The sequence below is a fragment of the Petaurus breviceps genome, unplaced genomic scaffold (assembly GCF_028583685.1).
Source record: "Petaurus breviceps papuanus isolate PSGF00001 unplaced genomic scaffold, PetGlider_PUasm1.0 90617, whole genome shotgun sequence".
Lineage (NCBI taxonomy): Eukaryota > Metazoa > Chordata > Mammalia > Diprotodontia > Petauridae > Petaurus > Petaurus breviceps.
Window position 1 is genome coordinate 2,252,776 of NW_027187287.1, and position 68,492 is coordinate 2,321,267.

At 39.9% G+C, this 68,492-nt stretch overlaps 3 protein-coding genes across 3 annotated transcripts; 1 reads left to right on the forward strand and 2 right to left on the reverse strand.

Annotated features, from left to right (window-relative positions):
- Positions 1-2,032: 2,032 nt before the first annotated feature.
- NPB (neuropeptide B) lies at positions 2,033-5,900 on the reverse strand. Its single transcript, XM_069064049.1, is given in 3 exon segments — positions 2,033-2,244; positions 2,489-2,777; positions 2,779-5,900. Coding segments are annotated over 3 exon segments (762 nt in total). The 5' UTR covers positions 3,105-5,900; the 3' UTR covers positions 2,033-2,097.
- Positions 5,901-6,045: 145 nt separating this feature from the next.
- On the reverse strand, positions 6,046-40,221 carry ANAPC11 (anaphase promoting complex subunit 11). Its single transcript, XM_069064051.1, has 4 exons — positions 39,977-40,221; positions 38,744-38,826; positions 37,266-37,392; positions 6,046-6,678 (listed from the first exon to the last, which is right to left on the reverse strand). The coding sequence occupies exons 3-4, from the start codon at positions 37,372-37,374 to the stop codon at positions 6,533-6,535; spliced, it is 255 nt and encodes an 84-aa protein (XP_068920152.1). The 5' UTR covers positions 37,375-37,392; positions 38,744-38,826; positions 39,977-40,221; the 3' UTR covers positions 6,046-6,532.
- Positions 40,222-40,280: 59 nt separating this feature from the next.
- ALYREF (Aly/REF export factor) lies at positions 40,281-44,097 on the forward strand. The gene is made up of 6 exons (XM_069064048.1): positions 40,281-40,535; positions 40,965-41,096; positions 42,533-42,680; positions 43,270-43,333; positions 43,438-43,615; positions 43,803-44,097. The coding sequence occupies exons 1-6, from the start codon at positions 40,296-40,298 to the stop codon at positions 43,815-43,817; spliced, it is 777 nt and encodes a 258-aa protein (XP_068920149.1). The 5' UTR covers positions 40,281-40,295; the 3' UTR covers positions 43,818-44,097.
- The last annotated feature ends 24,395 nt before the right edge of the window (positions 44,098-68,492 follow it).

A 68,492-nucleotide genomic window follows, 5' to 3' on the forward strand; every position in this document is an offset into this window, starting at 1 on the left:
TTGTACCGGAGGCTACTGCTGCCCTACCCCTGGATTGTTCCAGCATTCCCCCCAAGGGGTGGTATCACCCACTTTGGGAACCTCTATCACAATAACAGCAATTCTGTTAAAGATAATCAACTTCGAACTTAGCCATTCTGATCAGTACGATGATCCAAAACAATTCCAAAGGACCCTTAATGAAAAATACTATACATCTCTCTCCAGAGAATTGCTGAACTCTGAGTGCAGATTGAAGCATATTATTCACTTTTTTTTTTTGTAACGTGTCTAATGTGGAAATGTTTTGTATGACTTCACACGAATAATTGCTTGCCTTTTCAATGGGTTGGGAGAGGGGCAAGAGGGAGGGAGAGAATTTGGAACTCAAGATTTTAAAAAATGGATGTTAAAAATAAAATTTTTAAGAGAATTAAAAAAACATTTTGTTAAGCCAATTTCCCCAATTACATTGTAACCCTAGTCCCAAAGCCCATTGGTATGGAACTCTCTCTTTATTGGAGATCAATATCTTAAGCCTGCATTAGGGGCAGGATGAAGCTGGCAAGAACGGGAGAGAGAAGAGCTCTTCAATCTCCTTTAAGCTTCAAGACCCTGAGTCTCTTCAGACCTCAGGTGCTTCTGACTTCCAGCTTCAAAGAGAAGATGGAAGATGTCAGCCACATTTCAGGTTGCTGAGGGAAATGATTCTAGGAAGAAGTCAACAGGAAGGGAATTAGTGGTCCCCATCACAAACCTGTTCCTAGCTTGCTGCACTAGAGGCTTTGAAGAATTTCCCTTTGGGTGAGATCTAGGGCTCTCTCCCTTGGTTAAGCTGAACTACCTTGCTCTTAGTTTTGTCTGGTATGTAGGTGTATGTGTGTGTGTGTACATATGTATGTATACTTTCTCTGATTTCTGTTTGGCTATGGAATTTAGATAAAGAAGGGTGTTTTTTTTTTTGTTTGTCTGTTTTCCCCTCAGTGTTATGCTTGTTCATTGTAGAACTGGTATTCAGTAGAAAACTGGTTAAGCTTTAGATATAAAAGGGGTCCTGCTTCTTCCATTAATAAAACAACAATCAGAAGCTGGATTGGACCTGAAAACCACCTCTAGACTAACAATATTGAAGTGAGTAGATAGATATAATTCTAACCTAGCACTCTTTCTCTTAGAGGAGAACAAGGTCAGAGGAGAGAGGTCCAGTTTCTGGTCTCAACTTCCTGCTTCCCCTCCTGGCAGGAAATAAAGTCTCCCTTGGAGAAGGTTGGGGGGGAAGAGGTTAAAGATGTCTATTCTTGTTTCCTTCCAGCCATCCAATGATCTCCCCGTGCTCCATGTTGGGGTTAGTCTTCCTACAGTAGGATCGTAAATTTCAACCTGGAAGAGACCTCAGTGACTCCAATCTCTTAATTTTACAGATGAGGAAACTGAGGCCCAGAGATATTAAAGTGATTTGCTCAAGGTCACAGGCAGAGCTGGGACTTTAAATCAGTCAAGTAAATAACCATTTTCCCATTGTATCACTACCAACTTTTTTTAAAAATTCAGTTCTATTTTATTTTCAGGTCCTTCTCATAAGGACCTTCCTTTCATCTTAGGTTCCTCCTTACCCTAAGATTGAATTATGAAGGTCTCTCCTTTTTCCTCTCTCAGTTTAATTTCCCCCAAACCTGCGGATCCAATTAAAAGTAAACCATTAGGGTCAATATTTTGTCTTTCCCTGGCAATATTTGCACATTAAAAGGATTACGGAAAAGGACTGGGAGATTCCTTCCCCAACTATAACCCAGATTTCGAACACAATACAAAATCCCCTATGGGAATCACGACCAATGACCAAGTCTACAAGTAATGGACTGTGTGCGTGTGTGTGTCCCATTTGATGATGGAAAACAAAGAGACGGGGACCTCCCGTCTATTTCGTAATTAGCCCACCCCAGAAACTTTAAAGCTGTCAATTTGAAAACTCTGGGGGGTCCTGCGCCTCACCCTATTCCCTCCCCTCTCCTCATACTTGTCCCTAGAAGCAAGCACACAGCAGACTCTGAAGTAGTCTCATTTTTTTATTCATTTTTGGGTGAGAAGGGGTAGGAGGTGGATTGGGACATCGAGGTTTCAGCTCTCCATTTCCATCCCATGGACTAGACAGTCAGCCGAATCCAGAAACAGGAAAATATCTGCCTTGCACTGGAAAGTCCCGAGCCCATCTGGAAGCAGTTTGCAGCTTTGTAGATTCGGGGCAATGTCCTTCACACACACAGCCTGGGCACAGAAGGGGACCCGACAAAGATAAAGAAGGCGAGACGCGCTCTGGATGGCAGCCCCAGCCTCCCTCATGGATTCCCCTAGCCATCCAGTGCCCCGTACCTCTCCCAGACCCATCCCTCCCTCATCACCTGCCACCCACCCCAGCTATCTGGACGGTCTCAGGCCACCCCAGCCCTCTGGATCCTCTCAGGTCACCCTGCCTTGGCCCATCGCGGGACGCCGGTCACCTAGCACTCACAAGGCTTCGAAGGCTGGTTCGAGGCTTGGGAAAGGCGCTGCTTCCAGCGTCTCCGCTGTCCTGCACCGGGTCGGAGCGCCTGGCATATGGGGAGCGTCGGATGCCAGAGAGCAGTCCAGACGCCCGGCCCACGGAGTAGTAGCTGGGTCCCGCTGATTGCTTGTACCAGGCGTGACCGGGTGGCATTAGCAAGAGGCTGAGCGCCAGGATAGTCGCCACCAGTTTCCCGGAGGAAGGCATTGGGGAGCGCAAATGAGACGGACTCAAGACAGACAAGCTGTAGCACCCTCTTACTGAGACCAGAAGCTCTGAGCCTTGGAGGAGCCCGAATGCTCCTTATATCAGCGGTGCGGAACCCCACACTGCGTGGAGAGCGGAGGTAGAGGCGGATCTGGGGGGCTCCGCGCCCTCCCTCCCAGTGCAGCACCCCAAACACAGTAAAGGCAGGAGGCAAGCAGAGCAAAGGAAGGAGGGGGGAACCTGTGGGGGCGGAGCCAGCTCTGAAGCTGTTCAAAAGTCTCGGCAGCACCCCCTCTACTTGGGGAGAGAAGGGGGTGTCAGTCAAGCAGAAGCTGTGTGAAATTCTTTGCTTTCCTTCAAAGAGAGGGAAATACATGCTCCCTCCCCCCAAAAAAGGGCAATCTTTGGGATTGGAACCTGGAATTCCTGGACATTTCCGAGGCCAGTCATTCCCTGGAGATGGCCCAGCAATACTTTGCCTCCTCCTGGTTCAGAATCCAGAGCCTGAAGCTTTCAGGTGCGGTAGCTGAGTGGATGTAAGGACATTAGGCAGACTGAATAAAGTTTTCTAGGCCAGGTGAGAACCCAATTCGAAGCCCAGGCATGTGCTAGGTTGGATGGCTTTCTTCCCAAATACAGTTTGATATCCAGCCCTTTTTCAGGGACCCCTTTTACACAACCCAAAGGATCGAAGGACAACTTGTTTTATAAGGTGCACACACCATTTAAAGTGGAAAATGTGAACTGAATCCCAAACGACCTCAAGTATTTGGAGTTTGTCCCAACTTAGCTAGTCCTAGGAACCCCAAGTTCAGAGTGGGGAAAAGGCAAATTAAGCCTTTAATAAATTATTTTATTTAATAATTAATTAAATTAATAAGACATTAAGCATGGGTTTTTAGGGGTCAGGAGCAACGGTGACAAATTCTACAGCCAATTTGTTTCTGATCAGAAAACTACAGCAGATACACAGCATGGAAGGACAGGAAATGGCCAGGTAGTTGTGGAAAGTGACACTATTAACTGAATAGAAAAACAACTCTTTGATATCAGCATATAAAACAGGTTCCTAAACAAAGTACCACAAAGATTCCAGGGATTCTGAAAGCTTAGCAGGTTGCTTCATCATGGCAGGAGGGAAATCAGTTTGGGATAGTGACATCTAAGAGACAAAGGGGTAAGGTAGGAAAAACAAAAGTTCTTGGTAGGTCAAGAACAAAGACTGTTTTGGTGCCACTTCCAGGAACTCCAGAGAATAGGGTGGGGGAGGGGGACGGGACAGAAATCAAACCAGTGGGTTCCCATAACAGGTGGAGGGGCTGAAAATAAGATAGCCTGGAAGCTTACACTGCTGAGATGAAGGAAATATCTGAAGTAAAATTTTAAGACTGGAGGGAAGAAGAGAGAAGACTTGCTCAACTATCCTTACCCAAAACTTGTGCCCCTTCAGGGTTATAAAACTGATAAAAGTAGGGTTACCCTCCTTTAAAGGGTATTCAATACTATCTGAAGAATATTTATTAAATGCACACTGTGAGTATAGCATTACTTTTAAGTGCCCAGGGAAATATAAAATCTGTTTGAAAGGACCTGCCCTCGAGGTGTTTAGTTTTTATTAGACAATCTATACCTTTTGTAATTTCCCTAGGGAAAGAAAAACATCCAGTTCCGTCACGTCATGACTCTGGAAACATCCTATGGTATCACTGGCACCTGCCTAGCCTGCTTTAGTAAAGGTTATCTGAACCCTGAAGAAGAGACAGTAGGAGTGGAAACAAGCTCTCTGTATAATGAAGTTGAACTAGATTATCTCTAGGGGGTCTTTTTTCTTTCTTTTTAATAGTATTTTATTTTTTCCCAGTTACATGCAAAAACCATTTTTAAAATTAATTTTTAAAACTTTTGAGTTCCAAATTCTCTCCCTTCCCTCCCTCACTGAGAAGGCAAGGACTTTGATATAGGCTATATACATGTGTAGTCATACAAAACATATCCTTCAGTCATGTTGTGAAAGAAAACAGAGACAAAACTCTAGAAAAATAAAGTTTAAAAAAGGGCACGTATTCAGACAAAAGGTGCCTTTTTCCCACCTCTTAACATTCTATAATTCTATATCACAGGGTTGAAAACGATTATAAATGACATAAAGGAAAATGACAATGAAACACTTGACAAACTGGGTGTGCTGGTGCTTATATGTACTCCTTGGTATTAGGGATGTTGAGGCAGGCAGATCTTCTGAACCTGGGAGTTTGGGGCTGCAATTTGTCTACACCAAGTACTGCCTAACATGGTGAGCCCTGGGCAGGGAGCGTGAGCTTGGTCTAAGGTTGCCTATGAAGGTTCAAACTAGCCTAGATTAGAAATGGAAGAGGTCCAAGCTCCCACGCAGACTAGAATGGGGCTGGGTCCATGAATTTATAGTCTGAGCAGCACAGGGAAACATAGTCTAAAAATAAGAAAAACTTCACATCACTGATTGTAGCAGTGTCAAAATGTCATGACTAATCATTATCAGACATGGGCAATGTACTGATTTTATTTAGTTGTAATATTTGTTACAAGGGAGGGCTTTTAATGGATCAGGTGCCATTAAGGAGCTACAATGATATGAAGAGCATCAAATAAAATAAATGAAATGAGGGAGGGGGGAGATAAGAAAATGAATGACCAGCCTCAATGGCTAATATGGTTTCAGAGGATCATATATTTAGAAATGGAAGAGATTTTAGAGGCCATCCAGTCTAATTCCTACATTTTACAGATGAGAAAACTCAGGTACAGAGACATTAAGTGACTTATGTCAGGGTCACCACAGGAAGTGTTTGAGACAGAATTTGAGCCCAGGTCTTTCCACTATCCACTTTCCACTGCCTTTCAAAAAAGCCCCGACTTAGAGATGTTGAAGATCAAACCTGAAGTTTCACACATGCAAAGCACATCTTCTACAATGGACTACCTCTCCTAATTTTTCTTGTTCTGCTTATTGGGACCTTCATGGAGCCAGTTGGGGGCAGAAGTTTAGCTCCATCTGTGTCTGACTTCTCCTTCTACGGTATTCACCACACCCTCTCCAGATGCTTTTTCCACTCTGCCAACAAGAAGAATTCCCTTGGACTGTTAAACATGCTCCAAGTTAAGCTATTTGAGAATTCCATGCACATACAAATATCTCTGTCTCATCCCAGTGTGTTCTAGGCACTCTCTTGTCCCCATCCTAGTGTCTGTGTCTTCTTAACTGTTTAATTTACGTCAGAAAGCCCTAAAGCAGCAGTAAGTTTCCTCTCGTTTTTTTTTTTTAACAGGAGGGCCTCACGGGTGTTTCACAGAAATGTTTATTCATGAGTATTTTCATTTCCAGACACATCAGAGGCTTATAAACCTATCAAGTGAAGAACTGGGGGGTGGAGGGGGCCCTAGGGGCCTTTAGCAAGGCTCAGATAGTTTAATGAATTTTAGTTCTCAAGATAAATAGTTTCAACACTGCTAATGGAAAAAAACAAAATCAAGTCCAGTCCTCCTTCCAAACCTCTTATAATCAAAGAAGCCTTATGCTGCAAGCCACACCAGCTTCTATCTACTAGCAGAGGGTTAAAACACATCAGAGGAAGAAAGGAGACTGTGTGCCCCCTTGTTCCTCCTGTCCTTCCTATTACATGGATGGTCTCAGGTTCCTGTTAAAAGGATCAAGGCCTACAGGAGGGTAAAAATGACCCCTTTTTGTGGCTTGGGATCTATAAGCCCAGGGTTACAGAATTCTTCACCACATGACAGGTAGAAGGAAGACGTCACAGAAGGTATCAGTCACTCCTTGAACTTCCATTCCTGTCGACACATGGGACAATGCTGCTGTACTTGCTGAGAATTAAGCCATTTGAGAATACAGTGCATGTGGAAACAGTGTGAGCACTGTCCCCACACAAGGGGGCAGTCATCCCCAGGCACTTTACCTGCAATTAAAAAAAAAATATTTAGGTTGAAAGAATCAAGTTCACCATCTAAAGTTATAATTCATTACATTAAATTCAACTATTTTATTCCTTTATCTTTAATTCAAACATTTATTCAGTGTCTACTATGTGCAAGGCATTCATACCCTTTTAAACTTAGCCTATTTGAGAGTCTAGTTCCAACTGTGACTTTTCTAGAGACAGAAATTTCATATACTCTAAAATAGGCGAGTAGGAATGAGAAATCTTGCCTTTGCTTTGAATTCAGAGCTCCTACCTACAAACTGGGGAAAATCCCTTACTACGTTCTGGAGAACAACTGCAAATGCAAATAACTATAAAAGAACAAAGAAAAATTATATTATTGCAGTGGGGCTTCAAGGGATTACCTGGAGAATTTTTTTGGCTCTCATTTTTTACCATTCACAGAAATGCCATGTTTTTTCCCTTCCACCTTTAGGAATAGGGTGGTAAGTTAATAACAATGATAGCTTGATAGCTTGAAGGAGCTGAGGCGGTTTACCTGGAGAAGAAAGACTTGGTGGGAGACATGATAGCTTTTGGACAAGCAAAATTAACGCTGGTAAGGGGAAAAAATTTTATTTTGCATCAAAATCTGATAGGTATGTAGATATAATATCTATAGGTATAGGACATAAGATATAAGATCATATCTTACATCTAAGATATTATAGGGAATTAACAGGTTAAAGAATATAAACAAAATGTTTTTCAAAAGAAGCACTACAAACTTTTTTTTTTTCCTTTTTGGAGGTAGGAAGGCAGGGCAATTGGGGTTAAGTGATTTGCCCAAGGTCACACAGCTAGTTAAGTGTCTGAGGCCACACTTGAACTCAGATCCTCCTGACTCCAGGGCCAGTGTTCTATTCACTGCACCACCTAGCCACCCCAACACCAGAAACTTTTAACAACCATATGAAATGTTATTTCTAATCTCTTAATAAGAGAAATGCAAATGACAATAAATGAAACTCCCAATTTTCTTCAGAGAGATAGGGGACTATGGATACAAAATGTGGCTATGATGGTCAGATACAGTTAATTGGATGCTTTTGCAATCTCTTGAGCCCCACTACAATCATGTCACTGTTTCTCTGCTTAGAGTTTTTAGTTATTCTCTACAAACTGCCTAATAGACGTTTCAAATTGGATACCCCATAGATAGCTCGAATTCAACATGTACAAAACAGAAATCATTATCCCTATACCCCCTTCCTCACCAAATACATCTCTCTTTCAAACTTTCTTATTACTACTGAGGGAATCACCCATCCTCCCCATCACCCAAGTTTGCAAACTGTATTATCTGACACTTTACTTTTCTTTCACTCCATATTCAGCTGCCAAATCTCATTTCTATCTCCAAAACATCTCATATTTCAAACCCTTCTTTCTTAATTCATACAAAGTAGCTAGGTATCAAAGTAGATAGAAAGATGGGCCTGGTATCAAGAAGGCCTGAGTATGGCCCCAGACTTTTACTAGCTATGCAACCCTAGACAAGTCACTTAACCTGTCTTCTTCAGTTTCCTCAAATGCAAAATGGGGATTATTATAGCAGTATCTATCTCGAAGGGATGTTGTGAAGATGAAATAAGATAATTCTAAAGCCGGGGCGGCCAGGTAGCACAGCAAGTAAGAGCACCGGCTCCAGTGTTGAGAAGACCTGGAGATCGAATCCCGGGCTCAGACACTTAGCACTCACCCAGAAACACCTGGCCGTGTAACCTTGAGCAAGTTACTTAACCCCAATTGCTTAAAAAAAAAAAAAAGATAATTCTAAAGCCTTTGCACAGTGGTATATAAAAGCTTATTCCCTTCTCTTCCCTTACCTTCTTCCCCTCCAAATACTGCCATTACACTAGCTCAGACTCCATCACCTTTCACATATACTTTGCAAAGGTCTCCTAATTAGCCTCCTTGCCTCAAATCTCTCTTTTAATTTATGCTCCAACAGCTGGCAAATTTTATTTTCTCAAAGCCCAGGTCTAACCATGTCATTTCCATAATCAAAAACTCCAGTGGCTCCCTATTGCTACTTGTATCAAATTTAAACTCTGTTAGGCATAAAAAGCCCTTCATAGCCTTGACCCCAACTACCTTTCTGGCCTTACTGTTACTCTTCTTTATGAATTGTACAATCAAGCCAAATTAGCTTTCTTTCTGTTTCTCAGATAGAACATTCTATCTCCCATCTTCATGCCTTTTTCAGATTATCTTCTATGTGTGAAATATATTTCCCCTCCCCTCTATGAGACTCAAGTGCTACCACTTCCATGAAACCTTTCCTGATGCCCCCCAGCTCCCAGTGTCATCCCTCCCAAAATTACTTTGTATGTATATGTATATATATGCATATATGTGTGTATATATACATATATATTTCTATTCTTTACATCCTTATTTATGTACATGTTCTCTCCCCTTATAAAAATATAAGCAAATACTGCTTTCTTTTAGTCTGACTAAATATTTGCTGATTTGCTTTTTCTTGTTACAAGGAGAATCTCACTGGGAATACATGTGAAACTGATTTTAAGTAAAAATTATATACATCAATAAAACTTACCTCTGCTCTGGGTTCTGGTTTCTTGATTCCTGTTTTTTAGTCAACCTTGCCTCAAGAATTGGACCTTTTCCCCCTAAACCCTTCCTGTTTCTAACTTCTCTATTACTGTGAAGGGAACCACCAACCTCCCAGTCCCCCAGGCTTGAAACCAAGGTATCCTTGACTCCTCACTAACTCACCCCCCGCATACAATCTGACAATTTCACCTTTACAACATCTTTCAAATATGCCCCCCTTCTCTCCTGATACTGCCACCACTGCAGGCCCTCATCCCCTCACACCTTGAATATTGCAACAGCCTGGTGCTAGGTCTGTCTCCAGTCTTTCCTCCCTCCAATCCATTCTCCATTCAGCCACTAGTGATTTTTTTAAAGCACATGTCTGACTACAGAATTTCTCTATTCAATAAACTCCAATGGCTCCCTATCATCTCCAAGAACAAATATAAGATCTTTTGTTTGGCATTCAAAACTTCATAACCTAGCACACCCCTCACCCTTCCTGGAGTTCCTCAAACAAGGCATTTAATTACTTGGCCCCAGGCAATTTCTCTGGCTGTTTCCCATGCCTATAAAGCTCTCATCTCTACCTCCTGGACTCCCTGGCTTCCTTCAAGTCCCAGCTAAAATCCCACTTTCTGCAGAAAGCTTTTCCCACTCCCTCTTTATTCTAGTACCTTCCCCCTGTTCATGATTTCTTATTGTGAGGGATAATATGCAGTGAAGTTTCCCCATTCTGAAAAATCAAATCTAGAGTGGCTTCAGCATCCACTAGGCCTAAGTTTAGAGGTCACCTGACCTTGCAGGAATCTGGTACTTAGAGCAATGGAGACCCTCCCCAGTGCCACCTCAGCACAAGATATGCCAAATAAGGCCAGAAGTACTTTCTCAAATGTACAATGGGTGATCTACTGTTTTCGTATTCTAGTACTTTAGGTAGACCGCTGCCTTTAGATTGTACACCTAACTTCCAGACAATAGAAGAAAGGGGTCAGAAGGGGGGTGAGGGAGAATTCCACTTTAGGGCTTTATAACTTCATCATTTCCTTTTGTAAATTGCTTCTCCTCCCCGACCATTTGTCGGGAGGGTGGCCCTTTCTCAAGATTGTAAATAAACCATTCTTTTCTGCTTCCTACCTTGAGAAGCCTCTGAGTATTATCTGGGTAAGGATTTCTGTTGCACACAGTTTTGGGGTGCACACACTATTTATCCAGCATGTACCTTGTTTGTACATAGGAGTTTGCTTGTTGTCTCCCCCATTAGCTTCTCAAGGGCAGGGACTGTCTTTTCCCTTTGTATCCCCATCTCTTAGCACAGTGCTTGGCACATAGGAGGTGTTCAATATATGTCTAATATGGGGCCTCAAGGGTGCAGATTATTGTTCTGAGTTTTAGAACAGTTATATGGAGCCAAAAGTAATAAAATTCATGTGACCTTGGGCAAGTTACTTAAAACCCAATTGCTCTCAAAAGAGCAAAAAAAAAAACAAAAACAAAAACAAAAAAAACAACAAAAGCAATAACATTAATGAGGCTGAAATAGAGCCTTTAGGGAAAACAAAACAGAGGAACAAGAAAGTATTTTTAATCAAGTCTACAAGGGCCTGTCCACTGGGACCTCAAAAACCCCTTTTCTTGTCCTGGGTGTCAGAAAGAAAGAAAATCTTGGATCTTACTATATATAGGACACAACAGAGTTTGGTGAGTTGAAGACTACTCCAAGTTAAGGGTTAAGTCTTTTTCACAGGTATTGTCTCCCCAACATCTCTTTTCTGTGATATCCCCCACATTACCTTCTACATACAGTATTGAGCTCTACATACACGGAATACATAAATGGTGCTGATGGCTAATTGCTGCCATAGCCCTCAATGGCTGGAACTCTTATTCTCAAGGCAGTTACAGACAGGCCAGTGACACACTTCAGATATGTCAAATGTTTCTAAAGAAATGTCTGAAAAACTTTCCAAATTCCTATGCCCATGTCCTGGGAAGACTAATGGAAGAGCTAGCAAAAACTATGGGTTCCTGTGATACAAAATGGAGTAGAAACAGAACAATTTACAGAATTACCATTCTAGCCCTTAGCATGATGCCTAGAACATAGCAGGTATGCTCACTGAGTGTCAAAGGCAGTTTTCAAAATTAGAAATCCAAAGTTATCAACAATCATTTGAAAAACGCTCTGATTAATAATCAGAGAAATACAAATTAAAGCAACCCTGAAATCCCACCTCACACATTGGCAAACATGACAAAAGGGGAAAATGACAAATATTACAGAGACTGTGAGGAAACAAAAACACCAGTACACTGTTGGTGGAATTGTAAATTGGTTCAGCCATTCTGGAAAGCAATTTGAACAAGGTCCCCAAAATTTACCAAACCATACATACCCTTTGACCCAGTCACACTACTAGTAGGCAAACAGCCCCAAGAAATCAAAGAAAAGAGGAAAAGGATCCGTCTATATGTCTAAAACTCAGTTAGAGCAACGCTTCATAGGAGCCAAAAGTCAGAAACTAAAGGGGTGGGGAGAATGGGGGGTCCTCTGAATGAAGAACTAACTGCTAAGCAAATTATGGTATAACTATAACATAACATCATCATGCCATAGCGCAGCTAGGTGGAGAAGTGGGTCTGGAGTCAGGATGACCTGAGTTCAAATCCAGCCTCAGACACTTATTAGTTGTGTTTCCCTGGACACACTTAGCCCTGTTTGCCTCATTTCCTCATCTGCAAAATGAGCTGGAGAAGAAAATGGCAAACCATTCTAAGATCTTTGCCAAGAAAACCCCAAACGTGTTCATGGAGAGTTGGGACACAACTGAAACAACTCAACATCATGCCCTAAGAAATGGAACAACTACCGAGATGCTGGGCTCCTCTGATGCAAAGTAAAGTGAGCAGAACCACAACAATTTATAGAAATACCATTTCAGCACTTCACACAGAGTCCCAGCACAGAATAGATACTTAAAATGCTTGAAGAATTGACCAGATTAATGGACAAAGGACAATTAGTGGACAACTTCAGAAAAAACTGGTAAAGATCTCTATGAACTGATAAGAGTGAATGAGAATAATTCATACAATGCTAACAACATTATAGAGAAAAACAACTTTATTTGTTCAATTGGGGTGGTGATAATGGGAGGGATGTATATAAAATACTTAAGTGAAAAAAATTAGAATAACTATTAAAAAACAATTTATAGCACTTCAATATTGTAAACAGAAACAACTTTTAAAGACTTAAGAAGTGATGGATACAATTATCAATCCTATCTCCAGGAGATGAAGCATGCTTCTGACCTTTAAGCAGTTACTGGACTGTAGGTAAAGAATGAGACTAGACATTTTCAGACCATAACAGGGTATGAATTTGTTCTACTTGACTATACTTATTTGTGGGAGGGCTTCTTTTTTTGGAGGGGGGGGAGGGAGTAGCAAGTAGTAATAATACTTTAAAAAAATACGAAAATGTTTAAAAAATACACTACAGAAAGGTATAGAAGGGGATTCAACAAGGGCAGTGTGAATAACTACAGTCTAACATATACAATTTAAAAAAAAACAAGCTATACAAAAGATATTCAACTTTATATATATTTTTCTATTTTTTTATATATGGAAATGTCCATGTTTATTAATGTTAAGCTTATAATTTTTTTTCTAAAAGATAAAGTACATTCATTCAGTGCCCAACCTAATTCCAACAATTCAGTTAGAAACACACACACACACACACACACACACACACACAATCAACTCCTTCTTATCCCCACAACCTCAGATAATCAAGACTAAAAGCCTTATAATAATACCACTCTCTATGCACCTACTTTCACACACACATATCCTCAAGCTGAATGCTGCCCTTTTGTGATATCTTCTCTTTCTAGGGTGCTTTTGGTGTCAATCAGCCAACAAGTACTTATTAAAGGTTTATTATGTGCCAGGACCTATATTAAGTGCTGGGGAATGCAAAGAAAGCAAAAAGAGTCTCTGCCCTCAAGGAACTTACAAGATATGTACAGAATAAAAGGAAGGTAATCTCAAAGGGGGAAGGCATTAGCAGCTGAGAAGGGATCTAGCTTCCTTCAAGTTCTAGCTAAATTTCCTTTTATAGGAATCAGAATGGACAGTAGGTAATAAAACTATGTCCTTTTAGCAGGTGACATGATGACATACTTGGAAAATCCTGAAGATTCAACTAAAAAGTTAGTGGAAATAATAATTTTAGCAAAGTAGCAGGATATAAAATAAACCCACATAAATCATCAACATTTCTATATTGTCATCAACAAAACCCTGCAAGAAGAGATAGTAAAAGACACCCCATTTAAAATAACTGTCGATGGTATAAAAATACCTGGGAGTAACCTACCAACATGAACCTAGGAAACACATGAACATTATTATAAAACACTTTTTATACAAAGTCAGATTTAAATAATTGGAGAAATATTAATTGTGCATGGGTAGGTAGAGCCAATATAATAAAAACGACAATTTTACCTTAAAAAATCTATTTATTCAATGCCATTGCTATTAAATTACAAAAAAGTTATTTTACTGAGCTAGGAAAAGTAACAAAATTAAATTAGAAGAACAAAAAGTCAAGAACAAAGAAAGTAATGGGGTAAAAATGTAAAGGAAAGAGGTTTAGCAATACCAGATCTTAATCTTAAACTATATTATCAGGTAGTAATTATACTAAACTATCTGATATATATACAAAAATATACAAAACTATCTGATAGTAAGATAGAAACAGAAATATAGATCAGTAGAACAGAGTAGATATACAATACACAGTGGCATAGGATTATAGCAATCTTGAGTCAGACAAATGTAAAGATTTAAGCTTTTGGAATAAGAATTCACTGTTTAGTTAAAAAAAGATGTTAGGAAAGCTGGAAAGCAATCTGGCAGAAATTGTGCATAGATCAAAATCTTACACCACTCACCAAGGTAAGGTCAAAATGGATACATGATATATAAAGGAAGATATCATGAAAAAATTAGAACATGGAACATATTACTATCAGATTTATGGATAGTAGAACAATTTATGAATAAACAAGAGACAGAGAACATTGTGAGCTATAAAATGGATAATTTTAATTACATTAAACTAAAGAGTTTGTACAAATAAAATCACTATAGCCAAGATTAGAAGGAAAACAGAAAATCTAGAGAAAATTTTTATACATTTTCTCAGACAGAGGTCTCATATCTCAAATATAAAACTTTGTCAAATTTATAAGAATACAAGTCATTCCCCAATTAGTAAATGGTCAAAGAATAAGTAGTTTTTCAATGAAAAAATGCTCTACAGGGTGGCTAGGTGGTGCAGTGAATAGAGCACCGGCCCTGGAGTCAGGGGGACCCGAGTTCAAATCCAGCCTCAGACACTTGACACAATTACTAGCCGTGTGACTTTGGGCAAGTCACTTAACCCCAATTGCCCTCCAAAAAAAAAAGCTCTAAATCACTACTGATTGAAGAAATGTAAATTAAAACAACTTTAAGATAGTCATTTTACTTACACCTATCAGATTGGCTAAAATGACAGGAGAAGAAAATGACAAATGTTCTAGAGGATGTAGAAAAACTGGAACACTAATTCATTCTTGGTGGAACTGTGAATTAATCTAACCATTTTGGAGAGCAATCTGGAATTATGCCCAAAGAATATATAAATATTAAAAACCTGTATAGCCTTTGACTTAGAAATACTACTATTAAGTCTATTTCCCACAGTTATTAGAGAAAAAGGAAAAGAATTTATATATTCTAAAATATGTATAACAGTTCTGTTTGTCCTGGCAAAGAACTGGAAATTGAGGAGTGTCGATCAACTGGAGAATGGCTAACAAAATTTTGCTATGTTGTTGTGATGGAATACTAGTATGCTATAAGAAATAATGAGCTAGCTGATTTTAGAAAAACATGAGAAGACTTGGAATGAAATAATGAAGAAGGAAATGAGCAGAACCAAGAGAATGATGTACAAAGTAACAGCTATACTATTCTAAGAACTTTGAACTAAGTCATTTTGAGTATTACAAATAATCAAATCAATTACAAAGGTCCTATGAAGGAAAATTCTATCCATATCCAGAGAAAGTAACTTCTGTTTACAGATGTAAATATGGTTTTATATATATTTGCATCTAATAGGAGCCTTTTTTAGGCTGGGGTAGGGAGAAAGGAAGAAAAAATTAAAAGTACACAGGAGAGAACAAAAGAGAACTTAAAAGAAGCACAAATAGACAGGGTAGTTTTGAAAATGATGTGTAGTATTTGTTACATAGTTTTTCCCAAAAAGTATTTATTACATAGTTTTTCCATTTCACAGAGTGAAACAGAAATTCATGATTTTATGTTGAATCCTCTTTTTATACTGTGCTGTGAAAATGGAAATGTTCTCTTTTTTGTCTTTTTAAGCTTAAAAAAAAATACACCTTAAGTCAATTCAAAATTTACTTCTTTGCAACTTCTACTGATTTCATGCTCCTAGTTCTGCCTTCAATCCTGTGGCTCAAGATAAGGAAAATAACTATCATGCCCTATACTTCTTCCCAAAACTCCAAGACTTCTTTTCTCTAGGGTAAACAACCCTAATTTGATTACTAGTTTTAATACAACAGGATCTTGAGGCTCTCCACCCATATTAGTTTCTCTACTCTGAATGCCCACCAAGTTGTTAATATCTTTTCTAGAATGCGATGCTCAAATAATGGCACTGTTAGTAGAGAGAGGAGTTGGGTTCAGCAATTTTGGAAAGCAATTTGGAACTATGTCCCCAAAGTCACTACAACAGGTATACTCTTTCACCCAGCAATACTGCTATAGGCCTATATCTGAAAGAAAGAAAAGGAAGAAAAAGGATTTACATGTAAAAAATATTTATAAGTTTTTTGTTATAGCAAAGAATTGAAAACTAAGGAAGTGCCTATCAACTGGGGAAAGGTTTAACAATCAGTCAGTCAATAAACATTTATTAAGCTTCTACTACATGGCAGGCATTGGGCTTTGCACTGTGAATACAAGAGGCAAAAGACACTTCCTGCCTTAATCTAATGAGGGAGACAACAAATATGTACAAACAAGCTATACAGGAAAAATAGGAAATAATTAAAGAGAGGGAAGGCGCTAAAATTAAGAGGACTGGGAAAGGTTTCCTGTAGATGAGATTTTAGCAGGGACTTGAAGGAAGCCAGGGAAACCAGGAGACAAAAAGAAGGAAGAGCATTCCAAGACTGATGGACAACCAGAAAAAATGCCAGAAGCCAAGACGTAGGAGTGCCTTTTTTGAGGAACAGCAAGGAAGCCAATGTCATTGGATTAAAGTGTGCCTGGTGAAGAGGGTGTAAGGTGTAATAAGACTGGAAAGGTGAAGGTGTGTGCTAGGTTATGAAGGGCTCTGAATGACAGAGAATTCTGTATTTTATTTTGGAGGTGATAGGGAACCACTAGAATTAACTAAGTAGGAGATGACATGGTCAGACATTAGAAAAACCATCTCTTCTCAAAGTGATGCCTAACACACTAGGATTCTGAACCTAAAGGCCTTGGGAACAGTAATGTTTCCAGTCCAGTGCCACCATCCCCCATCCTGGGAAGCAGCCCTTGTGGAGATGCATCTGGCCACTGCTTTGGCACTGTCAACATGAGGAAACAATATGATTCTATTAGTAGAAATGACACTAAAGGGGGCAGCCAGGTAGCACAGCGAGTAAGACCACCGGCTGCAGTGTCAGGACGACTTGGGGATTGAATCCGGGCTCAGACACTTAGCACCCACCCAGAAACTCCTGGCCGTGTAACCTTGAGCAAGTTACTTAACCCCAATTGCTTTAAAAAATAAAAAGAAATGACACTAAAGAGGTATTATCATCTGCTTTGTCCCTATCCTTTAGAAATGGGGTGGAGAACCTTTCCATCTGCCTTACAGCTTCCATAGTGTAGTCACACACAATCACACTGCCTTCCCTCTCACCCCCCCCCCCACCTTTGAAAGCAGAGACAGTCTTACTTTTGAATCTGTCTCCCAGGTGCTCAGCACACAGTATCTGATAAATGATTTATTCATTCATTCTCAGTGACTTGGAGCTTTTCTCCCCCTACATGGCTATTTTTAGTTTGGATTTCTTCCCCTGAGAAATGCCTATTTATACCCTTTGACTATTCATCTAGAGAGGCTGCTAGGCATAGCAGTTGAATCTGGAAGACCTGAGTTCAAATTCAGCCCCAGATACTTCCTACTTATGTGACCCTGTACAAGTCACTTAACCTCTGCCTATCTCAGCATAAAATGGGGACAATTTTGGGAATATCTTGGATATCAAACCTTTCTCAGATAGATGTGCTGCAAAGGTTTTTTCCCTCAGTTGAATTCATCAAGTTTAACTGAAATGATTTTTTAAAATGTAAAACTTTTCAATTTTCTGCAATCAAAATTTGTCAATTTTATCTCTTATCCTCTCTTGTCTCTTGTAAAGCATCTTCCCCTATCCAAAGCATGGAAAACTTATCTCCTTTCATTCCTCTGGTCTTTTTATACTATGACCTTTTATATCTAGGTCATTTAATATATGATATGAGATGTTCATCTAAGCCATAGATTTGAAGGGAGTCTGTGAACTTGGATGGGAAAAAAAAATTGTATCTTATGTTCACTCATCTCTAACTGAAATTTAGTAATTCAATTGTTTTTTTTTTTAATCATTACGAAGAAGAGTTTGCCATCAGACTGCCAAAGGTGTCCAGGATTAAAAAAAAAAAAAGGAACTCCTGATATAAAAATAATTTCTGAACTTCTGCCAGAGTGCTTTCCAACTTTTCAAGGATTTGTTAAATATTATTTACCCCAGCAGGTGGAGGCACTATGCTTGCTGAATGTTGTGCTAATGTTATATTTGTCAACTTTTCTACTTTTTAGCCGTACCAAACTGTTTTGATGTTTACTGCTTTGTTGTATGGTTTGAGATCTGGTAATGTCTGGCATGCTTCCTTTTTTTCCATTATTTCCTTTAAAATTCTTTACTTTTGGTTCCTCCAAATGAATTGAAGTAATTTTGTCTGGTTATATAAAGTAATCCTTTGGTAGTTTCTTTCATTAGTATGGCACTGAACCTACAAATTTAGGTAGCATTATTTTAATTTTATTAGCATGGCTAAAACATGAACAATTAATATCTGATATTTATCTTCCTTTATTTCTCTAAAGAATACTTTGTAGTTGTTTTTTTTTTTCCCAAAGAATTCCTGTATATGTCTTGGTAAATGAACACCCAGATATTTCATACTTTCTGAAATATTTTTCAGTGGAATTTCTTTTTCTGTCACATTTTGTTGCCAATGAAGAAAAAGGCTGATGATTTCTGTGGGTTTATTTTATATACTGTTTTTGCTTCTATTAAGTTTTTAGTTGATTATTTAGAGTTCTCTAAGTCATATCATCTCCCAAAAGCAATAACATTGTTTTTCCTATCCCCTATACTTATTCCTTCATTTCTTTTACTAGTATTATTGTTATATCTAGAATTTCTTGAACTATGTCAATTTGGTAACAATGGATATATTAGCTTTACCTCTGATATTACCAAAAGAGCTTCCACTGGTTCACTGTTATAGATAAGGCTAACTCTTGGTTTTATATAGACCATGTTTACCATGTTAAAGAAAAGTCCATTTATCCCTACACTTTTGTAGCACTTGAAGGTTGCATTTTATCAAAGGCCTTTTCTGTATCTAGTGATGACTGATTTCCATTATCCTTATAATTAGTGAGCTATAATGCTTAGAGTTTTCCTAATAATTCAACCATAAATTCCTGATATTAATCCAACCTGGTCCTAGAGTATAATCTTTTCTATATGTTGCTTTATCTTCTTCACTAATATTTTATTCAATATAAATTGAATAAATTTGCACTGATGTTGACTGATAATATTGGCCCATAGTTTTCTTTCTTTTCTGTATCAGGAATGTATGTGGCTCACAGAAGAGTACTGAAAGGATCCCATTTCCTATTTTTGAAAAAAAAAAAAAGCTTAAAACTAGAGTTAACTGGTCTTTGAATGTTTAGTAGAATTTAGTACACCTGACCCTAGAGTTTTTTCTTTTGGCAGTTCTTCCATGGACTGTTTATTTTCTTTTTCTGATATCAGATTATTTAAATTACCTATTCCTCATTCTAATAGACCGGCATGACTAGTAGATATAGGTTAGACTAGAGACAAGACTGACAATGGCTGGTTGTCACAGGACAAATAGGAGAGTAAGCAGTGGTGATTCTACATTTTTTGCAGGCTACCAGAAATCCTTTGGTGGGCCACAAGTGGTGCTTTTAAGTATAATCTAGCTTCTCTGCTTATGTCTTTTAGTTATGTTTATTTCCTACCAATGCCTAGTCTGATATCAAGACTGCTACCCATTTTTTTTAAAAGTACCTAAGGCATAGTGCTCCTGCCCCTATTTTAACCTGTGAATCTTTGTGTTTTAAGCCTGTTTCTTGGAACCTACATATTGTTGGATTCTGCTTTGTAAACTAACCTGCTACTCTCTTCTATTTTGATTTGAGTTAATCCAATTAGTCAATTATGACTATTAATTGTATGTTTCCCTACATCATATCCTCCTATACTCCCCTCCAACACTTTGTCCCCACCTTTTATACATAACAAGGTAATAAACGAGAAGGAATGTGATCATATTAACAATCTATAATTGAAGTAGTATGATTCCAAATTCTGCCCTTCCTCTCATCTAGCCCAAACTATTCACAAGTTCTCATACTTTGTTTCCCTTTTGATTATCCCTTTTATGCTCTTCCTTTCAAAACTGGTTTGTTTTGCTTATGACTGTTCCCTCAATGACTCAACTTCTCTGTCTCTGTCATCATTGAGTCTTATGTATTTCTGCACCAGACTCTGTGTTTGTTTGCTCAACTCTTATTTACCTGAGTTCAAGAGATGACCTTTCCCTGTATGTTTCTATACTTTTCTCACATACCTCAATTATTCTAATATAGTAAGTTTCTCTCACTTTTTCCCTCATTAATTTCATTTTCCTTCCCTTTTCCTAAAACCTTTAATATGTAACAAAACTACCTCCAGGCCCACCATTTCTCTTACTTTACTTTCTCTGTGAAACTAGGACATACTGAGGAAACTCTAAGGGAAAGCTCTTTTAGAATTAAGATCTTTATCATCATCTGACCCCTTTTTAATTGCTTGAATGTATTTACCTTCCTAGGTTTCTAGATTCAAAGCTATGGTCTCTACATTAGGAAAGCTTCAAAGACCTCTATTCTGGTAAAGTACATTTTATATCCTATAGAATTATACTCAGTTTTTGTTATGGTAAAGTATTCTTAGTTGTAAGACTTTTTTCTTACTCTTTGGTAGTCCAAGACTTTTTCTCCTTTGAAGTAGCTTCAACGTAGTCTTGAGTGATTCCTTCTGTATTCTGTGGCACTTGAATTTTTTTTTTCCTTCTGGCTGCCTGATGTATTCTTTGACTTGGCAGCTTCTTGGCAGATCTTGACTGAGATGCTCCTGGATGTTTTTAATCTGGAGTTTCTTTTGGGAGGTGATTAATGGATCTAATCTAGTCTAATAAAATTGGACAGTTTTATGATTTCTTGAAATACAGTGTGTAGGGGTTTGGGTTTTTAGGAAGTCCAATTCTTCTTAAATTTTGCCTCATTGACCTTTGCATTAGCAGTAGATATCTTACATTTTCCTTTGTTTTTAAAAATATTCTTACTTTGTTCTCATATTTCTTATGTCTAATGAAATCATCTAGTTTCATTTTCTCCATGATATTTTTGACACAGTCCACAAGTTTGGAAAGTTTTCCACATTCTGTTCTAAGCTATTTATTCTCCTTCCATTTTTTTCCCTTGAGTCCCTATATCATTTTAAATTTCGCCTTTCAGTGGAGAACTCTGTTGGAACAGAGGGGATGGAAGAGTGCAATCTGGCCCCTGCCCCCAGGACAAGAAGTGGCAGAGGTGTGGCTGCTGCCTTGAGGCTGCCTCCAGAGCTCCTGGTCTGCAGATCATAGGAGGACCAAGTGACCATTCACAGGGCAATCACTCTTGCTTTAACCTGCTTGGATATGGATTGCAGTCTTGGGTGACAGTCCTGGGGTGTGTGGCCAGTGTGCCAGAGCTTTTGGGGGCTGTAGAGAGGGAGCCCTCCTAATAGCTCCAGCAGTTGCAAAAACCCCAGCAATTCGGGGCAAAGCTCTCTCCATTCTGGAAGCAGAGTTGTATCATGGCAAAGAGCTCAAAAGTCAAGTAATTGACTGGCAAGATGAGCAAGCTGAGGAAACGCAATTAGACCATAGATTCCTTTTCTGGGGACAAAAAGGATCAAAGCATGGAACAGGAGGAAGACAATGAAGTCAGAACTCCTCATCAAAAGCCTCCAAGAAAAATATGAACTGCTTACAGGCCATGGAGGAACTCAAGAAAGATTTTGAAAATCAAGTAAGAGAAGTAGAGGAAAAATTGGGAAGAGAAATGAGAATGATACAAGAAAATCATGAAAAGCAAGTCAACAGCTTGTTAAAGGAGACACAAAAAAATACTGAAGAAAATTTCACCTTTTATCTCTTGCTTAATTTAAGACACTCCTGGAGTCCTTGAGGCCAAGCAGTTGTTTTTTCTCTATGGCTTTACTTCTACTTCTGGAGTTATTCTTTTCCAAGTTTACCTCATGGATTTCTCTTAACCCATAGTATTTCTTCACTGTGTTTAGTACTTACTTTTAAATAAACAGGCTCAGTTTCTAGATTGGAACTTTGTGTTATGATTCTTGAAGCAGGCTGCCAGGGTGCTTCAGGAACTTTGGAAGGCCCCAGGTGAACATACACTACCTTACCTCTCTCTCTCTGGAGCAGTTGACTATCACCTGCTGTTCCAACAGGCCAAAGATACCACCACACTAGCTGCAGGCACAAGTTTATAGTTCTGGCAGTTTTCTTGTGCAATTCTGCCATTTCTCAATTTTTTTTTTTTTATCATTCTTCTAGTATCTTAATTTCTCATAAAGTCATTAGCTTCCATCTGCTCCAATCTAATTTTGAAGGAATTATTTTCTTCAGTGAGCTTTTGAAATTCCTTTTCCATCTGGCCAATTCTGCTTTTTAAGGCATTCTTCTCTTCATTGCTTTTTTTGACCTCTTTTGCCATTTGAGTTAGTCTATTTTTTAAGGTGTTATTTTCTTTAATCAGGCTGTTGACTCATTTTTCATGGTTTTCTTACATTACTCTCATTTCTCTTCCTAATTTTTCCTCTACTTCTCTTATTTGATTTTCAAAATCCTTCTTGAGCTCCTCCATGGCCTGTGATTTCATATTTTTCTTGGAAGATTGTGATGAAGGCGTTTTGACTTTGTTGTCTTCTTCTGGTTTGATGTTTTGATCCTCTTTGTTCCCCCCAAAAGATTCTATAGTCTGATTGTGCTTCCTCTGTTTGCTCATCTTGCCAGCCAATTAGTTAACTTTTGCGCTCTTTGCCACAGTAGAACTCTGCTTCCAGAGTGGAGAGTGCTGTGTCCCAAATTTCTGGGGTTTTGTGCAGCTGCTGTCAGAGCTTGTTCCAGGCACCTGCCTCAGAACTGTGAGAAGGACTTTCTCTCCACAGCCTCAACAAGCTCTGCCACACCAGTGCTCCTCATCCTAGGACCACCACCCAAGACTGCAACCCAGCCAGATCCAAGCAGGGCAAAGAAAGAGAATCCTGCCTCAGAACCAGCAAAGAGATCGCTACAACTGCCCTCTGGACATTCATTTGGTCCCCCTATGATCTGTAGGCCTGGGACCAGAAGCAGGCATAGGGGCAGCAGTTGCAGCTGTCATCTCTGCCATGGGGCAGGGGCCAGACTCTTCTCTCACCCAGGATCAACAGATTTCCCCACTGCCCTTTTATTTTCTCTTTGGCGTTTGTGGGTTGAGAAGTCTAGAAACCACTACAGCTGTCGGTGATTCAGTCTCCCGAAGTCTGTTCCAGTTGGTCTACGCTGCTGGTCTGGGCCAGTGCAGCTCATGTGGGACTACACTCTGTTCCTAGCCTGGTGCCACAGACCCTTCCTGTTGGCCTGTCAGGTTGCCTTCAGCATATTTGTTTCTCTCTTATCAATTTGTGGGTTCTGTAGCACTAAAATCTGCTCAGTCATATTTTACAGGTATTGAAGGTGGTTGGAACAGAAGCTCAAAAAAGTTTCTACTTTCACTCTGAAATCTTGGCTCCACACCCCTATCATTCTTCCTTCTGATAAATATTAAAAACTTTTCTGGAGCACTTATGGGAGAGCGAGGTTCCTCTAGAACTTCTCTCATCACTAACTTACCAAGAAGTGTTCCCCAAGGACCTCAAAACCCCTTCCCCTCCCAGAACTAAATAAACCTAACCACAAAATAAACTAGAAGTCAAGGAGGTAAATAGAATTTTAGAAAAGTTAGATATGTTAGACCTCTGCAGAAAACTGAACGTGTATAGAAAGGACTATATCTTTTTCTTAGCAGTATACCTACACAAAAACTGATTAGGGCATATAAACATCACAATGCGATGCAAAAATATTAAATGCATCCTTTTCAGATCATGATGCAATAAAAATTAAATGTAATAAAGTGTCATGAAAAAATAGACTAAAAATTAATTAGAAACTAAATATTCTAATCCTAAAGAATGAGTGGGTCAAACATCAAATCATAGAAACAATCAATAACTTCCTCCAAGACAATGGCAATAATGAGACAACATACCAAAACTTATGGGATGCAGCCAAAGCAGTTCTTAGGGTAAGTTTTATACCTCTAAATGCTTATGTGAATAAAATAAAGAAAGAGGAGAGTGATGGATTAGGCATGCTACTAAAAGAGCTAGAAAAAGAACAAATTTTAAATCCCTAATTAAATTCCCAATTACAAATTCTGAAAACCAAAGGAAAGATTAATAAAATCGAAATTAAGAAAACTACTGAACTAATAAAGCCGAGTTGATTTTATGAAAAAAAATAAAATAGATAAACCTTTGGTTAATAAGGTTTTAAAAAAAGAAAGAAAACCAAATTACCAGTATCAAAAATGAAAAGGGTGAATTCACTACCAATGAACAGGAAATTAAACAATAATTAGGATCTATTTTGCCCAAGTGTATGCCAATAAATTTGACAATCTTAGTGAAATGGATAAATATTTATAAAAAAATAAATTGTCAAGATTAACAGAAGAGGAAATAAAATACTTAAATAACCCTATTTCAGAAAAAGAAATTAAGTCATCAATGAATTTCCTAAGAAAAAACCCTCATGGTCTGATGGATTTCCAAGTGAATTCTATCACACATTTAAAGAACAATTAATTCCAATACTACATAAACTATTTGAGAAAACAGGCAAAGAAGGAGTCATATCAAATTCTTTTTATGATATGGTGCTGATACCTAAACCGGGAAGAGCCAAAACAAAGAAAGAAAATTACAGAATTTTTGAATTTCCCTAATGAATATAGATGCAAAAATTTTAAATAAATTATTTTTTATTAGCAAAGAGATTACAACAAGCTATTAAGAGGATAATACACTATGACCAGGCAGGATTTATACCAGAAATGCAGGGCCGGTTCTACATTAAGAAAACCATCAGGACTCTTAACAAACTTTGGAGCTGCAGAACCCACAAAATGACACAGAAAAGCTAACCTCTTCCTGAGGACAGCCCGGCAGGCCAGCAGGAATCCAGCTCAGTGCTCTCGGAGCCGAGCCCAGCCCCATGCCAATGCTTTAGCCCCAGGGTGGCCCTGACCAGCCGCCCGCCAGAGGGACTCCAGATCAGCAGCAGCTGTGGCCGTTTCCAGATTTATCAATACATAGATGCGAAGGACAAGGTGAGAGGCCAGTGCAGTCTGGACTTTGGGACCCAGTAGGTGGGAGTGCGTGGCTTTTACCCCCGGGGCAAGAAACTGCTGAGATGCCAGCCCAGCAAGCCAGTGCCACGTGGCGGCTTCAGCTCCTGGCCTGCAGAGTGTAGGGGGACCAAGCACCAGTCTGAGGGGTGATCGCTCTTGCTTTAACCTGCTTGGATCTGGATTGCAGTCTAGGGTGGAGGTCCTGGGGTGTGTGTCCAGCTTGCCAGAGCGTGTGGAGACCTCAGAGAGGGCACCCATCTAATACCTCCGGCAGCTGAGAAAACCCCAGCGTTTGGGACGAAAACTCCCCTGTCTGGTGGCAGAGTCCTACTGTGGCAAAAAGCCCAAAAGTCAAATCATCGAGTGGCAAAATGAGCAGGCAAAGGAAACAAAGCAGACAGAAGATTCCAACATTAGATTCCTATTCTGGGGACAAAAAGGAGCAAAGCATGGAACAGGAGGAAGACACTGAAGTCAGAACTCCTGCACCAAAAGCTTCAAAGGAAAATACAAGCTGGTTACAGGCCATAGAGGACCTTAAGAAGCAGATAAGAGAAGTGGAGGAAAAATTGGGAAGAGAAATGAGAACGATGCAAGAAAATTATGAAATGAGAGTCAACAGCCTGACTGAAGAAAATAATACCTTAAAAAACAGACTGACTCAAATGGCAAAGGAGGCTCAAAAAGGCAATGAGGAGAAGAATGCCTTAAAAAGTCGAATTTGCCAGATGGAAAAAGAATCTCAAAAGCTCACTGAGGAGAATCATTGCTTCAGAATTAGATTGGAGCAAATGGAAGCTAATGACTTTATGAGAAATCAAGATGCTGTTAAACAGATCCAAACAAATGAAAGAATAGAAGGCAATGTGAAATATCTCATGGGAAAAACCACTGACCTGGAAAATAGATCCAGGAGAGATCATTTAAAAATTATTGGACTACCTGAAAACAATAATCAAAGTAAGAACTTAGAAATCATCCTCCAGGAAGTTCTCAAAGAAAACTTCCCTGATGTTTTAGAACCAGAGGGCAAAATAGAGGTTGAAAGAATCCACAGATCACCTCCTGAAAAAGATCCCAAAAAGAAAACTCCTAGGAATATTATAGCCAGGTTCCGGAATTCCCAGATTAAGGAGAGAATATTACAAGCAGCCAGGAAGAAACAATTTGAATATTGTGGAAACACAATCAAGATAACCCAGGATCTGGCAGCTTCTACACTGAGGGATCGAAGGGCCTGGAATGTGATATTCTGGAGGTCAAGGGAGCTGGGATTAAAACCAAGAGTCACCTACCCAGCAAAACTGAGTGTCGTGTTTCAGGGGAAAATATGGTCATTTAGTGGAATACAGGACTTTCAAGCATTCTTGCTGAAAAAACCAGAGTTGAATAGAAAATTTGACATTTAGATACAAGAAGCAGGCGAAGCATGAGAAGGTAAACAGGGAAAAGAAATCATAAGGAACTTATCAAAGTTGAACTATTTTTTTTTTAAAGCAATCGGGGTTGAGTGGCTTGCTCAGGGTTACACGGCCAGTTGTTGTTTCTGGGTGTGGTGCTGAGTGTCTGGGCCCGGATTTGATCCGGGTCGTCCCGGCACTGGGGCCGGTGCTCTTGCTTGCTGAGCCACCTGGCCAAAGTTGAACTATTAACATTCCTACATGGAAAAACAATAATTGTAACTTATGAAACTTTTCTCAGTAGTTGAAGGGATTTTTAATATATATATATGTCTTTATATGAGGGTATGCGGGCATATGAATACATATGTGAATGTGTGTATATACGTTTACAGGTATACATAGATAGAGGGCACGGGACCAATTTAACAGGAATGGATGATACTTAAAAGGTGAAATTAAGAGGTGAGAGGAATATAATGAGAGGAGATGGGGAGAGACAGAGTGGGGCAAACTATCTCATACAGAAGAGGCAAGGGAAAATGGTTACAATGGAGGGGAAGAATAGGGAGGCAAAAGGGAATGGGTCAACCTTATTCCTATTGAATCTGGCTTGAGGAGAGAGGGAAATACACACTAAATAGGGGATCTCACCCTCCAGGAGAATAGGGGGGGAAGGGGATGTGAGGGAGGATGATGGAAGGGAGGGCAGGCTGGGGAGGGAAGTTGGAAGCACCCACTTTTGAAAAGGGACAGGATCAAAGTAGAGAATAGAACAAGTAGGAGGTGGGATAGGAGGGAGGGAAATATAGTCAGTCTTTTACAATACATCTACTATGTTATTGTTTTGCATTAGCCGCACATGTACAGCCTATACTGAACTGCTTGTCTCTCCAGTGGGGGTGGGTGGCAGGGGGGGAAGGGAATGAATTTGGAATTGAAAGTTTTAAAATCAAATATTCAAATATATATATATATATATATATAAAATAAATGAATGATGTAAATCAGAAGTTAATAAAGAATTTGAAAAAAAAAAACCATCAGCATAAATGACCATAGCAACAACAAAACTAACAGAAATCATATGATTATCTCAATAGATGCAGAAAAAGCATCTGACAAAATACAATACCAGTTCATATTAAGAACACTAGAGAGCATAGAAATAAATGGAAGTCTTCCTTAAAATTATAAGTAGCATCTATCTAAGGCCATTAGCAAGCATTATGTGTAATGAGGATAAGCTAGAAGCATTTCCAGTAAGATCAGGGGTGAAACAATTTATTAAGTCCATTACCACCAATGTTAGAGATGTTCCATTTAAAGTTACTGTAGACAATATAATATAAAGTATTTAGGGGTCTGTTTGCCAAGACAAATCCAGGAACTATATGAACACAGTTACAAAACAGTTTTCATACAAATAAAGTCAGATCTAAATTACTGGAAAAATATCAGTTGCTTGTGGGTAGGCCGAGTTAGTATAATAAAAATTGTAATTCTACTTAAATTAATTTACTTATTTGGTGCCATACCAATCAAACTACCAAAAAAATTATTCCACAGGGGGCGGAGTCAAGATGGCAGAGTAAAAGCAGGACCTCTGAGGGGCTCCAGCTTCCACCTTCCCCAATCCATGTAAAAATGGGGACTCTAAACAAACTTTGGAACTGCAGAACCCACAAAATGACACAGAGAAGCTAACCTCCTGCTGAGGACAGCCCAGCAGGCCAGCAGCAAGCAGCCAGTGCAGCACTCTGGGAGCCAAACCCAGCCACTCTTGAGCAAAGGTTTTAGGCCCAGGGTGGGCCTGACCAGCCTCCCAGCTGGAGGGACTCCAGATCACCAGCAGTTGTGGCTGTTTCAAGATTTATCAACACATAGATGCGAAGGACAAAGTGAGAGGTTGTAATGTAATACCAAGCAAAGGCAACTTCCCAGGTTCAAAATACCAGCATAGGTGCTCTCTATTTTATTCAGTAACAAACCCAGAACAGAGAAGATCAAAACATGACATCATTCAAAATACAGCATTTACTAAGTGTGATTAAATCATCTCCAAGGCCTACCCCACCCCAGGACTTTCCAATCATTCAATCAATTACAAAGTCTCTGTTCCAAATACTTCTCCACCCCTAGGCTATACCTTAATTAAGTCCACCACAAAGCCCCTCTTCTCAAATGGAGATTAGTTTCCAAACATAAGTAAAATACATTCATTTGCTCAACCATAGAACACAAAAAGGTCAAAAGTTCCCCACCCCTGGATCACAATTGAATCTACCCCAGAGTTACATCAAGTTTAAACACAGCACTTAATACCCAAATGGAGGTCTTTTCTTCATCTTGACACGAGGCAAGTTCTCAGCAATCTTAGTTCCTGGGGAGACAAGGCTTAGCAAGGCCATAAGATACATTGCCAGTCCCTTCATGAATTTATCCTCTGTCTGTAGAACAGTCCTAGAACCCCTGAACACATTAGCAAAGCCCTCTCCCAGGATTTCTGTAAACATACAACAAGAAAATCCTTCTTCAGGGCTTCTAAACCAACAGAAAGGCTCCCAGACCCCTGCAACAACAGCACTGTCCTTCACCAGTGGACAGTATTCATTCTGTCTGCCGGACAGTCTCCAGACCCCTGCAACAACAGTACTGTCCCTCACCAGTGGACAGTATTCACTCTCAGTACTGTCCCTCACCAGTGGACAGTATTCACTCTATGTCTGCAGGACAGTCTCAGGCCTTCTTAACCAAATGCCAGGTTCCAGGACTTCTTCAACAGGACAGTCTTTCACCAGTGGACAAATCTGGCAAAATAACATCAAAACAGACAGACAAAGTACCAGCAAAACAGCCATGTCTCCTCAGTCCTTGGCAGCTCAGGGGGCAGGTCTCAAAAGTCCAGGGCAATTCAAAGCGGCCACCAGCAATCTCTTAGTCTCTCTCTCTCCACGAGGTGCTGCTTCCGAAAAGAACTTCCGCCTCTCTCTTGTCTCTCCAAATCTACGTCCCCAGCTCCTCCCAGTCAGGACTTTCTTTTCACATCAAAAAGTCCATCCCACAGGTGGGATTAACAAGCTCTGGGTTTTAATACAATCAATTTGAAAACCAAGCCAATACAGGGGAATCTTTAATTGCCATTACTATCACAGAGGTCAGTGCAGTGTGGACTTTGGGAGCAGTAGTTGGGAGTGTGTCAGTTTTTGCCCCCATGGCAAGAAGCCTCTCAGAGTCCCAACCAGTCTGAGGGGTAATCACTCTTGTTTTAACCTGCTTGGATCTGGATTGAGGTCTAGGGTGGAGGTCCTGGGGTGTGTGACCAGCTTGCCAGAGCATGAGAAAACCCCAGCATTTGGTATGAAGATCCCCTGTCTGGCAGCAGAGCCCTACTGTAGCAAAAAGCCCAGGGGTCAAGTGACTGAGGAGCGACATGACCAGACAAAGGAAGCAAAACAAACAGAAGAATCCCACATTAGACTCCTATTTTGGGGACAAAAAGGAGCAAAGCATGGAACAGAAAGAAGACACTAAACTCAGAACTCCTGCACCAAAAGCTTCCAAGGAAAATACGAGGTGATTACAGGCCATAGAGGACCTTAAGAAACAAATAAGAGAAGTGGAAGAAAAATTGGAAAGAGAAATGAGAACGATGCAAGAAAATTACAAAATGAGAGTCAACAGACTGACTGAGGAAAATCACACCTTAAAAAACAGACTGACTCAAGTGGCAAAAGAGTCTCAAAAAGGCAATGAGGAGAGGGATGCCTTGAAAAGATGAATTTGCCAGATGGAAAAAGAATATCAAAAGCTAAATGAGGAGAATCATTCCCTCGGATTTAGATTGGAGCAAAGGGAGGCTAGTGACTTTAAGAGAAATCAAGATGCTGTTAAACAGATCCAAACAAATGAAAGAATAGAAGGCAATGTGCACTATCTCATAGGAAAAACCACTGACCTGGAAAACAGATCCAGGAGAGAATTTAAAAATTATTGGACTACCTGAAAGCCATGATCAAAATAAGACCCTAGAAATCATCCTCCAGGAAGTTCTCAAAGAAAACTGCCCCGATGTTTTAGAACCAGAAGGCAAAATAGAAGTTGAAAGAATCCACTGATCCCCTCCTGAAAAAGATCCCCAAAAGAAATCTCCTAGGAATATTATAGGCAGGTTCTGGAATTCCCAGATCAAGGAGAGAATATTACAAGCAGCCAGGAAGAAACAATTTGAATATTGTGGAAACACAATCAGGATGACACAGGATCTGGCAGCTTCTATACTGAGGGATCAAAGGGCCTGGAATAGGATATTCCGGAAAGCAGAGGAGCTAGGATTAAAACCAAGAGTCACCTACCCAGCAAAACTGAGTATCATCTTTCAGGGGAAAATATGGTAATTCAGTGGAGGGTATGCAGGCGTATGAATACAGGTGTGAATGTGTGTATATATGCTTACAGGTATACATAGATAGAGGGCACAGGACCAATTTAATAAGAAGGGATGATACTTAAAAGGGGAAATTAAGAGTTGAGAGAGAAATATAATGAGAAGAGATGGAGAGAGACAGAATGGTGTAAACTATCTTATAAAGAAGAGGCAAGGGAAAAGGGATACAATGGAGGGGAAGAATAGGAAGGCAAAAGCGAATGGGTCAACCTTATTCTCACTGAATTTGGCTTGGGGAGGGAATGAAATACACACTAAATTACACCTTACAGGAGAGTAGGGGGAAAGAGATGAGAGGGGGGATGATGGAAGGGAGGGCAGGCTGGGGGGGAGGGAAATTGGAAGCACCCACTTTTGATAAGGTACGGGATCAAAGTAGAGAATAGAACAAGAGTGTGGTGGGATAGGAGGGAGGGAAATATAGTCAGTCTTTTACAATATATCTACCATGTTAATGTTTTGCATTAGCTACACATGTATAATCTATACTGAACTGCTTATCTTCACAGTAAGGGTGGGTGACAAGGGAGGAAGGGAATGAATCGGGAATTCAAAGTTATAAAATCAAATATTTAAAATTACATATACATATATACTATTATTAATACTATCTTACATGTAATTGGGAAAGAAAATATACAGGCACTGGGGCATAGAGATCTACCATGCCCTACTAGAAAAGTCTAAGGGGTTTGGGAGGAGATATGGGAGAGAGCAGATTGGAGGAGGGGATATCCTGTGGGACTGCTATTCTGGGGTGTTGGATAGGGGAAAAACAGGAAGAAAATCTGTAACTCAAAATCTGGAGAAAATTAATGATGTAAATTAGAAGTTAATAAACATTTGAAAAGTGAAAAAAAATTATTCCATAGAGCTAGAAAAAATTACAAAATTTATCTGGAAGAACAAAGGGTCCAGAATACCAAGGGAATTAATGAAAAGAAATAAAAGGGAAGGTGGCCTAGCTATACCAGATCTCAAATTACATCATAAAGCAGAAATCATCAAAACTACTTGGTACTAGCTAAGAAAGAATGGTAGATTAGTGGAATGGGTTAGTTACATAAGACACAGTATTCAATGACTATAGTAATCTACTGTTTGATAAACCCAAAGACTCTAGCTTCTGGATTAAGAACTCATTATTTGGCAAAAACTTCTTGGAAAACTGGAAAACAGTATGGCAGAAACTAGGCATAGATCAACATCTTACACCCTATACCAAGTTAAAGTCAAAATGGGTGCACTGGTTAGATATAAAGGCTATAAGCAAACTAGGAGAGCAAGGACTAGTTTACCTATCAGATTTATGGAAGAAGGGAAGAAGTTATGACCAAACAAGAGATAGAAAACACGAAATGCAAAATGGATAATTCTGATTACATTAAATTGAAAAGGTTTTGCACAAACAAAACCAATGCAAGCAAGATTAGAAGAGAAGCAGAAAGTTGGGAAACAATTTTTACAGCTAGTATCTCTGATAAAGGCCTCATTTCTAAAACACAGAGAGAACTGGGTCAAATCTATAACAATACAAGTCATGCCCCAATTGATACATGGTCAAAGGATATCAACAGGCAGTTTTCAGATGAAGAAATTCAAGTTATCTATAGTCATATGAAAACAAGCTCTAAATCACTATTGATTAGAGAAATGAAAATCAAAACAACTCTGAAGTACCACATCATACCTATCAGATTGGCTCACATGACAAAACAGGAAAATGATCAATGCTGGAGAAGATATTTGAAAACTGGAACACTAATGCATTGTTGTTGGAATTGTGAACTGATCCAACCATTATGGAAAGCAATATGGAACTATGCACAAAGGGCTATAAAATGGTGCATACCCTTTGACCCAACAATACCACTTCTGGGTCTATCATAAAAATGGGAAAAGGACCCACATGTATAAAAAAATTATAGCAGCTCTTTTTGTGGTAGCCAAGAATTGGAAATTGAGGGGATGCCCATCAATTGTGGAATGGGTTATCAAGTTGTGGTATATGAATGTAATGGAATACTACTGTTCCTTAAGAAATGAACCGGTAGACTTCAGAAAAACCTGGGAAGACTTACATGAACTGATGATGAGTGAGGGGAGCAGAACCAGGAGAACACTGCACACAGTAACAGCTACACTGTGCAATGGCTAACTTTGATAGACTTACCTCTTTTTAGCAATGCAAGGATCTAAGACAACTCCAAAAGACTCATGATGGAAAATACTATCCACATCCAACTATGGAGTCTGAATGCAGATTGAAGCATATTATTTGCTCTCTCTTTTTTTTTATTTCTTCTTTCTCATGGCTTCTCCCTGGTTCTAATTCTTCTTTACAACACGACTAATGTGAAAATATGTTTAATATGAATGTATATGTAGAGCCTATATCAAAATGTATGCTATCTTAGGGCAGGGGGAGAGAGTAGAGGGAGAAAATTTGGAACTTAAAATCTTATGGAAGTGAATGCTGAAAACTAAAAATTAATTAATTAATTAATATCTGGGGAAAAAAAGTTTTCCCCAACTATAGAATCTTGGTGAGGGCAGAGGTTTCTTATCACAGAACAATAGGATTGAAAACTTGATGGAACTTTTGAGCTCAATTCCCTCCAGATTTTTCATTTGACAAATGAGATAACCGAAGCCCAAAGAATCTAAATGATTTGCCCAACATCACACAATTAGTAAGTAGAACAAAAATTTAAACCTAGGTCTTCTGACTCCAAATGGAATTTTTGTTCTACTTCCAAGCTTAACACTGTCTACAAAGTCCTTGAGGTATGTGGCCCTACTTAAATGATCACTCAATGTAGCTAAACTTTTTATATAACTACACTTAGTACAATACCATGTAGTCAGCAAGTATTTAATAAATGACTGTTGGAATAGACTCTTGTATAGGGATTTAAAGACAGGTTCTGTCTAAAAGTTTAGTGCTCTTTTCACAAAGTCACAATAAAAGTCAGTAACAGAAGAATGTTTGCAATCTTTTTTTAAGATTGCAAATCTGAGTAGAGATGGCAGAGGTAGAATAAATCAAGTCAGGATGAATTTGTTCTTTATTTTATTTAGGTGAAAACCAGGGTAAAAGAAATAATGACTTTCAAACACTACTTACTATGTGATCCTGGGCAAATCACATAACTTCTCTCACCTTAAAGCTCTATAAAATGTCAATTTTTACTACTTTTGTTATAGACAAACACTTTGCAAGGTTTGAAAAGCTAGGTATGAAAAGAGCTAGGTATAAAAAGCTTTTTAAAAATGTTGTCTCTAGGGGCGGCTAGGTGTAATGGGAATGCAAATTTGGAAGATCTACCCTGCCCCTAGGCTAAAGTGCACCTGAAACATGGGGGTGGGAGGCTTGTTTTTCAGTAGATACTTCTTGATTGGCCAGTGAGTCAATAAGGTTGTTACATTCTCTGAGCCAGGAGAAGGCTATATAAGCCCTGATGTGTAGCTTTGTTTTGGGACTCACTTTGAGAAGTGTTCTGTGATTTGATCTGAATTCTGGGAAGCAGTTGTTGAAAGTCCCCCGGCTTTGAAAAACCCAGATGTTGATTGGGTATGGATGTAATGGCTGGACAGTTTGGAAAGCTGTCTACTTGATCTGTTTCTGTCTTGATAATTCTGCCTGTATACTCTGAAGTTCGGGGTGCTGACCTTTTTGCCCTGAACAAGGTAAACGATATATGGTCTGACTGATTAAAGTAAGCTTGTTAACCCATTTTGAGTTGCTTTTCTTTATCAAAGCAGATCCAAGAACCTGTATTGGCTGCAACTTGCTGCTACACTAGGTGGCACAGAGAATAAAGCACTGGCCCTGGAGTCAGGAAGACCTAAGTTCAAATTTGACCTGACACTTAACACTGGCAGTGTGACCTTGGGCAAGTCACTTAACCCTAATTGCCCTGCCTTCCCCACCTCCCCACCCCCAAAAAAAGCAGTCCAATACAGCAGTCCTCAAGCTTTTTGGTCTCAGGAATGCTTTGCACTCTTAATTGAGGACACCCTCAAAGGCCTTTTGCTTATGTGGATTATCTGTGGATATTTATCATATTAAAATGAAAACATCTCAGTATCATTATGAAAAGTATTTTTACCTCTCAGAGACACCCAGAGATCCCTAGACCACTTTTTGAGAACCATTAGTCTAAAAAGCCGGGAAAAGAATGACAGTATTAAAAGAAATTTGAGGAGAGAATGAGTACTGTCACTGAGGGAATTAGAGAAAGCTTCATAATCTGAACTCATCTTGAATGAAGAGAAAGATCTTTTAACAGTAAAAGATATGGAAGTAGCATACAATACATATAGGGGGCACTCTGTGCTAATAAGATCACTTAGCAGTCTAGTTTGGCTAGAACAGAAAGCATGTAAAAGGGAATATGGGAAGATAAGTCTGTTGAAGATCTTGATTCTGTTTTTTTTCCCCCAATCAGATTATGCATTAAGGCAGATTATTTTGGCATTAGTGTGAAGGACAGACTGGAGATTAAGGGGCCAATTAGGAAGATGTTACATTACTCCAGATGAGAGGTAAAGATGGCCTGAACCAGAGTGGTTATGGTACAAATAGTGAGGAGGAGATGGATGTAAGAGATATCTGGGAGGTAGAATTGCCAGAACCTGACATCTGATTGGACATGGTAGGTAAGAAAGAGTCAAAGATCTGGCTGAAATTTCTAATAGGGAAAGATTAAAAAATTTTTTAGTGTATCTGGCATTATTTCAGCTTGATTATACAAAGTATGCAGGGTTAATGACTTACAAAACTACCAGATCACATCCCCAAATGATTTATCTAAAACAGAGTGGGGGGGGGGGGGGAAGAAAGAAAAAAAAGACAGGATGAAGTTTTTCTACCTTAACTAATGGTTGGAAAAAAGTATTTGCACTGAATTACTGACAGCATCAAATTTCACATTAAGAGATTAACAAAGCTGTGTTACTGCTGCTTGCTGGTCTAATCTTAGAAATAATGAACTTTTTAATAATGCTTCTGACTGAATTCTATGAGTTCTACAGCCCTATTTATACGAAATGACTTCTCTTAATCCTAAACCAATTCCAGAATCACACATGGTCAAGTGGTAGCAATGAGAGCAGAAGAAACCAGTGACTGTTCCCTACTAATTCCAATATTGTAGAGCTTGCAATATGGTGGGTAGGAAGGGGGACTACATGTTTACAAATAATTATCAAACAAAATAATGAGGCACACAAACAAAAAGGTCCAAGGAAGGAAAGTTCAGGGAATACTTCACAAAAGGGACAGAATTTGAAATGGTCTCAAAGGAGTAGGATAAGGATGCAGTATAATGCAGTAGATAGCATGCTAGATCTGAGTCAGGATAACCCAAGTTTAAAACCCAATTCAGACACTTAGTAGCTATGTAACCCTAGGAAAGTCATTTACTTTCTTTGGGTCTTTCTTCCTCATGTATAAAGTGAAGGAATTGTACTCAATGACTTCTAAGGTCTTTTCCATCTCTAAATCTATGTCATACAATCTATCAGGTTCCATAAGGAAACAAAGGAGAGTGTGTGGATTCTGTGAGAGGCTTACTAGGTCAAGGAAGGTACTAATGTAGGGAGAAGAATAGGAGTAGAGGAAAATTAAAGGAAGGAATAGGGATTGGAAAGAAGATAGGATACATAAGGACAGTTCCCTAGAGGTTATTCTTTTAATTGGAATGAGCCAGACTACTCCCTATCTCAGTAACTCAATCACACAATCACAGAATCATAAATTATTCAAACAAGCACAGATAAGAAGCCACCTCTGTCTTCAGAGTATCTTTTTAAAAAGCTCTCCTTATTCTACACACATACCCAGTGCACTTTCCTAATCGGTGACCAAGAGTTAATCCATTCATCTGAGGCCGTTTCTGAACAATATTCTACAACCTATGATGTGAGGCATCATGGTATAAAGGATAGAGAGCTGGCCTTAAGATTAGTAAAATCTAGTTAAAGTCCATTCAACAGTAACAATCCTCAGCCTATCTTTTGGGTCAAAAGCCTGACATTTTCTTTGCAAAAGCATCATAGCCTTGGCTGACTGTTGAGAATTCCCTTCACTTACGCTGTAAGAAATGAGTTCATCTTGATTGGGACCCATTAGTAAATACTAAAGTATGAAAATCCAAATGAAAGGAAGAAAGGAAAAGAAAGGAAAACAGGATGAGACAGATGTACTCACAGTCTGGGCAGCAGCCATTAAAAGCCATTCGACAAATACCACAATTCTCATCATTGGCAACCCAAAGCCAGGAGGCTACACCATTCCAACACTTAATCTTCACCTTCATGGTAAGTGAGTTTGTATCCTAGGAAGGAAAAAGGGGATTACCTTGTTGAATAGTTTGGAAAGGACACCAACTGGGGGAGAGGTTAAGGGTGATAATCCATTCCATGGTGTAGGACCTTTGTAAAGACAGTAACTAAGTGCACTGATTATGTCTTTATTTTTTTCCTCATCTCTGTGATTCATAATCAACATAAGTCTAAGGCAACAAGGTACCTTTAAAGGGTAGGAGGCATAGCAACACAAAGGGAATGATCTTTTTGCCAAGAAGTAGTTTTGGGGCTCAGTAGAAATAGTCATCCCTAGACATTTGTGGGTCTCACATTCCAGTTTTTGTCATTCAAAGGTTGGCCACTGATAATTAAATGGGAATTTTTGGAGATCTGCAGTGTACTGTGGGAAACTGCAGATTATACATTAACAAAATTTTGAAAATTAGCAAGTCATAAATGCATAAACACTATATAGGAGTAAAAAGGAGTAGTATAATGGTATAAAGTAAAAAGTTTAGGAGAAAATCTATTTTCTCATTTACTACCGTAAATATATGTAAATTTATTATAAAGTTTCCCTGAGATATGCACTCTTTAGGACCACCTCCTCTTTGTTTCACTACTATCCAGACTCAGTCATGTGATTTTCTCCAGCAGTGATTTTTGTACCTTGCAATTTGTAGAAGGAAATCTGTGAAGCAGTTGCTGCAGCTACATGGCATGTAGAAATTGCAACTTTTTAAAAGAGGTACACTGGATTGTTTTGTTTTGTGTGTTAAATAAATATAACCTGAACTATTAAAAATAAAGGTTGGGAGTGGGGCCTAGAGTTACTACTGGTTTCACATTCTCAGGAGTCCATCGCCCCTACTTCTCAAGAATGTCAAAGGATGACTATACCTTTATCTGCTTCAAGTTAAAAAAAAAAGTCAAAGGCCTGCCCCAGAGGAGAAAATTCACCTTCCCTTCTTTTTCCTGTTAAGAAATACACCTGATATTTCCAATAAGATGCTTTGAAAGAACCAAACAGGACAAGCAGGGAACAGAGAGCTCCCCATCTATCTGATAAGGGTTTGATATTGTGATCCACTAAGCTTTTCCTTAGAACTTTTTTGAAAAGCACATAAGTTATCAACTATTTTTAACTTTCACTTTAAAAAATATGCTATATATTCACAAAGCTCTAGAAGTTTTATACATGTGTGTACAAATACATATGTATACATACATGTATATATACATGTGTCTATGCATATAGACTGGAGAGATACACACAGATGTATTTCTATATGTGTCTACAGATATAAAAGAAAGTAGATCTTTGTAAGGCATCAAAACAAAAAGGTTTGGAACAAAGGATGGAAGTGAAAAATTACTCACCTTCTAAAAGTTTGTATTCTGTCTAAACTCACTCCCTTCTTTTCCTCTTTCCTGTGGGAATAAGGCTTGAGGAAAACTGTACACTAAAAGAATCAATGACAAAATTAATAAAGCATATTTTAGTAAATAAAAAATAAATTGTTCAAAGTTTAATTATTCCCTGAAAACTGCTGTTTCCAAAATCCTTTCCCCAAGTACTCTAGATTCCACCACTTTCCAGCATAAGGGAAAGAGAGAAATGGGCCCAGAATCACAAGACTCAAGTTCCCATTCAAATTTTGCAAGTATGTGACTCTTGTCAAGTATCTCCACTTCTCTGAGCTTAAGTTTCCTAATCTTTAAAATCTTTGGACTACTTGCTTCAAAAGCGTGCTAGAGGAAGATTCCTTGTGAACCTATAAAAGGGCTATATAAAAAACACCAACTCCTAACGAGAGAAGAAAGGTAAGATCCGAGCAGTCCTGTCTTAGGATGTGAGCAGAACCATCACCCCAGAACAAAAGCTCCTTGAAGGCAAGGGTGGTTCCATTTTGGTTTTTGTATTCCCAGAATCTAGCATCCAACAGTCCCTTAATCAAAACACTGAATCGAACTGCATACATGAAAAAAACTATCAAACGTAAAGAAACCTTTACTCAGAGCAGGAGGAGGCCTCCCCGGGTCGCTATCATGGAGAAGCCTGGACAGGGGAGCAGGGCTACTCCTTAAGCCCAAATCTGTTTCCATCCCCTTTCAGGGGTCACCTGCTGGCTCCCACACACATAACATTAATACCAGAGCTCACTTGTTCCCCCCCCCCCCCCCCATTCCCACTGGATTCAGGCCTCACACCCAAGGCAAGCCTGAGCGTCGGCAGCGCCCCCCCTCCCCAGAACCCGTCACCCTTGCCAGCCTGAGCAGATCCAAGTCCCCTCGGCCGAGTTCTCACTTGAGTACGAGCCCCTCTGGGGGAGAGTTGCCACTTGACTTTGAACTCCTCCTTTCTTCTCCCCCTCCCTCTTGGAGTTCCCACCTTCCCGGGAGCTCCCCCTTGAGTCGGGGCCCTTCGCATACGCCCCGCTCCCCCAAAGTCTACCCCCACTGAACTCGCGCCCTCTTAATAGGACTCGCACTCATGTTCGCCCCTTTCCCTCCCCCCCCCCCCCCCAGCCCGGTTCCCCCCGGGGCCCCCCCTTCCTCCCCGAGGGCTGCAGGCCCCCTTCCCAGTTAGCGCCCCCCAGTTCGAGTTCACACCTGGGCTCGCGCCCTTCCGTTGGGGCCCTCGTGACGAGTATAAAAGGGACGGCAGGACCCTCGGGAGCAGTAGTCTGCAGCCGGAGCAGAGAGCGAGCGAGTGCAGCTCTGAGCCGGAGTGCAGCCTGCTCCCCAACCCGTCAGTGAACCAGCCCCCAAGTCGAGCCGCCGAGCGCCGTACGCGTCAGACTCCCGCCCAAGAGCCGGGAGGCAGGCGTAGGCTTCCCGGAAGTGCCCTGCACCTTCGGCCAGGAAGGAAGTGACGCGCCGACGTACTGACGCACAGGGTTCGTGCCGAGGCCCCGATTCCGCGCCCGCCATGGCCGACAAGATGGACATGTCCCTGGACGATATCATTAAACTCAACCGGAGCCAGCGAGGCGGCCGCGGCGGGGGCCGGGGCCGAGGCCGGGCCGGAGCCCAGGGCGGCCGCGGCGGTGGGGGCGCGCAGGCGGCAGCCCGCGTGAGCCGAGGCGGGGGGCCCATCCGGAACAGGCCAGCCATGGCCCGCGGAGGCGCCGGGGGCGGAGGCAGGAACCGACCCGCGCCTTACAGTCGAGTGAGTGAGCGAGCCCGGGGAGAGTGGGAGGCCGGGCTGGGACTGAGCGGCCCGGAGCCGGCCGGGCGGGGAGCTTCGAGGCCCGAGGGGGCTGAGTGCTGCGAGGGCGGAGGAGGGGAAAGGACGGGTCCGTGGTGGGGCCGTGCGGGAGTGGGGGGCCGAGGGATCGCGGGCTCCCACACCCCACCCGCCCCCCGAGGCCTTTTGTTTTTCGTGGGTTACTGAGGTCCAAGGCCAGCCTCATGGCGACTCTACGGGCGGGAACTGGGGCCTGCTTTGGGCGGCGGGAACGTGGGGAGCGGGAAGGCGACCGCCTCCTCCTCTTCCCCGGGCCGGCGGGAGCGGGAAGGGGGCACAGGAAAAGGAGAACCCGCCAGCCCCCGGTCGGGGTGGGGGGGGACGACTCACCAACCTTTGTGTTTGTTTCAGCCAAAACAGCTTCCAGATAAGTGGCAACACGACCTGTTCGACAGCGGCTTTGGAGGCGGGGCTGGCGTCGAGACCGGTGGGAAATTGCTGGTCTCCAATCTGGATTTTGGGGTCTCGGATGCGGATATTCAGGTAAGGAATCTGGAGGCTTCCGCTGAAGCGACCCTTGTCGGGAGCTAAGTGCACAGCTTGGATTGTGCTGTTTGGTGTTCGAGCCCCAGGCCCCACCTGCCACCCCCTCCCTGCTTCAGGGAAGGTGGGCTTGCACCCATCTAGCTGGCCTTGCAGGTAGCTTGTCCTCACCTTTCTGTAGAAAAGGCTGTGCCCATCAGTTGTTGTTTTTGCAATGGCTTAAAGTTCAGGGTGCAGTGAGGAGTATGGGATTGGCCTGTGCAGGGCTGTGGGGAACTTGTTTAGTCCATGTCTTTTACTTCCTAGGTAGGCTGACTTAGATTAGATTAGAGTTAACCTTGTTCCAGGAGGCAAAAATGATGACTAAGTTAATCTGGACAGTTTTTTAGGTAATTCATTTTTGTACTGAAAAGCTGGGTTTGTTGAGAGAGGAGGAATAAATTCTCTCAGGCTAAAAAGAGCAAACAGGCAGCACTATTTTCTTTTGTTGCCCCTTGTAACCCTAATTGGCTCTAAATCAAAATATGCCCAGTGTTAATTCTTCTGTTACTGATGTGTTCTTCCCACAAAACACCTGTTTTTGGATTAAGTTTTTAAAAAAGTAGTCTTTAAAAAAAAAAAACCAAAACCTTTTTTATTAAGAAACTCCTTTCCTAGGGTAAAACTTTAGAGATTGGAAATGGCTGGGACTGGATGCTAGGCTTTCCTGGGTCATACTTCCTAGAGCCCAGCCGTATGGCTTTGCTGTGGGAGAACAGAGCAAGGCAGACAAGCACTCATGGTGTGTCAACACTCTTTTTAAGGTGGTTTCTGGCATCCACTGGAAACCGCTTTTGGTGAACTCCACTTCCCTCTGTGTGCCTGCCGCGGGAGTATCCCCACACTCTGGGTTCCCTCTCCAACTCCCAGCCTGCCGTGAGGTCAGGGCAGTTTCCATGGCAGCGCTTGACGTCAGACTTTGCGGCAGGCTTGAGTAGGAGGAGAGGGAAACGCAGGTGAGCCAGAATCTGCCTTCTGGGGGTGGGTCTGGGATCAGGTCTACTTAATCAGTGGGCCCTTAAATCTGTTCTAGTGGCCTCAAAAGCTTCCTTTGCTCTGTGACCTGGAGATTTTCGTAATTTCTTAGAACACTCTTTTGTTAAGAGTGGTTTTTCTTATCTGTGAAAAGACAGCCGCTGAATATTATGCCCCTCGATACTGGGCAGAGCACTCTTTGGCCCATAGCATCATACAGATGGCATGCCCTAAAGTTGGCATGACCTGAGACAGGCCCAGCTGCTTTTGGAAGTTGCTGTTCCAACTCTCCCCACCCTCCACCCCCTAGATGTGTGTTCCCTTCCAGGAACATAACTCCTAATGTAAATATTTCTGGGGTCCTCTTCCTTGGACTCTATAGAAGAGAGCCATGTTAATCATTTTGCCTTTCCTATTTTTAGGAACTATTTGCTGAATTTGGAACTCTGAAAAAGGCAGCTGTACATTACGATCGGTCTGGCCGGAGCTTAGGAACAGCAGATGTTCACTTTGAGCGAAAAGCAGATGCTCTGAAGGCCATGAAACAGTATAATGGTGTCCCTTTGGATGGTAAGTTGAGCCTTCCGTCATTGAAGGGCTGGGTGCTACGTTTTGTGGAGTATGGGGCTGTCATCTGCCCATGTAGGAATATGATTTGCCCACTCTGGCCGAGCACACTTTGCATTTGCCCGCTTTGTCTCTCTCTTCCGTTCTGCCACCTTTCGTGCTGCCCCATACATCTGGACCAACCTCTTGTGACCCCCTCCTTCAGATCCTTCCTGAAGATTCACTTCTGTGAGGCCTTCCCAGAACCACCATAGTACACCTCAAAGAGCGGGGCTATTATGATAAAGAAAAAGGTACTGGATCTTTTTTCCACTAGGTCAGCCAGGTGTATTTCCCTCTTCCACCCATATTCACCAAAGAAAAAGTTATTGAATATTTGCTCAGTTTTAACTTTGTCAGAGAGGAGGTTGGTGGTTTCTCTCTTGCTATTTGTCTTTCTCAAATGTTTTCCAGTCTTTTCCCATGTTTGTATTTAGAATGAGACAACAAGGTACCCATCCAGTATTATTTGCATGGAGCCTAGAACATTGCTAGCCTATATAATTGTTCTATAGAAAAGTGATTGATTTTTTTTCCTCTTCCTCTCCTGCAGGTCGCCCTATGAATATTCAGCTTGTTACATCACAGATTGATACACAACGAAGACCTGCACAGAGGTAAGTTCTTGGCTTTCTGGAATTGAATCAGTGCTATATAATCTTTTGGGGAGCCTTTTCAGGCATGTCAGAGTGAACACTGTTCTTTTTAATTTTGCATTTAGTGTAAATAGAGGCGGAATGACTAGAAACCGTGGCTCTGGAGGTTTTGGTGGTGGAGGCGGTACCCGGAGAGGCAGTCGTGGAGGCAATCGAGGACGAGGCAGAGGGACTGGAAGAAATTCAAAACAACAGCTTTCCGCAGAAGAACTAGATGCACAATTGGATGCTTATAATGCCAGGGTAAGTACAGGTGTAGAAATGTGGGGTGGTGAGTGGCTCTAGAACTGTGTTTGGAATAGCCTCTTTCCAACAGCCACTGTCTCTTAGGACAGAGCAAGTGAGATTGAGTTGAGGCAGTCTTATCTGAGATACTTTTGCTGTGTGTTGATACTTTCTTATAGTGCTTGTCTATTTTTTTTTCTTTCAGATGGATACCAGTTAAACTAGCCAACATATTCCCTGCATGGAACAGGACCCAGGAATCTCATTCTTTACCCTTTTCGCTGGAGGGCGGAGTAGAGGACTGTGGCTCTGCTATCAATGATGGATTTGTTTCTTTTATGTTTCGAAATAGGATTTAAAACTCATGTAAAGGTTTTTTTTTTAATTCTGAAACAGACCTGTTTTGTACCAAGTTATTTTTGGGATAAATTTTACTGGTTGCTGTTGTGGAGAAGGTGGCGTTTTCACCTTTGCCATAATAAAATAGAAATGTGTGTAGACCTGGAACTGTTTGCTTCATCCCACTGCTAGTGGGCTGTGTATGTGGCGCAGAACTTTCCTGTCCAAGTTGGTATGTTGCTAAGTAGACTAGATGAATAGCCCCCATTGGGGTTGCTATTTGATCTTACCATACCATGCCATTCAAAAATTGAATCTTATTTTGAGAACCCTATTCCTGACCTAGATGTGCACAATAGGGTCTCATGTTTTTAGAGGTGAGGTTCAAAAGGGTGGATTGGTTTTGAAAAATGATTGTAAATTTAGTCAACAAGAGACAGTGTTGAATATACTTTTATGTAGGAGATGAAAGGGGTTTCCCATCAACATTTGGAACTGAAAGGTTTCTGACATTTGGTTTGTTTTTCTTCATGAATCAAATCCTAGAATTTACTTTTTAAAAAAAAATCTTGCAACAATCCTGGCTTTCCTTGTGGTCTCTTTATGCTATATGGGACAAGGAATTGGGGGACAGTTAACTAATTTCTTGGGCACAGAGCATAATAACCCCTTAACTAGGAAGATGAACAGCCTGGGAAGAACTAGGGTAGTAACAAGCTAATATGTGCTTATTCTGCTTTGAACAGGATCATTTCTGATCCCAGGCCAGTACCACCCAGTTTGGTAACAATGCTGTAGCAGTGTGCCCTGTATTTCTGTGGCAAAGATAAATTAGTAGCCCATTTCTCAGATTTCCTACCTCTTCCCTTTCCTAATATCTTGAAACTCAAGGTGCTCCCTAGCACCCTTGTTCAGAGGGAGTGGGGTTTTTTTTTGTGCACTAGGTAGCATAATTGAATCTTAAATTGTTTCACCTCTGTGCTTTGTGGTTCACTGGAATATTCAAGATGGAACAAAATATTCTTTGCTTACTCAGGAATTATTTATAAATGCATGGGATTTCTCAGAGTGAGCTGGGCTGGTAAAATCCAGCTCACCAATGTTGTGAATTGGGTTCGGGATTTAAGGATATTAAGCTACTTTTACAGGGGCTCCATACATGCCAGAGGCCTTTTACCCAGCAGAGCTGGTACCAATGTCCTCTGGGTAAGAAGCAGGTGGAAAGTCCATCTGGTTCAAAGGACCGTAATATCCAAAAAGTCTCGGTGGCATGACTTAAGCTGCCATGAGTTGTGCTTAAAGTAGGAAACTTGGCAAAATGGGTGGCCCTCTTAAAAGATACACATCTAATTGTCATGAGGCTCATGGTCTCCCTTAATAGCTTTTCTTTCATCCCATGGGAGCTGGTACAGAATGTGGAAGTCATTTGACTACCAAGCAACTCAAAGTAGAAGTTCTTTGAGGCCCTGAATCTCCACTTTCAAGATCTTGGTAACAGTGGGCTAGTAATTGTTAGGAATCCAAAGAGAAAAACTAAGGCTAAACTACCACCAACCCTAGCTTTGTTGTCTCTTGGCCTATGGCCAGAATTGAGCAACTTGTGTGATCCCTGAGTGATAAGGAATATAATGGAGATAAATGTAGTCTTGAGATTTGGGTTAAAAAATTTTTGATTTCACAGGTACAAGATGTAGGTATGTATAGACTTTGATTTGCAAAAGACCTAAAGATTTTTTAGTGGATTGCAAACTAATGGATCAGCAGAGATATATGGCAGCCAAAAAAATCTTGTTATCCTGGGCTATGTTAACAGAGGTGTAGCTTCCAAGAAAAAGGTTACAATAGTTGCTTTGCACTCAACATCGATCAACATACTGTGTTAAGTGTGGTGTGCCATAGTTTAGGAAGAATGTTGAGAAACTAGGAGACATAGAGAAAGGGGAAATAGATTAATGAAGGAACTTGAGTCCAGGCCATATAAGGATAAACTGAAGGTAATAGAGATGTTTTGCTTGAAGAGGATTGGGGAACGTGAGAAAGGTCTGAAATTACTTTAAAGGCCTTCCTGTGCCTTCCTGTAAAGAGGTGTTTAATTTGTTCAGATTCTTACCAGAGGGCAGACCTCCAGAAGCAAAAAGTAGTAATTTTGAAATGGGAAAATTTTGGCAGAATGGAAGGGAAAACTTCCTAGGAATTGGAGTTATTAGAAACTGTTTTTCTGCTGTGGATTTAACAAAATAGCCACTAAGTTTTTTCCTCATGACAACCTGGGAAGTGAACAAAGCAAATATTTATTATTAACCATTTTTGCAGTTGGGAGTCAAAGGCTTAGGTTCAGTGTCTTGGCCTGAATCTCACAGCTGAATTAGTGATAGAGTTAGAAGTGTTCACGTCCTCTCACTGAGAGTCTGCTGTTTTCACTCTGTTCATTATTTCTGTAAGATAAAGTGTTTATCCAAGTGATTTGCCAAAAGAGTTGGGAAAAATGGGAATTAAAAATGGATGGATTGGCTGAAGTAATAATGTTCAGTTGCCTCAGGTACTCACAATCACAAGAGAATTTACCTTAGAAAGCAAGTAAACTAAGAAAAACCTTTCCATACATTTATTGCATTTTTCTAGGCACTCTGGTTAATGGAATGAGAACATCAGAGATAGAATAATACTTGGAAGCATTATGTCACAATGAATCTTTTTGAGAACACTATTCCTAGTCCAATGGTACATAGTATGAGGTCTCTGTATTTAGAGGAAAGGATCAATTGTCAGAGGAAGGCCAAGGAGGGGGTTCTATTCCCTAAACATATTTAAAGAAATAAATAAGGTAGCTGCTTAATAGAAAAAATGAAACAACTGAATAACTGAGTGCCCACTGGCTTCAGAAGTTTTACAGAAATTGTCGCAGGAAATAGAGGGCCAAAAAGGAACAAGTATAGGGTACTTCCTTATATTTTTATTGCCCATTTTTTGATGCATTTCAAACTTAACAATTTATATTATCTGTCACTTGCTATGTGCAATATACAAATTAAGTGTTCACTAATATTCATTATCATTTATCATCCCTACATAGAATAGCACAAAATTCTTCCATCTTAATTTTTATTTTGAATTTTTTAAATGTTATACTTACTGACATAAAAAAGAAGAAAATAATTAAGTAAATTTAATAAACAAAATCATAGTATAAGCAACATTTCATATCCATAGTTCCTTACCTCTGCAAAGAATGAAGAGGTGGGTGCAATTCTGGTCATCAGATTTACAATGTTGTTTTAGCTTTTTACTCTTTCCATATCAAATGAGAAAATATTTGTAAAAGCACTCATCACCTAGTATGTAGTGAAAAAGTAGTAAAAGCACTTAGCACCTACTTAACACCTAGCATGTAATAAGCACTATATAAATTCTTCTTCCCTTTCCATTTACATTGTAGTCATTGTATATGTTGTAGTTCTGGTTCTGCTTACTTCACCTTGCTACTCATAAATCTTCCCAATGCTCTGAATTCTTCACATTTGTAGTTTTCTTATACTACAATGCTATTCTATTTCATCAACTACAATTTGTTTAGCCATTTAATCTAGGTGCATTACCTTGCTTCAGTTTTTTTGTTACCACAAAAAGCAGTATTATTAATTTGTGTGTGTGTGTGTGTGTGTGTATGTGTGTGTGTGTGACACCATTCTGTTTTTGCTCTGCTTGGGGTATATGCTTAAAAGGTATGGGCATTTTAATTACTTTTCTTGAACAATTCCAAATTGCTTTCCAGAATGGTTGGACCAATTCACCACTTTACCATCAGTGTATTAGTGTTTCTGTCTTTCTCCAGCCATCTTTTGTCATCTTTTCCACCAATTTGCTAGTATGAGATAAAAGCTCAAAGAATTGTTTTGAGTTAACTCGATTTTTCTTATTTTTAGTGATTTGGAGTATCATTTTATATGTTTCCTAATAGTTTACAATTCTTGTTTTGAGAACTTCATATTTGACTACTTATCCATTAGGGAAAGATTTTTGGTCATCTTTGTGTTAATTTACTATATATCTTGCATTTCAGACCCTTAGCAGAGATAATTTTATGCAAATTTTTTCATCTAAGCCCTTTTCCTTATGCTGGTTGCATTGATTTTGTTCATAGAAGTCTTTAATTTCATGTAATTAACATTTTAAATCTTTTGTGATTGCTTTTTGTGACATGATTTGGTTAAGAATTTTCCCACAGTCCATACCTGCAAAAGGTACCTGATCTGGTTCTCTTCTAATTTTTTATAGGGATCTTTTATGTTCAGACCATCTATCTTAAGATTATTGTGGTATATGGTCAAGATGTTGGTCTAAACTTAATTTTTTACTGTTTTCTAACTTGCCCAGTATTTCTTGTTGAATAGGATGGTATCCCCCAACTAGTTTATGTTTTTAGGTTTTCACTGAGTTATTATTGAATTTGATTGTTTCTCATTGTCCCTCCCACGGTCTATTCCACTGCTCTACTGTATTTTTTAACTAGTACGAAATAGTTTTGATGATTACTGCTTTATAATATAATTTGAGGCTTGGAAGTATTATCTATTCCACTTTAATTTTAAAGGTGGATCCCCTCCTTTAGTTAGAGGGGTGGTTGTATCATCTGGCTCATCCCCGAGGTCATGCAGCTAGTGAGTGGCAGAGCACAGATTCAAATCCATGTCCTATGACTTCAGTTTCACTGTTGTAATTTAAGGGAGGAGGGGAAGTAACCGCATAAACAAAACTGTTGTAAAATTTAAAAAAATTTTTTATTATTATAAACTTGACAAATATCAACAAACATGAACATTTCCTTACACAGAAACAAACAAAAAAAGATTGTACTGTGAATATCTATGATGTATGGCTTGTTTTTTTAAAGTATAAATTAAATTTAACATGGTAGTTTGAACACTGCCCTGCTTTACTGTGTCCCCTTCTCTAGACCATTACCTCTCTGGTAAGAGGTAGGAAGCATGTTTCATCATCAGTCTATGATTGGTCTTTGCATTGATCAGAATCCTTGTCTTTCAAAGTAGTTTTCCATTTCAGTGATCAAGTCAATGTATAAATTGTTCTGATTCTCTTTACTTTACTCTGTAACAGTTTATACAAGTCTTCCCAAATTTTTCAAATCTATCCCTGTCATCAGTTTTTATAGGGAAGTATCATTCCCTCATATTTAGATGCCATCATTTGATAAGCTATTTCCCAATTGATGGGCACCCACTTTGTTCCCAATTCTTTTCTATAAATATTTTTGTGTATATGGGTCCTTGCTCTATTTTTTTTAACCTCCTTGGGGTATTTTATCAGTAGTAGTATCAGTGGGTCAAAGAGTAACACAAAGTTTAGTGACCTTTGGGATATTGTTCCAAATTGCTTTCCAGGATAGTGACTACTTCATAGCCCCACCAAAAGTGCATTGGTGTGCCTGTTCTTCCACAAACCTCTCCAAAAACTGTCATTCTCCTGTTTCATTACTTTTGTACATCTGAAAGGTATGAGGTAGAACTTCAGAGCTACTTTAATTTGCATTTCTCTTATCAATGATTTGGAGCATTTTTTTATATGGTTGTTGGTACCTTGCATTTCTTGCCTTGAAAATTACCTGTTTATATCCTTTGACCATTTATCTTTACCTATCCTTATTGACCTGCTTTTGTAAAGGGAATTTCCTCACTTGGGATTACACTTTAACAATGAAATCACAGGTCCAGTTCTCTCTATTCTTGTACGTATCTTACTGTTGTAACTCCCTGTCTTGGATATCAAACCTTTTCTTTAGAGAAATTTACTGTAAAAATTTTTTTCACAGTTAACTGTTTTCTAATTCTAACTACATTACTTTTGTGCAAAATTTTATGTAATCAAAATTGTCCATTTTGTCTCCTGTGACCCTTTTTATCCCCAGTTTGGTCAAAAGCTCTTCCCTTATCCATAATTCTGAAAGGTATTCCCTTCTATTCTCATCTAATTTTTGTGATAAGACCTTTTTATATTTGGGTCATGTATCCACTTAGAGTTTATTGTGTCAAATGGTGTGAAATGTTAGCATAAACCTAATTTCTGATAGACTTTTCAAGTTTTCCCAAGATTTTTTTTTTAAATCAAATTGTGAATCTCTTGTTGAATAATGAATCTTTAAAAAAATTTTAAGGGGGAGGAGTGTTAAAGTGGAGATATAGATATCATAGGAAGCAATAACAAAGTTGAAAATAATGAACTGATTTATCCTATCCTATATCCACAAATTCTTTCCACTTTGTGACCACTTAGAATCACAAAATTGGGGGCGGCCAGGTAGCACAGCGAGTAAGAGCACCGGCTCCAGTGTCAGACTGACCTGGAGATCGAATCCCGGGCTCAGACACTTAGCACCCACCCAGAAACACCTGGCCATGTAACCTTGAGCAAGTTACTTAACCCCAATTGTTTAGGGGCAGCCAGGTGGCTCAGCGAGTAAGAACACCGGCTCCAGTGTTGGGACGACCTGGAGATCGAATCCCGGGCTCAGACACTCAGCACCACACCCAGAAATAATAATTGGCTGTGTAACCTTAAGCAAGTTACTTAACCCCGATTGCTTAAGAAAAAAAAAAGAATCACAAAATTGGAAAGAACCTCAGAAGTCATTTTGCCCAATGTGTACCTGAAAAGGAATAGCGTTACAACATCCCCTCAAAAGTCCAGATATATGTTTGAGTACTCTCAGTTATAGGGTACTCAAGTTTTTCTTTATTCAGCTAAAATCCCCAATTTAAAGGCAGGTAGGTGGCAAAGTGAATAGAACACTGACCCTGGTGTCAGGAGGACCAGAGTTCAAATCCTGCCTCAGACACTTAACACTTACTAGTTGTGTGACCATGGGCAAGTCACCAAGTCACTTAACCCCAATTGCCCTGCCTTCCCCACTCCAAAAAGGCAAAAAAAAAAAAAAATGCTTAAAATCCCCAATTTATGCCAATCCCTTCCAACCATAATTCCCTTTTAAGTCTTTTCCATGTTAAACATGCCAAGACCTTTAACTGATCCTTCTGTGGCATGGTTTATAGATGCCTTAAGATTCTGATTAATCTGAACAATCCCCAGCTGGTCATTTTCCTTAAAATAGGGCTCCCAGGACTGAACACAATACTCTTAATGTGTTCTGATGAGGGCTGAGGACAGCAGGATTATCACCTTCCTAATTCTTGGCACTAGAGTCTAAAATGGAATTTTGGCTCACACTGAGCTTGTACTCTACTAAAATTCCAGGGATTTTGGCATAAGAAATATCTAACCAATTATATGTCTCCTATTTGGTACTTGTGTTACTGGTATTGCAAACCCAAATGTAGCACTTTTATTGATACTAAATTTCATCTTATATATATGAGCTATTCCAGCCTGTCAAATTCTTTTTGGACCTTGATTCTGTTGTCTCATTCAATCAGAGGTCAGAAAAAACAAGCATTTATTTTTTAATAGTATTTTATTTTTTCCAATTATATGTAAAGACAATTTTTTTTTCTTTTTGGAGGGCAATTGGGGTTAAATGACTTGCCCAAGGTCACAAGGCTAGTTTTTGTGTTAAGTGTCTGAGGCCAGATTTGAATTCAGGTCCTCCTGACTCCAGGGCCAGTCCTCTATTCACTGTGCCATCTAGCCACCCCTGTAAAGACAATTTTTAGGATTCATTTTCACAAAATTTTTAATTCCAGATTTTTCTCCCTCCCCTCTTTGTAAAACAGTAAGCAATTTGATATAGGTTATATGTATACAATCATGTAAAACATTTCCATATTAGTCATAGTTGTGAAAGAAACATACCAAAAAGGAAAACAAAACAAAAAAATAAATTGAAAAATAGTATACTTCAATCTGCATTCAGAGTCCATCAGTTCTTTCTCTGGATGTGGTTAACATTTTCCATCATGAGTCCTTTGTATTGAGTCCTGGATCATTGTATCACTGAGAAGGGCTAAATCAGTCATAGTTGATCATCATGCAATGTGCTTTTACTGTGTACAATGTTTTCCTGGTTCTGCTCACTTCACTTTGCATCAATTCATACAGATATTTCCTGTTTTTTCTCAAATCTGCCTGCTCATCATTTTTTACTGCACAATAGTATTCTATTACACTCATATACTACAACTTGTTCTGGTGGGCATCCCCTCAATTTCCAATTTTTTTTGCCACCACAAAAACTGCTGCTATAAATATTTTTGTGTACGTAAGTCCTTTTCCCTTTTTTATGGTCTCTTCAAGTGCCCACCACTATATGTCAGCCATGGTACCAAGCACTGGAAATACAAAGAAAGGCAAAAGGTAGTCCCTGCTCTTAAGTTGCTCACTGTCTAATAGCAACTATAATCAACAAAAGGAAGGTACTAGCATTGCGGGTAGGGGGTGGGAAAGGCTTCTTGTAGAATGTGGGACTTAATCTGGGACATGAAGGGAGTCAAGATGCAGAGATGAGAAGGGAGAGTTGCAGGAATGGGGACAGCCAGTGAAAATGCTTGGAGTCTGGGGATGGAGTGCCTTGTTTGAAGAACAGCAAAGAGGCTGTTCAGCCATTAAGGATTTAAGTAAATTGCTAGGTAATGAAAATACAAAGACAAAAATGGAAAATTCCCTATCCCCAGCAGTTTATGTTCTATCAGGAGAAACAATATAAACATATAAGTAGGTCAAAAATACATAGAAATTAAATGCTAGTAATTTGGTGAGGGTAAGAATTATCGGGAAAAGGCTTTTGTAAAAGATGTTGCTTGAGCTTAGCTTTGAAAAAAACTAGGGTTTCTAAGAGGCAAAAACAGCAGAGTGCATTCCAGGGGCAAAGGACAGCCAATGCAAGAAGGTCATTTGACTAGAATGTAGAGTTTATGAAGGGGGAGTGCTATATAATAGATGACTGGATTATCAAATGGGTTAAGCTGCCTCTCCCAGCTTTGTATAAACTGCAAATCTGATAAACTTTTATCTGATAGGATTGTCTCCAAGTCATTGATTAAAAATAACTCCTACTATTCCCAGTGGATGTGGTAAAAGGATATGAACAAACATTTCTTAAAAGAATTGCAAACTATTGAGAACCATATGGAAGGTTGTTCTAAATCCGTAATAGTAAGAGAAATACAAATCAAAACAACTGAGCTTTTTCCTCATAACTCAGCAAACTTGGCGAAACATGAAAATAATTTACAGTTTAGGGCTATGGAAAGATAGGAAAGCTGAGGGAGGAGTGATCTATCCATTCTGGAAAGCAATTTGGAATTATGCTACAAAAGTGACTACAATGCCCATATCCTTTGACCAGGATCCCACTGCTAAGCATATTCTTTATGGAAGGAAAAGTCAGAAACAAGGGTCTAAATTATTGAAAGCAGTATTTGTTGTGATAACAACTATAAGCAAGGTAGGAGGGGCTCATTGATTGGGGAAGGATTGAACTGTGGCTCATGAATGTAATGTAATTTATTTCACCATAAGAAACTATGACTATAATAGGTCCACACCTCCAACCTGTACTTAAACTCTCGGGTTGGGTTCCCAAAAGGGTTCACCTTGGGTTCTAAGGGTAACCCTGTGGATAGCTATTTCTGTAACTCTCTAATTCAGAATCCCCTGGCCATGTGCTTCCCATTAATAATCATCAGTATAAATCAGGTGTTATCAAAGGCATTTACTCAAATGACATTGCAAGAACATTTTGCATAAAACATTCGGGGCACATGCTCCCACATATGCACAGATTCCAAGAAAACTCACAACTCTGGAACAGCAGGGCCTCAGAGTTCACTGTTTGGAATGATGGTGGTGATGAACAAGCCAGCCTGGGTAAGACAAGTCACACTCCCGCTAGGCATGGTTCTCATAAGGTCTCTTTTTGCTAGGCAGATCTAATCTTTACTACCTCCAGTCTGGTGTCCTTTTATGCCCTTTTAGAAAAGTTAGAGAACCATAGCCTAGGATTGGCAAAAGCTTTGTTACATGAGGGAATTGGCCCTGAGGTTTATCATTTTCTAAGGTGGATGTAGGAAAGGTATGAGGGATTTCTTTCAAGAATTCTTACTGATCCACAGCTCCCCACCTTCAATTGTGAGACTCCACTCTAATTTATGATGACCATTAAGGACTTTACCCAAGTACTTATCTCTGCCAAGAAGGTCAAAACCAATCAATGGCCTTGTGCCTAGTAACTACCAAACCTGAGTTCAGAGTTTCCTAGTTTTTTTATAGGTTGCTAGATGGTACAGTGGATAGAGCACTGAGGCTGGAGTCAGGAAGATTCATCTTCCTGAGTTCAGATCTGACCTCAGATACTAGCTGTGCGACCCAGGGCAAGTCACTTAACCCTGCTTACCTCATCTGTAAGATCAGTTGGAGAAGGAAGTGGCAAACCACTCCAGTATCTTTGCCAAGAAAACCTGATGGACAGAAGTCCATGGGATCACAAAGACTTGGGCATAACTGAAACAACTGAACAACAACAACAAAAATTCACTGCATTATCTTACTACTAAAAAAAAGGCATTAAAATGCATTGTCTTAATGGAGCGCAATTGCTATCTATATCTATTATTGGGAATGTGTAGGAAATAGTAACTGAAAAAGCAGCATGTTAAATGCGTAGGGTTTAAAGTGAGTGCCACTTGTGTGTTTCAATCTACATATAGTTCTTCTTCCAGCATCTCCATGCAGGGATCATAACACAAGAATATATGAGTTGGGGGCGTCCAGGTAGCACAGAGAGTAAGAGCACCGGCTCTAGTGTCGGGATGACCTGGGGGATTGAATCGGGCTCAGACACTGAGCACCCACCCAGAAATAACTGTCCATGTAACCTTGAGCAAGTTACTTAACCCCGATTGCTTAGAAAAAAAAAAAAAGGAATATATGAGTTGGTATTGTTCCTTTACCAGTTGTCTGTGTTTCAGAGCAGATATTACAACTTATACAAAGGGCTCTAATAGACTTCAGCTGTCAAAGTTGGTAGGGGGGGGAGGGGGGGGTCCCAAAAATAGCATTTTTATCTACAAATAACATTTTAATCTATAAATTTGGAGCAGGAGAAATACAAGTAGCAGGGGACTTCCACTTCTACATATCCATGACTGTGGACTCTGGTGTATCTGATGATAAAATTCATCATAAAATGTTTACAATGCTCCTACCACATTCAGAGGAAAGGGCTGTAAAAAAAAGAGGAAGAGAGACATTAAAACTGTTCTATTAGGGCTGGGCCTAAAAGCCACAGACAACTGTCATAGCTGTATTGGGGAAACAACTCTCTTAGCTCTGTTTGATTTGACAAATGAAATGAAAACTAAAGTAAAGAATAGTCAGTCATGTATCAGAACTCCACATAAAGGCTTAGGCCTAGAATCAGGAAGTTCAAATCTAACTTCTGGGACTTATTAGCTATACAAACCTGGGCAAGTCACTTAACCTCAGTTTCCTAAATGGTAAAATGGGGATAATAACAACACCTACCTCCCAGGCTTTTTGTGAGAATCAGATGAAATATTTGTAAAGCACAGTGTCTGGCATAGACATAGACATAGATACACATTCCCTTCCCTTTCTCACACATTCAAATGGTGTCTTAGCCAGAGCCATGATCTAATATAGGCCTGCACAACACAGCGCCAGAGGATTTCAGAAGGCCCACAAAAAATGTAGGGCTGCCACTTTGTACTGTCTCCTATTTGTCACATGACCCACAACAACTATCATCAGTCTGTCTCTACCTTATCTAAGGCCCAAAGAAGTTCTGCCTATTTTAATTTTGGCCCTCTAAAGCCACACACAAGCATGTCTCCTGAGAACTGCTGCTGTGAATAACTTTAAGATTCTGATCACATAGTATAGTAAACTCTCTGTTTATTCAGCAATAAACTAAAACAAAACATTCACAGAAACCAAAGTACAGCATTCACAATAATATAACATAACAACTTATTACTAAAGTAGCCACATAGCCTTAAACAAAAGATATCATTCAGTAAGTCACAATCTGAATCAATCAATACACCATCTAAAGTCTTCTTTCATCTTGATTGGAGACTGGCTTCCAATCGTCCTTAACTCAATCATCATTAAGCAATCATCCTTAAGGGGTACAAAGTACAAAGGTCTCCCACCCCTAGGTCTCATTGTCTTAATCTTTCAGCCAGCACTAAGTACCCAAATGAAGATCCTTTCATCTTGACTCCAGACTGACTTCCAAACTCCATGGTTCTTCTTCCATGTTCCCAGCTCTTGCCTGAATTCACCCAACTGTAACCTAGATTCACAGGTAGGCAGCTCCCAGCTCCAGCTTGAAGTTCACAGTGACCAGTCCACCTCAAACCCTTCAAAGTTTCTGTTTCTGGGAAGACAAAGCTTAACAGAGCCACAGCAATATCTATACACATCAAGCTTAGCAAAGTTACAACAATATTTACACACATTGCCAGCACTATTATCTCAATTCACTTTCTGCCTGTGAAATCAACAAAAGAAAACAGACAGGATGCTTCTGTCTGACAAAGCATATAAATCAAACACAAATCAACACAGACAGAACAGAGTGCCAACACCAACAAGTGTTCTCCCTCTCAGTTCTGCTTGGTTCCAACTTGTGCTCCTGCTTTTATATGATTCTTCTCCTTCCTGTTCCACCCTTCCTGTTGCATCAGCAAGTTCCTCCCACCTCCCAATCACAGGTGGGGCTCAAAGGCACTTGAAGAACTGAAACAAGGAGCTAATTACTTGAATAACTGGAATAAGGAGCTAAATACCATTTTCTTTGCTATTATAGACCTCTACAAGTTGTACAAGTCTGATCTAACATATGAGAAACTTTTCCATTCAGTGAGGGAACAAAATCAAGATAATCTTGCCATTGCCTTCATAAGGTTGTCTTCTCAACCTTCCTAGAAAAATATGTTTACCAGGCTGACTATAGCATTAGCCTGTAAGATCCTTGAGGGCAGAGACAGTCTTTGTTGTCTTTTTCTATCCCCAGTGCTTAGCATAGTGTCTGGAATATAGTATGCCCTTAATAAATGTTGATTGATTGAGAGAAAGGCAGCACTTTCTGCGAGCCGTTCTTGGCATCTTCCCATACATGATAGTTACTGTTTCAGAAGAAGCTAAAAAACCTTTTACCTATAGTAAAATTCTGATCAAATAAAAATCATAGTTCTGAAGAGTTTCTGCTTTACACAGGATGTTTCACTGTTTATTTATTTTTCAAATTTTTAATTTATTTATTTTTAGTTTTCAACATTCATCACAAGATTTTGAGTTACAATTTTTCTCTCCCCATCTTTCCCCTACCCCCCCCACCCAAAACAGCAAGCCTACTGAATACTTCTTCCCCCAACCTGTTCTCTCTTATATCCTCCCCCTTCACCCCCCCTAACTTTTTGGTAGGGCAAGATGGGTCTCTATACACCAGTGCCTGTATATATTATTTCCCAATTGCATGTAAAAAATAAACAATTTTTAAACATTTGTTTTTAAAACTTTTAGTTCCATATTTTTGTCCCCTTCTTCGCTCCTCACCCACCCCCAATGGGAAGACAAGCAATTCAATATAAATTGTACATGTGTAGTTACCCAAATCACCTCCATAGTAGTTATATTGTGAAAGACCAACTACACTTCCCTCCATCCCATCCTGCCCCCCCCACTCCACCTTCTCCCTCCACCCCATCCCTCTTCAAAAATGCTTGCCTCTACCCTCTCCCCCAATCTGCCCTCCCCTCTATCCTCCCCCCTCCTATCCCCTACCCCCCTCTTATCCTTTAGGGTAGGATATCCAGTTGAGTGTGTATGTTATTCCTTCCATAAGCCAAATCCGATGAGAATCAGGTTGTCCCATTCCCTTTCACCTTCCTGCTCTTCCCCTCCATTGTAACAGTTTTCTCTTGCCTCTTATATGAGATAATTTACCCTAATCTATCTCTCCCTTTCTCCTTCTCCCAATATATTCCTCTCTCACCTCTTAATTTTATTTTTTAGATATCATCCCTTCATATTCAACCCATCCTGTGCCCTCTGTCTATGTATACATGAACATACAAATGCCCACACTCACATATATATTTATATACACACACATCCTCCTATACATACATATATATGTATACATATATATGTATGTGTATATGCACACACACACACATATATATTCCCTTCAGCTATCCTCATACTGAGAAAAGCCTTGTAAGTTACAATTATTGCTTTTCCATGTAGGAATGTAAATAATTCAACTTTAATAAGTTCCTTAAGATTTCTTTTTTCTGTTTACCTTCTCATGCTTCTCTTACTTCTTGTATTTGAAAGTCAAATTTTCTGTTCAGCTCAGGTTTTTTCATCAAGAATGCTTGAAAATCCTCTATTTCATTGAATAACCATATTTTTCCCTGTATCATTATACTCAGTTTTGCTGGGTAGGTAATTCATGGTTTTAGTCCTAGCTTCTTTGACCTCTGGAATATCATATTCCAAGCCTTTCAATCCCTTAATGTAGAAGCTGCTAGATCTTGTGTTATCCTGATTGTGTTTCCACAGTACTCAAATTATTTCTTCCTGACTGCTTGCAGTATTTTCTTCTTGACCTGGTAACTCTGGAATTTGGCTATAATATTCCTAGGAGTTTTCTTTTTGGGATCTTTTTCAAGGGGTGATTCAATTTCAATTTTGCCCTCTGGTTCTAGAATATCAGGGCAATTTTGCTTGTTAATTTCTTGAAAGATGGTGTTTAGACTCTTTTTTTGATCATAGCTTTCAGGTAGTCCAATAATTTTTAAATTATCTCTCCTGGATCTATTTTCCAGGTCAGTGGTTTTTCCAATGAGATATTTCACATTGCCTTCTATTTTCTTCCTTTGTTTGGATCTGTTTTATAGTATCTGATTTCTCATAAAGTCATTAGCTTCCAATTGCTCCAATCTAATTTTGAAGGAGTTATTCTCTTCAGTGAGTTTTTGAAAATCCTTTTCTGTCTGGCAAATTTGGCTTTTTAAAGCATTCTTCTCCTCATTGGCTTTTTGGGCCTCTTTTGCCATTTGAGTTAGTCTATTTTTTAAGGTGTTATTTTCTTCAGTGTATTTTTGTGTCTCCTTTACCAAGCTGTTGACTTGCTTTTCTTGATTTTCTTGCATCATTCTCATTTCTCTTCCCAGTTTTTCTTCCACTTCTCTTACTTGATTTTCAAAATCCTTCTTGTGCTCCTCCATGGCTTATAACCAGTTCATATTTTTCTTGGAGGCGTTTGATGCAGGAGTTCTGACTTTGATGTCTTCCTCCTGCTCCATGCCTTGATTTTTTTGTCCCCAAAAAAGGATTCTATGGTCTGTTTGTGCTTCCGTTGCTTGCTCATATTGGCAGTCAATTACTTGACTTTTGAGCTCATTGCCAGAATGGAGAGAGCTTTGTCTCAAATCACTGGGGTTTTTGCAGCTGCTGGAGCTATTAGGAGGGCACCCTCTCTACAGCCCCCACATCACACAGCCCAGGACCACCACCTAAGATCGAGGTCCAGATTCAAGCAGGTCAAAGCAAGAGTGATTACCCTCTGCATGGTCATTTGGTCCCCCTACAATCTGAAGGCCAGGAGCTCTGGAAGCAGCCACATGGCAGCAGCTGCAGCCGCTGCACCTCCTTTGCTTCTTGTTCCAGGGGCAGCAGGCGGACCACACACACTTGTTCCCAACAAAGTTCCACACTGACCTTTTACTTTGTCTTTGGCATTTGTAGAGTGAGAAGTCTTAAAACCACTACAGCTGCTGGTGATTTACTCTTGTGAAGTCTGCTCCAGCTGCTGCTACTGGTCAGGCCACCCTGGGGCTAAAACCACAGCTCAGTCAGGACTGCATTCCTCTCCCATCACACTGCAACGGACCCTTCCTGCCAGCCTTCTGGGCTTCCTTCAGTGGGAGATTTGTTTCTCTCTGTCACTTTGTGGGTTCTGTAGTTCTAGAGTTTCTTTAGAGTTATTTTTTACATGTATTGGAGGAGGTCGAAGCCGGAGCCGCCCAGAAGTCCTGTTTCTACTCTGCCATCATGGCTCTGCCCGCCAAAGTTCCACTGTTTAAAGACAACATTAATACCACCAAATTTATAGTGCAGAATAATATGTTATTGAAAAAAATCCATCTTTTATACTCATAGAAAGTGGTTCCTAAAAAAGCTTCTACCTCTTAACAAGTTCCCAAAGTAAACATCAATCATCACAAATCAATAATTTCAAAATGAACACAATCACATTCTGGGACTTTACATAGAAAGTGAATGTATGACAATTCACTCTAAAACAGAAAGATACTTGTTATAGTTGCCCTGAATGGCTTTATATCAATCTTTAGGGCAAACATCTTTTAAAACTGGGATCTGTGGATCCAAGGCTTAAAGTCCTGATATTTAGTAGCAGTGCTCAAAATCTAGGGTCTCTGGTGAAGTTCTTTCCTCATCAGGCTTCAGACCTTTCTCTCTTCTCTATGGCTAAAGTGGAGAGCATTGGCCTGGGAATGAAATCCTTTATATATAACATCAAACTCTTATAGCAACTGACAAACTTACCATACACAAAGATATAAAGGCCGTCTCATTATTTTTCTCATTTTTCAAGATTAGCTAGAATGTGAGACTGGTACATATGAAGCAATTGTGAAATCGAACATTTTAAATCTTTTTTTTTTGCCTTTTGGAGGGCAATTGGGGTTAAGTAACTTGCCCAAGGTTACACGGCCAGTTTTTTTTTGTGTGGGTATTAAGTGTCTGAGGCCGGAACCAAACTTGGGTCCTCCCGACCCAGGCTGGCACTCTTACTCCCTGTGCCACCTAGACGCCCTTAAATCTATTTTTAAGACTTACTCAAGTTGGCATAGGTTTAATACTCTCCTATTCTGTGTAAGTCTAAACTCCTTATGACTTTGCTCTTTACCCATCCAGCAGTTTAAACACACAAAAAAAGGTACAAAAACTTCCAAAGATGATTCCATTCACCATTGATACAAGGAATATGTACACACTTATGGACAACATGAAATCTAGTAGGCCAGAAAGATGAACAGCTTTTGTTGTGAGAGAACTTAACTGATATCATTTCTAAATAGCAGTCCTTAGTTAAACAAGGCTGGCAAATGAAGGCCAGCTTAACGAAGCTGGAACTGGATACATGTTTTTCTGTAGTGGTGGCTATGATTAAGAGTATTATAAAGCTGGTATAGGTTTCACAGTTTAATCTAGTCAACAAGTTTGCATGTCTCCCAAAAGGAGTAAATGACAGGTTCATGACAATGCAATCGCCACTTGCAGGAAAGTGCCATTCCACCATCATCTCTGTGTATGTTCCTACTATGACAAACCCTGATGAGGTCAAAGAAAAATTTTATGAAGTCCTGGAGACCCTCATCATAAATGTGATAAAAGAGCTTGTAGTTCTGCATGACTTTAATGCTAAAAGAGACACAGACTATTAGACATGGAAGGGAGTCCTTCTGAGGACTGGAATCAGAAAAAGTTACTTACTACTGAAGATTTCTGCATCTCATAACCTTGCCACCATCACCATCTTCTGTTTACTTAAAACCAATAAAACTTCATGGATATACCCTCACAGCAAACATGGACATTTAATAGACAGTCATTATAAGGAGAAAAGACAGACAGGATGTGAGAGTGATGGGGGCAATAGACATCCTCTCCAATCTAAACATTCATATACAACAAAAGCTGAGTCCCCACAGCAAGATGACTACCAAAAGAATTAATGTCGATAGATTAGAGTGCTTCTCCATGCCTTAACAGTTTATTGTTGACTTGGAGGAAAAAGTCAACCAATAATATGGCAACAGTAGAGCAGAAAAGGAGTGGGCAGCTTTCAGAGATTTGGTTCATAGAACCACATGATGTAAACATCAGGATTGATTTGATAAAAATGATGGGGAAATTCAGAAGCTACTAAATGAAAAAAAAAAAAGAGAACTCCGCAGAGTTTGCCTGCAGGATAGTTCATCTATCTCTAAGAAGGCAGCATTTAGCTCAATCAAAAGTAAAGTGTATGTGAAATTTAGAGAGATGCAGGATTCTTGGCTCAGTGACAAGGTAGATGGAATTCAGTTTTACACTAATAGTAACAACCTAAAACGCTTCTGTGATGTCCTAAAGGCTATTTATGGGCCAAAGACCCAGTGCATCTCAACTAATCAGCACTGATGGAGCCACACTGATCATTGTGACATGATCCTGGACATATGGGCATTCTCAAAAGACCATCATCAACCAATGCTAAAACCACTGACTATACCTCAGGTTGAAGTCAATCCCTCTCTAGTCAAATTTCCAACTGAACAAGAGGTTTTGAATGCCATTAGGCTCCTCTCATGTGGCAAGGTACCTGGTGCCGATTCCATTCCAGGAGAGATTTACAAGGCAGGAGGTCCACTACTCACAGAAAAGCTGACTGAAATCTTCTGTGTTTGTAATGGCAAGCAAAGGATTACTTAGCCCCTTGTTTCAGCTATTCTAGTGCCTTTGAGCCTCACCTTTGATTGTGTCAAGTCAAAGACTTCATCACATGGAGCATAACATAACATCATCACATGGAGCCCACAGTGGGAGGAACTTGCCAAACGAGCATATAAAAGCAGGAGTACAAACTGGAACCAAGCAGAACTGAGACACTTAGCACCCACCCAGAAACACCTGGCCGTGTAGCCTTGAGCAAGTTACTTAACCCCAATTGCTTAGGGGCGGCCAGGTGGCTCAGCGAGTAAGAGTGCTGGCTCCAGTGTTGGGACTGTTGGGACGACCTGGAGATTGAATCCCGGGCTCAGACACTCAGCACCACACCCAGAAATAACTGGCCGTGTAACCTTGAGCAAGTTACTTAACCCCGATTGCTTAAAAAAAAAAAAGGGCCAATGAACAGTCTATACAGAGTTTGCTGCTCAACAACTTCGGGAGAAACGCCAAGAGGTCGTTAATCTGACCAATCTGGCCTTTGATATTGTTGGTTGTATGGACTTGTGAAAGATCATAACAAAATCATCAGTATTGTATGCCAGTTCCATGATGGCATGCTTGCATGGGTTCTATATCTCTGGAATGATGACCTTACATTTTTCCAGTCACCAGTGGAGTGAAGCAGGGCTATTTGCTTACTCCCATGCTTTTTTAGCATGATATTTTCAGTGATGCTGTCAAATGCCTTCAAAGAAGATGAAAACAGCATCAAGGTCATCTACCACACTGACAGTAAATTATTGAACGTGGAAAGGCCACAAGCCAAGTCTAAAGTTAAGGAAGAATTAGTGTGTGATTTTTTTTTTCACAGATAATTGTGCACTCAATCTAGCCTCTGAGGCTGAGATACAACAGAATATGGATCAATTCTCTGCCACTTGTGCTAATTTTGGCCTCACAACACTAAGAAAAATAGGTTCTCTACTAGCCAGTACCACATCATACATATGTGGAACCATCGGTTACAGCAAATGGAGAAATTTTGGATGCTGGGTATAAGTTTACTTATCTTGGCAGTGTATTTTCCAGGTATGTACACATAGATAATGAGGTTGACACACACATTACCTGAGCTAGCTCAGTTTTTGGGAGTCTCTGAAGGAAAATGTGGGATAGAAGAAATATTAGGCTATTTGCCAGATTGAAGGTCTACAGAGCCATTGTCCAGACCTCATTGTTGTATACCTATGAAATCTGGATAGTAAACTAGCACAATGTGCTGAAATTGAATTGCTTCCATTTGAATTGTCTTGGGAAGATTCTGAAGATCACCTGGTAAGATAAGGTACCAGGCACTGAGGTCTTTTGTCTAAATGAACTGCCAAGTATTCAAACTCTACTACAGAGACTGCAACTCTAATGTAATCCAACGATGGGCTGGCCACATTGTTTGAATGCCAAATACACCTTTGCCTAATAGACAATTTTATGGAGAACTCACATGAGGCAAGTATGGAGGTCAGAAGTGATACAAGGAGGGCGGCCAGGTGGCACAGTGAGTAAGAGTGTCAGCCCCAGCATCGGGAGACCCGGGATCAGTTCCGGCCTCAGATACTCGTAGGCACCCACACAAAAATAACTGGCCATGTGACCTTGAGCAAGTTACTTAAACTAAATTGCTTTAAAAAAAAAGTGATACAAGGACACTCTCAAGATCTCTCTGAAGAACTTTGGTATCAATTTTGAGACATGAGAGACATTGGCACAGGACCACCCAGCATGGTTTGCCTGAATCAAAGAAGGCTCTGTGCTCTTATGAGCAAAGCAGAATTTCAGTAGCTCAAAAGAAATGAGATGCATAAATTTAGAGACATCTCCATCCCAAATGGACTATTTGTTCCCAACCACTGCTAGAACCTTCCAAGCTCATAGTGGTCTGATTAGTCACACTGTTGTACATCGACCCAGACATAGTGATGTCTTTTTGGTCTTTTCTGAGTACAAAGAACAACAACCAACCAATAAGGTCTTTTGTAGTCTTCACCAAAACCAAGTTATCTTTTCATACACAATGAAACACATCCCTCACAATATTTATGAGCATAAGGACTCTCCAAACCTCTGATAGTAGCCTAGATCTGGGTCAGTTAAATTTCACTGTAAGATGGGCTTAGAGACCAACTTCAAATTATTAATCACCACACTTTCCCTAGACAAAACAAAACAACAAAAAATTTCTTACTCTCCAGGTAAGGGTGTGTGAAAGACGTCTGTGTGAATTTATATACAAATTCCAGAAAATCTTCATTTTTAGATGATCCTAGGGAGATACCTAGCACAGCTAGGTGGTGCTCTGTATAGAATGTCCTTAGAGTCAAAAAGACCTGGGTTCAAATGTAGCCTCAGACACTAGCTGTAAGACTTCGGGCAAGTTGACTTTGCCTCAGTCTCCTCATCTATAAAATAAGCTGGAGAAGGAGAGGGCAAACCAGTCCAGTATCTTTGCCAAGAAAACCCCCCAAATAGGATCATGAAGAGTCAATCATGACTGAATAACAACAAAATGAGGTGCACCTCAAAAAATACCCAGTAGGAGAAAAATGACACATTAATGCATTGTTGGTGGAGTTGTGAACTGATTCAACCATTCTGTAGAGCAATTTGGACCTATGCCCAAAGGACTATAAAATCAGGCAAACCTTTGACCTAGAAATACCACTACTAGGTCTATATACCAAAAGAGATAAAAAACAAAAAGGGAAAGGACCTTTATGTAAATATTACTTATAGCAGCTCTTTTCTGGTGACAAAGAATTGGAAATTGAGGGGATGCCCATCAATTGGGGAAAAGCTGAACAAATTGTGGTTTATGGTGGAATACTATATATATTATATATGCTATAAGAAATGATGAGCAGGATGCTCTCAGAAAAGCCTAGAAAGATTCACATGAGCTGATGCAAAGTAAAATGTACTGTGTACAAAATAACAGCAATATTATAAGATGACCATATGTGAATGACTTAGCTATTCTCAGCAATACAATGATCCAACACATCTCTGAAAGATTTAGGATGAAAAATGCTGTCCATCTCCAGAGAAAGAACTGATTGTGTCCAACTACATATTGAAGTATGCTTTTTAAATTTATTTTTCTTGAGGGTTTTGTTTTTGGTCTTTGTTTTCTTTCACAACATGACTAACATGGAAGTGCTTTGGATGACCACACACGTATAACCTATATTGAATTGCTTGCCTTCTTAACGAGGGGGGTGGAGAGGGATGAAAACAGGAAATTTGTAACTCAAACTTAAAAAAAAATAATGTTAAAATTGTTTTTACGTGTAACTGGGGAAATACAAAAGAATTTTTAATGCCCACTAGGATAGTTCAGCATATAGGAATAGTCATAACTCATTTCTAGCATAATTTAGAAGTCTTTAGAAGTCTTGTCTCTCTGGGTCATGCCAATATACTGAAAATACTATGCAAATTAGTTTACAGGGTTTTTTTGTTTGTTTGGAGGGGGGAAGGCAGGGCAATTGGGATTAAGTGACTTGCCCAAGGTCACACGGCTAGTAAGTGTCTGAGCCCAATTTGAACTCAGGTCCTCCTGACTCCAGGGTCGGTGCTCTATTCACTGCACCACCTAGCCACCCCTGTAGTCTACAATTTTAATGCTATACCAACCAAACTATCAGAGGAATATTTTATGGAAGTGGATAAAAGAATAAAATTTCTTTTAGAGGAATAAAAAATATAGTCCATTAAGAAAAATAATGGGGGGGCGGCCAGGTGGCGCAGTGAGTAAGAACACTAGCCCTAGAGTCAGGATGACCAGGGATCAAATCCGGTCTCAGATACTTAGCACCACACCCAGAAATAACTGGCCGTGTAACCTTGAGCAAGTTACTTAACCCCAATTGCTTTAAAAAAAAAAAAAAAAGAACAGTCAGAAAAATCTCAGTGTGGAATTGAAAAACAAAAACAAAAATAAGGGAAAAAGGTAGGGATGAAGAATGAATGGCACTTCTAGACCTCAACCTATATTATAAAGCAGCAGTATTCAAAACTATTTGGAAGTGTTTTAAAAAGAAATAGATAAACAAATCAATGGAATAAACTTGACAGAGGAGAATGAGAAATTAAAGAACTTAATCCAATTTTTTATAAACTTCAAGCCAAATTCCTTTGGGAAAAGAAAAAACTCCCTATTTGATAAGAACAAGAAAAAACTGGGAGGAAGCCTGGCAGAAAGTAAGCTAGACAAACACTTTATACCATATTTGATAATAAATTTGAAGTGGATACAGGATATGAATCTTGAAGAATATTCCATAAAAAAATTAAGAGAAACAGATCATGTTTCACCTCTATGAGAGAGGTGAGTCAGAGATGTATTTACAAAAGATAAAATAGATAATTTGATTACACAAAATTGAAAAGCTTTTGCTTAGAATGTGAAGGGGTCAAATGGGAAAAAAGTTTTGTATTACATTTTTTGGTTAGAAATTTGATATCCAAGATATTTAGACAACTAACAGAAACATATAATAACAAAAGTCATTCTCCAGTTGATAAGTAGTCAAAGGACATGAACAAAGGGTTCTCAAAAGAACTATCGCCAACTACTACTAATAACCATATGTAAGAGTGTTCCAAATTGGGGTGGCTAGGTGGCACAGTGAATAGAGCACTGGCCCTGGAGTCAGGAGGACCTGAGTTCAAATGCGATCTCAGACACTTAACACAAAAACTAGCCATGTGACCTTGGGCAAGTCACTTAACCCCAATTGCCCTCCAAAAAGAGTGTTCCAAATCACCAATGTAACCCTGGTCTGGTCTGGGCATTGCCTAGTTTAGGTAACATGGACCCCTTACAGGGCCTTTGGAGAACGTCCAGATTGCTGTGGAGGCCTTTGCATCCTGGGCTACATGAGCGGGGAGTAGCCTCTTCTGATTGGCTGCCTGCATCTTACAAACTGTTGAGACTGAGCCAAGCGATCCTCTTTTCCACCACTCTTCTTCTGCTTTAAAAGTGAACCAGTGGGAGGAAGACTTTCCTTCCTCTTCTCCCTCCTTTTTAACCAGTCTTAGGGGTATTTATTTCTGTTCTATGTTGTTTGTCCTCAGTTTCAGGTGCCAAAAGTGATACTTGGGATCTGAAGTCTGAACCTGCCTCCCTTCTCAGAACCAAGATTGCAGTTGGGGTGGTGTAGTCATCCAGCCAGTCAGGGAAACCCCAAAAAGCCAGGATGCCAGTTACTGGGGGCAGGGAATGGAGAGGGCAAGGGAGGCAGGGTTTTGATTTGGAACTGGAACAATTCCAAATAATCAATCTCCATTAATAAGGAGAATATCCTGCAAATGAGTGTTACCATCGGTCTTTAGAGGTTTCTCTGCAGCCATTCTGTTCTGGGATGGGCCTTACTCAGAAAGTCTCCTAATAGCTTAGGCTCAATACTTCATCATGAGTCATCTGGAATTGTGTTTGATCATCATTTAGAATTCTGATCTAAATTGATTGGACTTCTAAAGCATTTTAAAGTTGTTTGTCTTTACAACCTGGGACAGGTAAATGGTACAGTGGATAGAATGCCTGACTAAAATTAGGAAGACTCATCTTCTTGAGTTCAAATCTGACCTCAGACATTTACTGTGTGACCCTAAGCAAGGTTTAAGAGAGTAAATTTGTGTGCCTCAGTTTCCTCATCTGTAAAATGAGCTAGAGAAGGAAAAGGGGAACCACCCCACTATCTTTGACAAGAAAACCCCCAAAGGGGTCAGAAAGAGTTCAGACATAACTGAAAAATTACTGAACAACAGAAAGTGTCCTAACAGCTTAGGTTCAATACTGGAACAAAATAAGACACTTTTAGGATATTCAACAATTAAGAAAAAGAGCTTAGCCATAGAAGGAGAAGTAAATTAAATAAGGATAAGCACTGAGGAGACTCTGAACTGATTCAGTTGAGAGAAGCCCCTTTGCCTGAGTTGCCCATCATAGACCTCTAAGCATCAGAATGAATCTTGAGCTCCCACTGGCTGTTGTATACTCAGGCAAATAGGAAGTAATGTCAGCAGCCTTTAATAGCCTGAG

Bases quoted from the DNA above. Each gene is read 5' to 3' on its own strand.
- ANAPC11 (XM_069064051.1), bottom strand. From the start codon at position 37,374: ATGAAGGTGAAGATTAAGTGTTGGAATGGTGTAGCCTCCTGGCTTTGG. The intron at 6,679-37,265 runs GTGAGTACATCT...TTTTAATTGCAG, and splicing joins TAATGGCTGCTGCCCAGACT to GTAAAGTGCCTGGGGATGAC.
- ALYREF (XM_069064048.1), top strand. From the start codon at position 40,296: ATGGCCGACAAGATGGACATGTCCCTGGACGATATCATTAAACTCAAC. The intron at 41,097-42,532 runs GTAAGGAATCTG...TCCTATTTTTAG, and splicing joins TCTCGGATGCGGATATTCAG to GAACTATTTGCTGAATTTGG. The intron at 43,334-43,437 runs GTAAGTTCTTGG...TTTTGCATTTAG, and splicing joins CAACGAAGACCTGCACAGAG to TGTAAATAGAGGCGGAATGA.